The following is a 63,609-nucleotide window of genomic DNA, read 5'->3' on the forward strand; positions in this document are numbered from 1 at the left end:
TGCCAGAACTGAGACCTGTGCTCACTGCCTTGGTCTATGCTGCCATCCAGCAGCATGTTGCCGGCTTGGAGATGTTGTCACTACCATTGCCAGCTCTTGTATACACCATTCAGTTGTTAACAGAGCTCTTTAAAAGCCTTCTGGTTTTTTGCCGTTTATGCTGAATCAGGAAACCTCCCTTAAAGGAGACGCTGAGTCTCTGCTTGTCCTTAGCAAAACAGAGTCCAATGAGAAAAATGCTACTACCAAGAAGCTTTACTTGTCTCTTGTTCTTTTGCTTCTAAAACCCTTTCTTAAGCTTTTTGTAAGTTTTAAGTGGAAGTTCTTCGGTCCACATTAGATGCCATTTTGTTATGAGTAGGCTTTCCTGCCCGTCTGGTCCCACTGCTGCACCAGCCCCAAATAACACACAGAGATGCTGTATTAGATATAATACTGCAGGCCAGTTACTGGTTTCTTATCTGCTGGCTCTGTCTTAAATATTAACTCATTTCTATTAATCTAAGTGTTTCCACGTGTTCTTATCTCACCAGACAGAGGGGCCCTCATTCTTCTCTCTCCGACTTCCATATTGAAACTCCTCCCACTACATCTACCAGAATCCTCCTTGTCTCCTAATCCTACCTATCTTGCTTTCCTATTGGCCAACAGTGCTTTATTTGTTAACCAATAAGAGAAACATATTTATAGAATGACACCTCCCATCACCCTTGTCCTATTTCCAGAGAAAATATCCTCGGAGAACAGCCTTCCTTTCCTTTTGGGGTGCCAAGGAGGGTGCTGCAGAGTCTCCTCTGACTTTATCATTTGTTGGTCCCAAATAAGTCATCACTTTCCCAGTGTCTTAGTTAGGGTTTCTATTGCTGTAAAGAGACACTGTGACCACATGGCAATTCTTATCAATGAAAACATTTAATTGGGGTGGATTGCTTATAGTTTTATAGGCTCAGTCCATTATTATCATGGTTGAGAACATGGCAGCATGCAGGCTGACATGGTGCTGGAGGAGTAGCTGAGAGTCGTATATCTTGTAGGCAACAGGAAGTCGACTGAGACACTGAGCATAGGAAACCTCAAAGCCTACCCCCACAGTGACACACTTCCTCCAACAAGACCATTCCCACTCCACCACAGCCACACCTCCTAATAGTGCCAGTTCTTATGAAATTACAGGGGCCAATTACATTTAAACTACCACACCCAGGTTTAAAGAAGCCCCTGGGTCCTCTGAGGTTTAATAAGGAAACCCCAGGCCTGTCTCCCTGTCTACTAAGGTTTTAATTGTCCATGTTTTCCAGTTCTCTCTCCTAAAATTTTAACAGTGTGGTTATATCCATTGACATAGGCTCATATAGGAATTGATTTGTGTGTGTGTGTGTGTGTGTGTGTGTGTTTGTGCGTGCATGCATGTGTGTGCACGCACTGGGAATTGAACGTAGGACCTTGCACATTCTACCACTGAACTATATATCCAAGCTCTCTTTTTACTTTGTATTATGAGACAGGATTTGCTAAGTTGCCTAGACTGGCTTTAAACTTACTTCTGTAACCGAAGGATCTCCCTATCACATCCAGGCCTAGCCACACAAAAGTGTAGAAGCACGTTACAATCATTCCTAAGTCTTTTGTTCCATTACCACTGTGCACCTAGCTTCTAAGTTATAATAAAGGAAATGATGAAAACTTTCAAGTGTACAGCTTAAAGTCCACAATCAGCCACAAGCCTTGGAGCACAACCTCGCATGCTGAAGTCCAAACAGCAAAGGAAAAGGAACTTAGCTCTGCTAGAAGAAGGAGAGGAGGGCAGGGCAAGGGCATTCATTACCACATGGTCAAAGCAACATGTTCTACCATTTTAACATGCTTCCTCAACCCCAATGGCAATTATCTGAGATATTGACTGCTTGGCCTTCATGGATACATAAGCAGCACTACAACATTGAAGGTACCTAGCTATTTAATGAGTGTGTAAGAGGAGAATATCTTACTTTATTACAAATAATATTTGATGAGCAGTTTTCAGGATATTTGGGAAACAGTTTGAATAAAATGGGCCTTGTGATGCACTATGTATTTTATTTCATGAGCTCTAAAATATTATCATCCAAAAGGAGGGGGGTGTCCTTGACATACCCAAATTGCAAAAAGAATCCTCGACTACCAAATTTATCAATTGCTCCTTCTAGGCTGCTTCACTATGACAAGATCTTCATAGAAGTAGCAAATGCTTCTACTCCCTGAAGGAGAGTTGCCTCATTGAGCAAAGACAGTTGCTCTGGAGGCTGCGGGTGGGGGTCCAGCAGTTCCTGAAGCAGCTTGGGTTCACCAGGCAGGCTGTCCTGCCCAGCTCTGAGTCATCCATCTGGAAGAGACAGGTGAGGCAGGTAGACTCCACTTTACACACCCCAGGCTCCCTCATCTCTGCTTATCTAATACGCTGCATAGGCTCCAGGCCCGTCTCACTCTCTCACTCTGGACTTTCATCCCTGCTCTGACTCAGCTTCCTGAGGTAACCACTCACCCCCCTTCCCTGGGGCTCTTCTGAAGGAGCCACCTGGTCAACCACACCCACTTGTCCCCACTTCCCAGTATCTTGACTTGACAGAATCACGCCCTTCCTGAGTCAGGTGAACTCAGTGTGGGCTCCTGGGAAGCAGTTGAAAGCAACCTTGCTTCTATGCATATTGGCACAAGATGGGAAGCTGAGAGGGGGGCACAGAAGAAGAGGCAGCTTTAGGGTTTGTTTGTGTTTCTTGTTTGAGTTTACAGACCTGAACAACGACCACAAAGCTGTCAGATTCCAGATCCTTGCAGTGAATAAGAGGGGAGGGAAACCTCATTCCCTTTGCCTACACACTAGTCCGAGGTGAAACAGGCTACCAGGAACTTGGCCTTCCAAACTCACCCAACCCATAGTACAGGGCCACACAGGCCAACGGTAGATATAAAGCCAGCCCACCTAATATGGCTTACCTAAAACATTATATTCTTTGGTGTTTTTAAAAATGCAACTATGTGGTTGGTTTTTGAGTGTGAAGCTTATAAAAGACAATTTCCTGTTGCAATGGCAAAGGTTTGTCTTAATATTCCCACTCAAGATAATAGCATATCCGGTGGGATATTCCCAGGACTACAAGGCTGGGTCAACATACTTCTTGTCCACAGAAGCCTGTAGTACAGGTTGCTATGTCCAAGTGTTAAAGGACCAGTTAGGTGCCCACTTGAGATATCCTTATGAACTGTGGGGTCACTGTTGCTCAGGTTGGTCTGGTATGCTGCCAATAGTCTTTGCCTTGCCAGATTACGGGGTAGTAAAAACTAGGAGCTTGTCACCTGTGACTTGACGAAGATTAAGCTAAACTCCATGGGGATGATGATTTACTCTTGTGTATTTTAATAACCATTTTTTACCCTGCTCAGAAATGGCAAATGAGAGGAAGCATTCATGCACAGGTTTTTTCAAACTTAAATAATCACATTTTAAAGCTCCATGTTTATTTATTCCATGTTACCACAACAGTGAGCACAAGAGCCAACCACAGGCATTCATGGAGTTTAACACACACACACACACACACAGCCCTTGCGACCACCCCATGAGACTTACTTCACAGATGCAGATAATGGGGCATAGGATCAGATATGGAGTATGCTGTGAGTGAAGAGTTTCAACCCTTCTTTTTACTTGTTAATTTGTGTATATGTGGAGGCATGTGTGTACCCACAGCATGTGTGTATGTCAGAGGACAATTTATGAAAGTCCATCCTCTCCTTCTACTGTGTGGGCTCTGGGAATCAAATTGAGGTCACCAGGCTTGGAAGCAAATATCTCTTCCCTCTGAGCCATCTCACTGGCCCATGAGTTCTGATTTTAATAGGGGGCAGGGGAAACCCCAAACCATTTTGAGTTAAAAATAAAGATCCCAATAGGAATATGAGGCATGGTGACACACACCTGTAATCTTAGCACTTGAGAGACTGCTGCAGGAGGATTGCCATGAGTTCAAAGCCACTCTTTGTTTCATAATTAATCCTAGGCCATATTAAAATATGTCACCAAATGGAGGCAAGAGCATGTTTTCTGCTGCCCTGTGATATCCAATATCCCTGCTGTGGTTGAATATCCTTCAACTGCTCTGCAGGTTTCAGGCTGTGTGGTTTGACCTCCTAAAAGTAGAAGAGTGTTATGAGACAAATGCAATGAATTATTTCACACACACACACACACACACACACACACACACACACACACTGTAACACAAAATTGGGTTATAATCACAACATATAGTTGTGTCGTAATCATAAGAATTCTACAAACACATCTCCACCCCAACTGGGCAGGGCTGCACTGCTTTGGGCTTGAGTTAACCGACCCCACCTGAGAATGCGGAACTGGTCCCTCAACCTTATCGGGAATAAATCTTATCACCTGGCTTCTGTGCACAATGACAACCCTTAGCCAGGCTCCCTTGGGCTACAGTGTTATCTTCCTGGCAGGACTAATGCATAGAGGAGAAATGGAGCTCTCACCCCCACAGGAAGAAGGGATGCCACAGAACTCCTTGTCCTCAGGCTCCAGTACCCCTCCCCCGGGGATCCATAGGCTTCTGGCATGGAGTGACTTATACTAACCAGGCTAGGAGTCACAGGCTGGTGGATGCAGGTCCTTCCTCTCCCTCTCTTTTTAGAGAGCCAACAACCATCTCTCCTATCTCTGTATTTTTCATGACCAGATGCAGATCACTAAACATCTGTGACACTTGAGGGGCATTGTTGAGTACAGACATTTTACATGAATTTTATTTTATATAAATATATTTTGACTGGTACAAAACAAATCAAGATTGTACATATTTATGAGGCAGATATTTAGATATGGAGCACACATGGTATACTGTTAACAGTAAACATACCTGGGATATTTTGAATGAAATATAGTTTGAACATAACTATATAAAATAAAACACTAACAGTTTCTTCAGAGAAATGTACTAAAAGTTGGTACCAGGTGCATACTTTAGGACCAGGGAACCTCCAGAGGCCTCTGCCGGATCAAGCTTCCTCTCTCAGCCTCATGTTGCAATATGACCTTGATACTTTCTCTGGATCCAGAAACTTCTCAGGCTGTGCTGGACCCAGTAGGTGTTTGTCTGATCCCCAGCACCAACCCTCTGTGCAAATAACTTTATGACTGTGTGGTTTTGTTACTAGTCATCATACAGTTTGGAATCACCACTTGTCATGGGCAGAAAACGCTCAAGGAACTGTCTGAGTGTTGTGAAGACCACTGATGGCTTAGAGTTCTTTCTAAAACCAAATGCTACACAGAATTCCCTGCGGGGTAATATTTTGTCACTCACCCTCCCCAAATTTCTGCTTTCATTCGTGCCTTCGTGTGAGTGACTGCTCTCATTTAATCACCCCATGGCACATCCACAGGCACAGATGTCATTGACTTCTCCCTCAGGAGGCTTTGTGGAGAAAATATTTAGGCTTCACAGTTTGGGAGAAAAAGCCCCAAAATCATGAAGCAAGTTGGTGGGTTCAGAAATGCAAACCAGGCACACCGAAGCCTCCAGTACCACCAGGACGAATGAAGAGGTGTATGGAGAGGCAGGGAAGATGGAGAAGCAAAGAGATTTTTCTGTTGTTGTTATGGTTTTTGTTTTGTTTTTTGGGGGGCGTTGTTTGTTTGCTTTTGTTTTCTTGCTTGCTTACTTTGTCTTGTTTTCTTTTGTGGGAGGGTACTACAGGGGTGAGGGGAATATGGGGGGAACTAGGAGGTGAGCAGAATTGGGGTGCATGATATGAAACTCCCAAAGAGTCAATAAACATAATAATAATAATAATAATAATAATAATAATAATAATAATAATAATGAGAAGAAGAAGAAATGCAACCCCAAAACTGTTGAATCCAGGCCTTACCCTTCACCTCTGAGCTACCCTGGCTGTCCAAGCTCCAGGACCACCCAGGAGTCCTACAGACACTATCTGCCTACCCCACTTTCGAGCAGGCAGCCCCCTGTCTCACATGTGCACATCTCATGCTTTCTCATGACACTGTAGCTACTTTTATTTTGCTCACAGTGTCATTTTTTGCATGCTGCTAAAGGATAATTTCCTGAAACAGGGCAAATCGTGACTCTCATGTCAATGAGAAAGTGGATACAGGCTATAGAGCTTACTTAGTTTGTGGTGTTGGAGAACAGATCAAGAGCCTTATGGAGCAAAGGCTCCAGCCTGGAGCTCTACTGCCAGCTCTACTTAACTGTTCAATGAGGGAACTAATTAAAAGTTAAGAGCCAGTTTAAAGGAAGATACAACCCAGGTACATGCCTGCGGAGCTAAGAGTTTGAGGTCAACCTGGGCTTCATTTAGACACTGTCTCAAAATAAACAAATAATAGTGAGAGACAATGGGGGTCAGGCCAATTCTGTTTTATGCTAATAACATAGAAACGAAAGTGTAAACACCCAGCCTTATCCACAGTGGGAAGAAAGTCCACTGAATACCTCCTTCCCGAGAAGCTCACTGCTATCTTCAGACATCGCTGTAGTGACCTATACATTTTAGAATTCTCAGTAAGAAACATAGGAAACATGGGTATCATAACCTAGAAGATATGGCTCTGGGGCCCCTGAGTTCCTGTCAGGAAAGTGTAGGATCTGCTCCATGCTAGTTACATGTGGCTTTTGTTAGTCACCTTTTCCCTCCACACATACCGGTGACACCAAGGCAGGGTAATCTCTAGGGACCAGTGACCCACCAAGCTTGACCTGGATCCTACCTGGTCCTTGATGAAGATCTCTGCCTTCCTCCAATTGAACCTAATTTTCTATGAAGGCATAGAATTCTCTTTATCCAGGAAAACTGCTCAGTGTTTTGTGTGCTGTGAAAACAGACACTGAGCACACTTTTAGAATAAGTGAAGGGAATGATAGGAGTGTGGGTTGATCTAATAGACTGGCTAGACCACAAGGGTTTGCTCTTTCATGGGGCACAGTTCTAAAGGACAAAGGTACAAGGCCAAGGTGACTTTAGATAGAGTTGGTTCCCCTCTCCCAGGCTTATAGACTACCATCTGCCATGTTTGTGTGTTTCATTGTGTTCTTGTTCTTGTTGGAGACCAGGTCTTAATCTGCAACTCAAGCTAGCTTGGAACTCAGTGGATAGCCCCAGAAACGCTCATATTTGTGGCAATCCTTCTGCCTCTGTCTCTACCTGTGGCCCAAGACAAATCTTTTTCCTCTAATATGGCCCAGAGAAGCCAAAGGTTGGATGTCCCTTCCTACAGTGTAATACAGGCAGGAACCAACTCTTCCCACTTCTGTCTGCCCTCCTGTGTCCTAACTTGTTCATACTGAGTTGGGGTCTACTGTGGCATTTTCATTTTCACCTCAGATTCTCTGTAAACACTCTGTGAATAACCATATTCTGAAAGCACTCAGGGACTGGATTCAAACATATGAATTTGGGGTATACGATCCAGCACACACTTTGGATATGAGAGAATTTGCATACTCACTGAAATTTTTGTGAAAGTCACCTGTCAGAACTATGCTACTATGACCGTAGCCAGAAGAGACACATTGACATTCATGAAGATTGGAAGCAGGTAGCTGACAGCAGACAGCTCAAGCCCTACCCTTAGCCCTTACCTCCTGGCAAACATCCTGCTGTCTTGCAACTGCTGACCTAGCTGCTGTAGTCCCCAGAGGCGCATTCTTTGTATGTTTTTACATTGTCATAGCTACTGTAACTATTGGTTTATTGTACAAACCAGGAAAAACCAGATCTTAGCTTGGGTGTGAGTCAGAGGAAAGTTAGTGTGAAGGGTATATTGGCACCAGGAATATAGAACACTTGCCCTTTCCACTCTGGGAAAGTGAGAATGGGTTCCTTGTCATTTATAGATATCAGAAGATTCTGTGTATAAATTACAATTTTATCACTAATGTCTACATGTCCACTAGAGACATGCGGCTATAAGAATCTATTGATAACAGCTGGTGGTCAGGACTAAGATCCTTCATAAAGCCAGTCCTTGGGTGGGCTGCAGGAAGAACAGAGTCTGGTCAGAGGTCCTCCTGGAGTATTTACTGCTTCGCAAGCACATTTACACTTGGTGTTTATACTGAGCTCACAAGAGTTCTTCAAGGTGAGTCTTAATAGAACTAATTCCCTTCATGAAGAAAGCAAAGTTCCAGCAGGCAAAGTGGCTTTCTTGAGAAATGATAGCTGGTGAGTTCAGGCTGGGGCTTCCCCCTGAATCATCATCAATGGAAAACACCTTGGGGGATTGAGGAGATAGCCAATCAGTAAGCTCCAGATTTAGAGAGATCCTGTCTCAGAAAAAGAACAATGGAAGATATCCAATAAAGGAAGCTACTTGTAGAGACCTAAGGCCTTCACACATACATACAGACACATCTAAAGACACACACGAACACTTATACATGTATGTACACACACACACACACACACACACACACACACACACACACACACACACGATCATCTTGTGTATGTGTCACAAAAACTGGCCCATGGTGGTACTGTACTCTTTAAAGAAGCCCTTCCCACATGAGATGCACTCATGGGCTTGGAGAAGATTCTCACTTGCAGACTGTGTTCCATGAAGGATGCCTGAGAGGGGTGGGGATGTCCAGCCCTTCAGGGTGCTGCATATCTCTGGATGCCAAACACAGGGGGAGATGGTGCTGGCTGGCCACAGCTACTCTTCCTCACAACAGGATTTTCCCCTAATGTGTTTGCACAGCATGCTGTGGAAGCCTCCTGCAGTTCACACCACAGAGAACCAGCCCTGTGAGCTCTCTCCCCACTGGTGGAAACTAGCAGAAAAAGAAAGGAAGAGAATCTGAGAGCAAACAGATGACTTGCCTCTTCTCCTTTATCAAGAGCTGTTATTGGCCTGTATTTGTCGAAATAATCAAAAGCCGCACCAACTTTCTTAGTTCCTGTTAGGAGGGGAAAGAAAGAAATGAAATGAGAAGGTTCATGGTGTGAAAAAGAAGAAGAGAAAATTTGCTTCTACTTCCTGTCCTTGGAAGCCATGGATAAAACTGGTCCAACATCTGGATGCAGTCGATACAGAGCTCAAATGTTAGAGACATTTTCCTGGCCAAAAAGCAGATTTCTGTGTTGACTTTCCATGAGCTGCAGCAGCATTGGAAAGAAAGAGAAAAATGGGGTGTGGTGACAAGTTTCCTGAGTCACCTTGGCAAGCCATTCAACCTATTAGACAGCTAACATTCCGAGATGGAGGACCTGAGATATCAACCAGGAAACTCAAGCCGTGTAGTTCACACCAAAGCGTAAATGCAGTGGGCATTGTGACGAAGGTATTGATATTCCCAGACCCTTAGGTTCCTGGGCCAGCTGCTGAGGCTGGGAGCAAGGGGAGGATGCTTAGACTAGATCCTCTGCCAGTCTGCCTGCTGACCTCTTACTTACAGTTTGATCCCTCTTCTCAAGCCATTTGAAGCCAGGTCCAGGAGGGCAGTGAACAGGGACAGAGTAGGTGTTTGTGTAAACGAAGTCATTTGATACTAGCCCAGTTTTACCCCTGACAGAATGGGGAATTACATGCAGAGCACTGACTGGGGAAGATGAAATCCACATTCAGCCTAGGTCTGAACTACTTGGAAAGACAGTGAAAGAATGTACAAACACCTGTATTTCACTTCCTCCTAGCTGCTAAGTGAAATTATGCTAGCGCTTAAATCCTTTAATTGACGAGATTGAGCCTTATTAAAAAGGAAACTATTCTCATGGGAAAAGAAAATCTCCAAGCTGTTATGGATGGTTTATATGCCAACAGCTTTCTATGCTTGCTGGGAAAAAAGTGTGTCATGCCCAGCCCTACTGAACCAGGACCTGGCTTCAAGCACAGGAATCTCTCTCTCTCTTTTTCAATAGAGCTGCTTTTATACACAATTTTAATTCTCAAACAGTGACTTATTTTTCTAACATTTAATATTTGATAAAAAAATTTATTACAGGCATGATGGTTTGTACCTATAATCCCAGTACTTAGAAGGCCGAGGCAGGAGGATTGCACAAATTCAAGGAGGCAGGAGGATTGCACAAGTTCAAGGCCACCCTTTGTACACAGTAACTTCTAAATCATCCTGGGCTTCAGCATGAAGCACGGTCTCTAAAAACCAAACAACAACAACAACACACACACAAATACAACCTGCTGAGTCTGTTCAATGTTGCATATATATACAGGATTTCAGGACTGACCATTTGATATTGGACAGTACTTTAAGGGCTCATCTCTGGGAAAGATTGATTATCCCTCTCTTAGCAGAACTTACACCTGCAATTATTTCTCAAGGGGTAGGGCCCAATGAGCTCCTCCTTCCATGTTAGCAAGTCTATTTGGTATTAATGTTCAGGTCTTTTTTAGGCAGCCATATTGTTGAGGTATCATGGGCATGGCTTTCCTGTCAACTCTAGAAAATGCAGTCTCAGCAGATTATAACTGAAAAACAAAACAACAACAAACCCCTTTTAACTACAGAGATAAGTTTCATAAGTTGGTCATATTATGAAGTGCTTTTGCATGTCTGCCATTGTGCTCCCATGGGAAGATCTCTTCTGAGATGCTAGGATGAGGGATGAGTCAAAGTTTGCATGTAAAACTTGTAAGTGTGCAAGCACACATACCTGTTTAAGTGTGTTAGAACACAGACTACTCATACAAACTTAAAACATTATTGACACTGAGTTGGGATCTAGATGTTTTCCAAATTTGTTTTGTTTGAAACTTGTCAAAGTAAAAGGCTAGAGAATCTTGGCAGTGGTGGCATATGCCCTTAATCCCACCCAGCACTGGGGAGACAGAGGCAGGGAGATCTCTGTTTGAGGTTAGCCTGGTCTACAGAGTGAGTTCCAGGACAGCCAAGGCTACACAGAGAAGCCCTGTCCAGAAAAATAAAATAAAATAAAACAACAACAACAAAAAGCTAAAGAGACAAAAGGCAAACACCACAGAACTGGGGCAAAGAGACAATCTTTCTACTGTGCTCTGGAGGAAAATTCAGAAATAGCCATAATCCAAGGTCAGCATTCAGTCACTGACATCTGAAATCCAGAGCAACCTAACATACCCTGGTGACAGGACTGCTGAAGACATCTTTGAGAAAGGTGTCTACGCTTTGCACTAAGGAGTTGGGAGATACAACTGATCAAAGTACATAGAGTAATTGTTACCTCAGCCACAAATGGGACATTTGTGTCACACCGTCCACAAGTCCCAAGCACCATCAGGGAAGGCTGTGTGGAAAGATGACAAAAGCCAGAGATCAGGGAGGGGACTGGAGCTAACTGGGGTCTCCTAGATTTAACAGAACCACTGCAACCCACAAACTGGAAGCAGCTATGGCTGCCTACACAAGACCTGCACAAGACAAAGCCAAGCTAACATCCTAGCATGGAGGGGGAAGGGACTCAAGATACACTGTATGGGATTCTCAAAGAACTCGGAAAACGGTGAGCAAAAGAATCTGGGAGGCCTGATTACGCAGGGCAGGCTTCTTCTACCACCAATACCATCACCATACCTGTGTTGCTGGCGGTGCCACTGAAACAGTCTTGTTGTCATGTTTCATATGTTTATTCTCCCTGAATCTGTTCTTAGAGCTAACATATATGAGTCTTAAAATCCTGATGGTGAAAAGTCATGCCACTTATCCACTCTCTGGGTCCTTGAGGGGGTGGGTGATTCAAGGTCAAAATATGTTTCTGCCTGGTTGCTCTCCCAGAAGACCCTCCAGGGAACATTGGTCACTCCTGTTTGACAAAGATCAGGACTGGAGCATTTACGAGACTGTGCGCTGGGCTATCCACAAACTCTTAATAACTCCTGCTCTTCTAGTAAGCCCTGCAGTAAGACTGTCCCTGCGGTATGGCGCAAGAGATGGTTAAAACAGAACATCATTCCAGGGGCTGCTGTACCTTCCTCTTTGGAGGAGGTGGTAAGGGCTCCTCTCCATCCAGGAGAGGAGCAAATTATACTATGTGCAAATTCACATAGTATAATAAACAGCCTGCCTCCCTGAATGTGTACCCCTGGAAAGTGTGGTGTTCTTGCCTTTTCCTCACACCCCACCACCAGTGAGTGAAGGTGTGATTAACACAGCCATCATTTTACTTGTACTGAATCTGTTTCAGGAAGTGGTAGGAAACCTGGTCTTTCTAGTTTTCTTCTCCAAGAGGGAGGGTAGCACAGGGTGAGGCTTGTTAAGAGGCACCTAATGGCCCACCTGAAAGGCTGGGGTGGTACAGAGCTAGGGGATCACTGGCACACAGCTCAGATCTATCTATCTATCTATCTATCTATCTATCTATCTATCTATCTATCATCTATCTATCCATCCATCCATTTATTCATTCATCTTTCTCCCTCTCCCTCCCTCCCTCTCTCTCTCTCTCTCTCTCCCCGTCTCTCTTGAGCTCAGTACTATTGATAGTAGACATTCTCTGCAGTTCTTTCCTCAGAACCAAGAACAAGTATAGCCAAGAAACATCCTTTCAAATACATATCCACATTTAACATGGGCTAGAAACCTACTGCAAACTTGCTTACTTGCCCTTTAAGGCCAGAGGCAGGCTCTTAAGGCATACTCCTAAGATGGTTGAAAGAGCAGAACAGTTGTACTAAATTTAGCATCTGAACAGCCAGTTGGCATGTATGTAATGAAAGATTTAAAAAGAAAGAAATGCAACCACAGACAGAGAAGGCAGAGATGGATGATGAGAAGAGAGCTAATAGACAAATACATTTTTTAAAAGATGCTGAAGGAAAGTAAACATAGTGGTTACCAGCCTTATCATTTCCTTTCTTACCAGCATCTGAGATACCTATTTGTTATTCATGGACATTTCTGAATTGCTGACTGAACTCTGAATTGCCTAATAGGAGGATGTCTGTCTTTCATGTTGCAATAGCCAATATTTTGCACACTGCCTAGCATATAACGAGGGATAATGAATACATGTACTATAATTGAACAGACTGGTGTATGTGTGTGAGAGACAGAGACAGAGAGAGAGAGAGAGAGAGAGAGAGAGAGAGAGAGAGAGAGAGAGATTATCATACAGAGATTTCTGGACAAGCAAAAGTCTACCTACTCTGGTAGGTTGATTTCCAGTGTCTTGGTCCAGTCTAACTAGTACTCATGTGAGCATGGCCAAAACCTGTGCTCTCTGCTAATCTGCAAGTGTTTCTACTGAGGTAGAGATGCTGCTTTGACTTTGTTGTTTTATTAATTATGCTTCAAATTATATCCCCACCCCACCCCACCCCACTCCAGGGAGTCCCAGTGTGGGCACAGAAGCAGCCATATATATAGACTGTCCAGGTTACATGACAGGGCAGTGGCAGCAGACATCACTGGAACTCCAAAAACTTTTCCTTCCTCAGTGTCAAGTAAGATAGGCTTCATTGAGGGATAAATCAGAAAGATTTGGGGTTATGGCTCACATCTTTTAAAAAACATTATCATGATTGATGATAATGATGGTGTGTGTGTGTGTGTGTGTTTGTGTGTGTGTTTGTATGTATGTGTTTAGGTACACATGCCACACAGCATGTATACAGGGGTCAGAAGAGAACTTGCAGGAGTTGTTTCTTTCCTCCCAACATATGGGCTCAAAGGATCAAACTCAGGTCCTTAGTCTTGGCAAGTGCCTTTAGCTGCTGAGTCATCTCCCATCTCTCAATCTTGAATGAATACACAGTAGAGCACCAAAGAGACCAGACATTGTACCTGGGGGCCCAGATAGAATGCAGAAGCTGGGAACCAGAAGACCTTTCTTTGATCCTCTTTTCCCTACTCCATGGATCCTAGAGTTACATATGAATTTCAGTTTTTTTTTTAAATTTCCTTTAATGGTGCCTTAATGACACCACTACACACACACACACACACACACAAAATGACAGGAATTTTGTAGAGTTTAAAGATCCCAGTAGGTTTGAAGCAATTTTCTTTGAAGACATTTATCTCTACTATTCTTGGACTTAAAAAAAAATTTCTTATGCCTCTAACAATAACAGCACACACATATCCAGACCTTCCAATCTCTTTATTAGGAATGAATGGTACTTAGTCAGACAATAATAGCTCTATTATCAACTAAGTTTTCTCAGTGACACAGTTTTCTGTATCAGACTATATAAATAATGAAGGAGGTAAAGAATGTGTTTCAGGTACTGTCATGAGAAGAAACACAGAGAGAACTAAGCTCAAGTCTGAAAAAAAAAAAAAAAAAAATCAAAGAGAGGTGGGCCACAAGGGCTGGCAGAATTGAGTCCACCATCACCATGAGGATATGGCATTGATGGGAGATTTCTGAAACTTGTAGAAGCTCTCAGGTTTCCTGTCCATGGGGGAAGGGTTGTCCCTTGTGAGCCACCTGAAGACCTAACCCAACCAAAAAGTAAGACAATTGTTCATCTTTACACACAGTTGGAGTGACCATTCTGAATTTCATTTTTATTATTAAGCATTATTAAATTGCTTACATTTCTCTCAGCTGGCTCCGGAACCTGACAGCGCTGACCAACACTTCCTAAGTGGGCAACATTTTCTCAAGAACCTTTATCCTTTTCATTGCAAACCTCTACTAGTGTTTGAATGAGAAACTCTCAGGGTTTTTTTTTTTTTTTTCCCTTGGGACAGTTAATAATGGTGGGAGGCACTTTGAAAGCAGCAACAGGCTGGGAGATGGCTGATGGAGTCGGAGCTTTTCCTTAGCAAGCTTATGCTTTTAGACAGGAAGAACACCTGCTTATTCTGCAAGACGCTTCTCTTAGTGCAAGTCTTTCTCCCCAGTAGAAAAGAAAACCATGCTGACATATCTTACTTCTTCCTTTGCTGACCCTGGCTAACTCACTGTGGATAAGTGTCTCAGAGGAAAGGTCAGAAGTGATGAAGTGATGATGACAGGCTACTCGGGCACACAAGCCGCTGAGTCCAACGTTGGAAAAGTGGTTTGTCTCCTTACCTTCTTCTGTCACATTAAGTCAAACCAATCTTGGCATATAGGAATGAGGGTCCAGTTTGGTTACTTGGCCATAAGTACAGCCATGAAACTTGTAAGTAACTACAACCCAGGAGCCAAAGGGGGGAAAAGAAACCTCTTGGAAATTAACTAAGACTGAGCCTCCCCCCAGGGCTTTCTGCTGGTCTGTAACTGAGAGCATTTAATCACCAAACATTCTCACCTGCCTGTACTGGCTAGCCTGAAGCTTTACAGATTTCCACACTAGGTTTTAATCTCTATCTCTTGGGAGTGGGGAGCTCACACCCAAGGGGACTGAGATCTTGAGCACAGCCTTCAGGTCTGGGATATCCTGTCTTGTTAACTGACCTCAGGGGACTCCCCCTGTCCCCTCCCCCCCCAAACGGCACACCCCTCCCCCCCAAGCTATATCACTCCTTGGGTCAAGTATTAACTGAAGTGAGGTAGATAGCAACAGATTTTTTTTTTTTTTTAGCAACCCTGGGGGTTGGACTCTCGATGCTTAAAAAGTTTCCATGGAGTGCAAAGAGTAAGACCCCAAAGTCTACAAAAAGCCTGGAAAATACTCCCAACCCTCAGGGTAGTGGAAGGAGCTCGTTAGAAATATGTTTCATTTTCAAAAAAAAAAAAATTGTACGTGTAGATGCGTGGATGTTTGCTGTACATATGCCCATGTAGCCAGAGGTTGACACTGGCTGTCTTCCTTTGACGATTATCCATCTTTGCTTTTGAGACAGGAGGTTCTCACTGGACCCGAGGCTCATTTATTGCATGAAAATAATTATAGTCTTTCCCCAGGGGATTATAGGCCACCAGTCAGCTCTGACATGGGGTACTAGGGTTCAGAGTATCAGATCTCATGTTTGCATGGCCTGCTACTGGGTGAAGCATCTCCCCAACCCTGGATTTTTAATCTCATTGCTGGCCTCTGGCTTGCCTTAAACCAACTTTTTAACATGTTTTCGTCACGGCAAAGCTTTATGAAGAACATTTGACAACCCCCTTTATCTTGGGGTCAACCTACTAAAGTGCTCGGCTGACACAGAAATGTAATCCATCTGCAATTAAGTAGCAGTACATTATTTCCTCTTTTCTTTGAGGGTTCACTGTGTGGCTGACCATTCCCACTGTGTAATACAGGTGCAAGCAGAGGGTTTTCCTGTGTGGGGTGTCAGGACTTTAATCAAACTTTATTTGTAATACATGCATGACTTGTCTGGAGAAATGGGCATAAAAGGATCAGGGAATAGAAGTCTCTGGCTAATTGTGATTTTAGAAATAACAAAAGGGAAGAAATCAAAATACAAAACAAAAAAAAAAAAAAAAAAAAAAGAAAAAAAAAGAAAGAAAAAAATAAAAAGGAAAGGAAAATACTTTGAAGGCGTTTTTTCCATAGGAAAAAAATATTTTATTTTTTTAAGAACAAATTCAGTTTGAAACAGACGTGGAATGTGACTGCTCGGATCTCATTTTCTGGGGCTGACTGTCATGTGGAACTAAAAGGCAGATTTAAAAACCTATGACAGGCTATTAAAATAAAACAAAAAATATTTATAACTCAAGCATAATACTGTGTTACTTACAAATTGGACAACGAAATTAAATAAATATTCATGGTACATAATTACGGCACAAATATGCAGCAATTTGGCAACCTTTTATACCATTTTTTTCCTCATTACAGTGCAAAGGGGGATGACACTGCCGTTAAACAAGCTGTAGCTAAATACATTGCAAAATTCAGATTTTATACAAAACATCTTGCTTAGACTTTATAAAAAACCAACATTGCTCTATGTACACAATCTGGGTAAGAAAAGCCATTTCTGTCTTGTTTTCATGTGTATTTTTATTAAAAAGGTGAATAAGGCTACTGTAACACCCCGAATCCATAGACAGTAAGATCTGAACCTATCTATTTACAGTATCTTCAGTTAAACATGATGGTGCAAGCTCCGAAGTCGGGCGACTAGGGACGATAATACAAGCAAGGCATTTACAGTAACTTTTCGAAAGCTGAACCAACTCCAAACAAGGGGACAGTTGGTAGATTGTCATTTTCTGCACCAGACACAAAACAGACGCACAGGACACTTCTCAATTGGTTGCAGGTAACTCTTCATCAATTCATCTGATTTTTTTTCACAGTTTAGCATCAGAACCAAAAATGTAGCCAACTGATGACACAAGACATTTGATTTCATTAAAATCAGACGGTTTCCCATGTCTCCCCTCCTCGTCCCTCTCCCCCATTCCTACAACTTTTGATGGCTTACAAGAAAATCTTGTGTGAATGCACAGGAGAGGTTGGGGTGATGGAAAGAATTACATATGTACTGTGGCTGATTACTATGGCAACCCTCCACAGAAATATGATATAGATATATATAATATATACTGGAGATATATATTATACATATATGTACACACGTGTACCACACACCCACTCACACATACACATACATTGAACCAACATCATTTTCAGGTTTGGGAAGTAGGGAATAATTTCTGTGACAATTTTTTTCAGGTACTCACTGGAGGTCTGAGAACCTTCAAATGCTGTCATTACAATTTCTTTTTCCTCCCAATTTAGAAAGCAAAATGTTACCATAGTAACAGGACTCTGTTAAAGATGTCTATTTTGCATAGCACATAAAAAAAAAAATAAAGTAGGCTTCCTGCTTCCTGTTTATTCTTCTGGAAGGGCAGGGATAGGGGCAGGAGAGGAGGAGGGACCCACAGCTAAACCCCCACAGTGTGACCTGCTGGATTCCAGAGAACACTTCAGCCCACAGGGCAAGGGAAAACCCATCATAGGCAGTGAATGCCAGCACATCTTGTCATTGTCTAACGTAGGGCACAGTTACACCCGTTCCCTGGTGTTTGGGGGTTGGCATTCCTAGCCTACAGTTCTGTGAGATGTCTGCCGGACTTTGTTATTCTTTGTTATTTGCTCTCATTACTGATAACTCTTGGGGCGATACCGCTTCTCTTAGAAGTAGCTCTATCTGGATCTTTTACTTTGTAAAGCGCTAAGGGCTGGGACCGCTTTAATGGCCAGGACAAATGAGTTCCATATCTCATGGTGTGTATTGTGTGTAATCTTAAAATATATATTAGTAAAAATCTTTCATTTTATATCCCTTGTGACTATACACCTATTATAAATATGTCCTATCTCCCTCCTTCCCCTCGACATCATAACTTTACCTCCATCTTAAGGACTCTTAGAGGTGGGCCATGTGTGCTTTGCTTTGACATGGAGCCCGGGTACAGCCTCACAGCCCGGACAGCACGGCCATAAACCAAAAACCAAAGTGTAAGGCTCAATCGGGGAGGGGGAGGGGCACTTACGGGGACTGGGGGAATCTGACCAACCTTTCCTAATGAGAATTCCCCAATAACCTCAGTGGTGATGGACTTACAGCCTGTTTGACCTTTGGCTTTTCAACTCGTAGGTCAGATTTTGGCTCTCTGCTATTCTCCTAAATGCTTTTTCCCTGTGTTTAATAAAATGTGGTAATATAGCAGCTGAGTCTGCTTAAACCATCTCCCAAAGCAGACACACTCTCCCACAGCTCCAGGGCTGTGCTTCTTATTGCCAGTACCTCAGCAGTCCTTCGCCAGAGGCCTGTCCTCTCCTTCTGTACTCTGGCTGGCCCTGTCACGACAACAGCCCCTTTGTTCCACTTCAGGAGAGGGACAAGGATTCCCTGCTGCATAGCTGTGATAGTGAGCTCCCCACCACTCACCACAGTCTGTAGTCTCCCACCTGCCTCGTTCCTCTCAGCAAAACTAAAGCCCTACTTATTGTTTCCTTCTTGCTTCCCCTCTACGTTCCAGGGGCCGCAGCCCTGACCTGCCTGACCTGCCTGCGGTGGCAGCTGGCACCTTCCTCTCACTCCACCACACCTCCTAGGCTTTTCCTGGCTAACCCAGGCATGCCTCCAGGAAAGCAGGATTCTGTACCTAATACCCTTCTAATTTGATCTCGGTGGAAAGGGCGGGGCTGGGCTGGGGCTCTGTGGTGAGTGTCCCTTAATGTACAGGATGTGGAGTGAGGGGTCTGGGGAGGTGCAGCAGAGCCCTGGCAACAGGAGGAGTGAGTGAGGACTAAACTCTAGAGATCTTAGAAAACCTTACTGAGGTTACCCGAGGTCCGAGTGACAAGTCCAGTGTGCACGGCAGGAAACAAGGAGGCAGAGGCCGGCCTGGTGTGCAGCCTTCTCCTAAGATGCTGCTGCGTCATCCATAGCCCACCGTGTCCTCCCTGGGCTCCGCAGAGGCCTGAGTGGCTGGGTGCATGGCTTGGAGGTCCGCGCGGGAACGTGGCAGTCCAAGTGGGGCTCTCCTAGCAGTCTTCCAGCTTCTGGGGAGGGTCTGCGGTTCCCCAAGGCCGAAAAGCTACAGACTACAAAACTGTCCAGCTCCAGGCTCTTCCAGGAGGCATCCCGCTTCCACAGCCAGGCTCAGGCTGTCCCTGCGCCCACAACAAGGCGCGAGTTCCCTTGGGAGGCGCAGGTCCCAGGCCTCAGACCTTGTAGTAAATGTTGGCAGGACTCTGTGGAGGCATCTCCTGCACAATGTACACTGGGTGCCCATAATCCCCGCTGACCTTCTCGTAGTGTGGGCAGAAGACGCTGTCTGCAGTCCTTAGTGGTATGATAACGTCACTGGGTTCCGAGCCGTTGTTGTTGCCCCCTCGCTTGGGTGTGGCCAGTGTGCTGAGTGACAGCGTGGTCGTGTGCTGTGGAGAGTGTTTGCGGTGCCTCCTGCGGTACTTGAGCAGCAGCACCACCAAGGTGATGATGATGACAATGAAGATGATGCATCCTGATGCGATCCCTGCGAATAAGGCCACTTCGGAACCTAGGAGATTGTTCCCCGAATGCCCTGCGCTGTTGCCGTCAGTGCTGGGACCTGCACAGGAGCAAAACAGCCAGTTACTCTGGTCCTGGGGCTGCCCTGTTGCTTGCAGAAAAGTATGCTCCAAATGTAAACAATTAAGCACAGCCAACCATCAACGCACAGGATGAACTTGACAGAGATCATCAGAGGAGGTGAAGGGGCTTCAAAGTTCCGACACTCACATACCATCCCAACCGCTTTCTAATGGCAAGACAGCCTGTCTGGCACTGCCCTAGCCTCCACACTTCAGGATGCACCAGGCTCAGCAGGAAGAAAGGCACCTGCTGCCACTCCAGAGTAGGGTACATCTTTGCCCTCCCCTGTCCTTCCCTCACTCTAGAAGCCGAGCGTCATGTGAATCTTCAGACGTCTGTCTTCCTGGGAGAGCCCTGCCTTCTGCAGACAGACCTGCCTACTAGCAGAGATGTGCCAGAAAGGAAGGAGTGATGGGGCCCGGGAAAGGGTTCAACTCCAAACTCGGTTGTATTATTTGATTTACACTTAAAGTATATTTGGAAGGCAGCAGACGCTCTGGCACTGAGCAGACTGCTAACCCAAATGTTAGCACTAGAGAATTGCCTGGCACCATTATTCTATCCATTTATCAATTTGTCCCAAGAATTTGACACATCTTGTCATTGAAAGTTAGAGGGAAAAAAAAAAAAAAAACACACACACACACACACAAAACTTCCTTGACTCTTGGAAAGAGGCATAATATTATGGTAGATATGAATTCTCGCCACCTTCAAACCAGCACAAGGATCCCTCCTAATACAAAAGTGCTGATGAGTGTGTGCCAGTTATTTTGTGAAATGGCGCAGGCACAATGAACCAGAGCTGTTGAGAAAATGAGGCCATTTTACATAGCATGCTGTACTCTGGTCAGTGGGCCCTTCAATGTTTTATTGTACACAGAGAATGTGAAAAACATTAAGAACTGCCACCTGGAAAGTATGCCATTAGGCAACATTTTCTAAGATTCGGAAAAGGATCGTCGAGGCTCTTTGTGGATTAGATGTAATTAGATAGGGATTAGAGCACAAATTACATATACATTAACATCAGCTCTGGGATGGTGTCGACAGTGAGCGGGACACAGCATCAGCCAATGAGTACCCGTCAGGTGGAACGTCACTGGTAACCGACCCATCTGGTGGGCTCTGCTATTGTGACTGTTAAGAGATTGACAGGGTTGAATTAATCTGTTTTAGTGGCAGAGTTAATACTGACTCACTGAGAGCAAAGACCCCAGGCATCTGTGCCCACGAGTGAATCCCACTGGTTCAGAAACATTGTGAGGCTCCTTTGCCTCTAGGGGTTCTAAGAAAATGCACCCCACAGACACACACCGCACTGCTGTACCTGGATTTGGTTTCACAAAGGGGCTTGTTGTTGAACTTCTCCCGTTTGTACCAGCTTCTAGTTCTGGACGTCTTGTTGGATCATTATTCCTGGTTGATCCAGCAGAGCTTGCATCTACATGAAGAACAATCGATTAATCATGGCACAGACATCTGACAATATAGCAAGCTTCAGGGAGTTGCACAGATATCTCAAGAGGCACAAATAGCAATGAACATAAGACTCTTTATGCAAAGCACTGTGAAATACAAGAATATAACCTTCCTTTTTAATCAGAACGGTTATCCTAGTTATTTCGGAGGTTTAGATTAGGAGGCCATCTGTGGAAACTATAGGGATTCTTGCATTTGGCAGTCAAAGCATCGCAGATGACATTTCAATTTCACTGAGCAAGTTGATTGACTACTATACCGGTCTCTAATTAGAAGAATAATTCTTTCTTTCTGCACAATAGGTTGTTCTACATGAAAACAGATTTGAGAATGAAACAGAGCAGCTGAGCCAGTGTTTGTTTACATACTGGACACTGATTTTTTCAAAGAGGTGTTCTGCACTGTAAAGTGCAGCACCTAGACACTATCTCTCTGACCTGAACTTTTGGAGAGATCTCCAATGAGAAAAACTTAGCATGTACCTTGGGGGTGGGGGTGGGGGACTCTGCCAGTGGCCCAAAGTACAGAGAAGGGTTTGCCTTCAAAACTAACAAGTGGGGTGACAGTGGGCGTCACCCCAGGTGCCACGCTAGCTGGGGGCTACACCAGGTCACAGTGGCGTCACAAAGCAGAGATGATCTTTACCTTGTCCAACTTTCATGAGGATCTTCATGGCTCTTGTCTGGCACACCCCTCCCTCCTGGTTATCCAGGCCCTCCAAAGACCCATTTGATGTAGCTGATTAAAAATAAAATGGACAAAACAAAAAAATAAAGAAAAATCAGGAAATCAATAGGCCAAGATTACATGAACATGAAATGTCTGAAAACAATTTGAAAAATAAGAATTCACTCTTTGTCACAAGTTTTCTGAATGTATGGGATGCTGAAAGCCGAAAAAAAAAAAAAACAGAAAAATAAACAAAGAGAAATGGATCCTGGAAACATTGCTACATGTAGGCTACCTGCTTCTAAATACAGTTAAACACACCCTCCCATATACACATGGTTTAGAATTACTCTACAGGTAAAATGGACAGCACCTTCCAAAATACCCACAGACCCCTAGGGGACCAAACCAGAAAGTGCAAAAGAGCAAACATAGTAATTTCAAAACTTGGTAATCATCTCCCAACACCTGCTTCCTCCACTCCAGACTTCCTGCTTCAAGAACAATTAACTTGATGCTCTGCTTGTCAGGCATCCAAGTTCTGTAAACACTAGCAGGGGAACCTTCTAACACCCCTTGCTCCTTTCTCCAGCCAAAAATGTGCTGAAGCAGCATCCTTAGAACTCAGGTCTTCTGAGTCTGCCTTCTCATCACAGTATAAGTCCCTGCAAGCATGTGGTTCTATCAACCCCCATTAGCCACTTCAGCCAAGTTTCCTGCTAGGGAAAACTCCATCTGGACAGAGGGTTAGCACACCCCTTTCTCTGTCTGGGTCTTGGGACAACCAGGTGGAGGCAACCACCTTGCCCCACATGGGCCAGCTGGACTCCCTTTCCACCTTAACAATGAGGGGCCAGAGGAAACGCAACCCTTCTACAAGTGCCTTTCTGTCTTTCTAAGCTGTTCTGTCTCCACGAATTGCTGTTTGTCCTTAGGTCATTGAATTCTCTAAATGGCTTTGTAACTAAAGCTGCAAAGAGATGGGCTGTCAGACTATGTAACGAGGAGCAGGCTTTCAGTTACAGTTCAAGTTTGAGTAGGAGGAGAGGGTGGAATGTGCTGGACACTGCTTCCCCTTGAGTTCAAGGGGCAAGGAACAGAAGTGTTTCATATACACGCCTGTAATTTCAATCACCTTCCACTTAGACTATCAAAGTTCTGTCTGCTAACACTATACTCGGAAGAGAATGAAAAAGGGACAGGTGTTCTGGCAACTTCTTTCAACCTGGTTGTTTTGTTTTGTTTTCCAAGAATACCATCACCAAACAGCTCCAAATGCCTTCATGGTTCGTAACTAAAAAAAAACAGACACAAATTCACTTCTGTGTTCTGGGATGATCAATGTTTACTCTGATTATTTTCCTAAAAACAAAAGGTGCCTCTTCTGCTGAGAGGGTATCATAGTTGCATCTCTTTCCTCTGTCTTTGCTGACACTAAGTTTTTCCTGGGAAAATAGGTAAAAGTTGCCATAATAACTTTGTTGGGGAGTTACAGTAAGCTAAACAGTATCCACTCACAGAAATGTTAGTCAGATAAGTCACAATTACCATTTAGAGAGACTGTGTGTTTCTGAGAACCTAAAAAAAAAAAAAAAAAAAAAAAAAAAAAAAAGGCCTTTGTTCTTACTGTTACTATTTTTCCTATCTTCTTTTCCCTTCTACAAAAAGTGGCTCAGCCTCAGAGCCTCTCTCCTAAGGCAGAATTCTCAGTGTGGGGTACTCTGAGCACTGTTTCCCGTGGCCTAGGGCAGGGCTGAATCTTCAGTTATTGCTTAGAGTTTTCTCACTTCATTTCTCAGGAATCAGGATATGTTTCCATAGAGAAAGAAGTAGAAAAGTGATCAGGTTCATGAAAGCACCAGTCAAATGTCTAGTTTGCTTAATTTGAGGAGAATACTAAGTTCTAGACTCAGGATAAGGCACCTCATGCTAAAGCACATCCTATTGAAAGTAAAATAAACAGCTTTCTTTTCTTGCTAAACCTCTGAACACTCATCTTACAAAGGACAGTGATAACTGAAAGCCAAGCAGGGAGTAGGGAGAACTACAGATCTCTTTGGCTTAATCTCGAAGGGAAAAATCAAATTCAAATGGAAAAGAACAACAAAAGGAAGGCGGGCAGGTCAGGAAGCTCCACCACCTGCAAGCACCCGTATCTACAGGGCTCCTGCTGAATTCTACCATGTGGAATGTGGTAGTCATGGGAGGGGAACACACACACACACACACACACAGAGAGAGAGAGAGAGAGAGAGAGAGAGAGAGAGAGAGAGAGAGAGGAGAGAGAGAGAGAGAGAGAGAGAGAGAGAGAGAGAGAGGAAGGGAAGGAGAGGGAGAGGGAGATGTCAGGCATATTTATATACTTTATTTGGTAGGCAATGCCTTTTCTAAGCCAGAATGTTTGTGTTGAGCTCCTCAGGTTTACCTCGAGGATGTTCATGCCCCCCTCCACCACCAGATGTAAAGATCTTTAAAGGAATTCCAATTAAATTTCATTCAGTGATTTAGCACCCAGCGACCATGGAGGGAGACAGGGTTGAATAAAATGGAAACCACAGCTTTAAAAGCTGCAATCTTTTTCTCCCCTTAAGTAGACCTATACCCAGGAAAAAGAAAAGGAAGGAAGGAAAAGAGGGAGGGAGGGAGGGAAGGAAGGAAGGAAGGAAGGAAGGAAGGAAGGAAGGAAGGGGGGAGGTATGAGAGGCAGTGCTGTCAGCTTGGTGGGAAGAGTGGAAAAGACTGGGCAAACATAGCATTCTGAACAAGGACAGTTTTCTGTTTTCCACTTTAAGTTAACTTGGAACTTACGAAAAGTCAGTGGAAAAGCCTGGCAAGAACTCATTACCAACTGATGTTAGAAATGGGCAAATTGTACTACACCGTTCCAAGTACCACCATGAAAGGTAATAATGGTCACAAGGAAGTATGGATTAGGTAGGGTACTTGTGACACTCATGTCTTTGAGTGTCAGGCCTCTTCCCAGACAGAGTCTACCGAGGTGATCAGAACGGTGCTACATATGGTGGTACCACCTGGTGCCTGGGCCGGTTTCCTGCCTCAGTGGGAGAGGGGAGATGACAAAGCCTATTGAGGTCTGGCCTTTCACTACTTCCTGATCTTCTGAGAGGTGAGCAAGCAGTTTTATACTCCAAGTGGCATGGGACTGTCTCTACAAACTGTAGGCCAAAAGCAACCCTTCCTCTTTTGAGCTGCTTTTACCACAGCAACAGAAGTAATGGATATGGCTAGGAATGATGTGTCATGGAAAACGCCATTTTCAGATGTCTGTTCCAACAGGATCTTTTGAAGATTATGATCTTCGGGAGTGTAACATGGTAGATAAAAGCCTTATATGAGATATGACCCTTAGATCTGATGTAAATTTGATTTTTCTACATGTCTTCAACTGATAGAGTAATTCTTCCTCTAGAGGACCTGCCCCTGCAGGAACAACAGCCCTGTGTTCTGTCCCAATTGTACCTCCTTCCTCCTGGCCATGAACTACTGAAACACATCACAAGATTAATACTCAGATGTCCCTCCACCCACCCACCCATCAACCTGGAACCTAGAAGCTTAGAAGGCTCAGCATTGATTTTGAAACATAACAAGAAAATTGCTAATACTTAGGAATAAAAACTGTTTCCATTTCATTAGATAGTTTTGCAACTATTTATATCATTCATTTGGACATCCCAGGGAATTTTTAACTTAAAGAGTAAAAATAAATGTTACCCCATTATGCTCAGTTTCTCTCTGTATCACTCCACCAGCATTATCTAATGTGGGCACAACCATTGTATTACCCAATGGGTAAAACTGCATTTAATCACCGAGAGACAGGAAAAGTAATATGGTTATTATACCTAAGCTTTTATTTAGTGTCCAGACATTTTTTTTCTCCCCTGGCCTAGAAGGGAGGGAAATAGACTTTATAAAACTAAAAATAACTTGAAAATTTTCTCCATCCATTGGGGAGGTGAGCTTGATAAAGATACATACTATTTTTATGGCTGGCTTTTAAAAGCTTTTGCTTCTTGGGTCTAACTTAGGAGACTAAGACCTGAGGTTGAGGGCTGGAGGTCAGTGCAAGAAACACAGACAGACTCCTCCTTAAAACATAAACAACTAAACTAACATTCAGAGTTTGTGATGCCCGAGTTTCCGATTATCTGCTGCTGTTACTGGGCTAGATGAGCACAAGCAGAGCTAGGGAGGTGGGAGCTGGTAAAATGGACAGCATAGATGGATACTGCCCAGGAACACTGCATGCTCTGCTCTGCTCCCTCCCGGGTCAATGTATGGCTGCAGCTGGATCGAGTTCAGCAGGCGAGAGTGGGTTCATCAGGTAGAGGGTGAAATAGCCCACAAGTGGGCCTTGTTCCCAGACAGACTGGGGAAGGGAGGAACCACCCCACAAAGGACACAGCTTTGGGTCCTATGGGCAAAGTGGTATATGAATGCCTAGTCACACCATGGAGGGCAAGTCAAACCTTTTTAAGTGGCCGTGAGAACAGAAAGTAAATATAACAATTAACAAAAGCAAGTTCACCAAAGAGATACATGGTAAGTGTGTAGGGTCAGGAAAATCACAGAAGCTCTTCTGGCCTTCCATAGGACTGAGACAGATGGAACACCTTACATTAGCAAGCAGCATTTTATGAGAATCTCTACCAACACCAAATTCTATCTACCCCATTTGTTGCCCAGCATGTATCACACGCTGGCCACACTAACTCTGCTTTCTTGGGTAAGACTTCCCCCAAGCTCAGCGCAGACATCTGAAGAACCAGCAGTAGCCTAACTGGCAAACTGAGGAAACATCATCCAGAGGGACACATGACTTTAAAGTCGTCCCAACACACAGAACCAGTGCTGCAACACTGAGTGTCAAACGATAAAACAGAGAGAGCAAGGTATGCCAGCTGAGATAGAGACAAGGATGCTGATGAAGATGCAGTTATTTAATGTCAGCACCCAAGCTGGGGAGCTAAGATCTTTCAGCTTAGCTTGGTATCAGAGTAAATTCCAAAAACACAATACAGACCACAGAGATGAATCTCTAGAGCTCAAGCTACTGTTGTTTTCATGCCTTTGTTAGTAAGGTCATTCTCAAAGATAACTGTAACAGAAGGAGAAAAAGTCATAAACACAGAAATAATAATGTCCAGGGAAAGCCAGAAATCAATGCCTGTTTTTAAAAGGGACAATGAGAAAATACCCAAAACAAACGCCAGTTCCAAGCACAGGGAGGAGAGGGAAAAATTCATTTCTTTTCCTGTGTTTTCCACTGTGGCTTCTCAGGGAAAAAGTGGGATGTATCCCCCTCACTTCCAAGGAGCTCACAGGAAACTGGCTAAAGGGCAAGAGTCTGGCCTTCCTTGTCTCTGTAATGCTAAGCTCGTCTTGTCCTTGAGTAAAAGCAACACGTACATTCCTCATTTTCAACGAGAAACATCCATTCAACAAAACAGAAAACAAACCCATAACAAGAAAACAACCCAATGTGGGTCCTGGCTGGGCTGCCACTCACATTTGACCAACTGTCTTTGCAGGAAGGGGGCTGTCCACTCTTAAATATCATAAACTGGTGGGGATATAGGACACATGCACTTCTTGTCCAGGGGAACAGGGGCCCAACTCACAATAACAATCACTCCCATTAAAACTGTGTCGCTGTCACTGTATTTCAAAGTCTCCAAGCAGCCAACCATGCATGGAGAATAGCTGCCCCAGGAGCTTCCGCAAAATACAATAAATCGGTTTCTGCACTGGGAAGAATGGCTTGGAAAAAGCCCATCTTAAAAAAAAAGTCACAACTTAGACCTTGCCTCTTCTCTTCCAACATTAAATAATGACTGAAGCCATGGGTTCAGTACAAAAGGATGGGGTTTTATGTATGTGTATCTTCACTATTTCCTGAGCTCAAACATTCTATATGAACTAAGATATGGTCATTCATCAACAGCTCAGCAACGTAAGTCTTAAAAAAAAAAAAAAAATAGCCACTTGGAACCAGTGTTGGTGGCGCACACCTTTAATCCCAGCACTCAGGAGGCAGACGCAGGTGGATCTCTGTGAGTTCCAGTCCAGCCTGGTCTACAGAGTTAGTTCCAGGACAGCCTCCAAAGCCACAGAGAAACCCTGCCTTGAAACCCCTGCCCCCCCCCAAAGAAGCCACTTGGACATATCTTCTAGTACTGTTTTTATGGATGTATACTGGGAAGACTTGAATGGCAGAAGCTGCTTGGCCACTTTCAGGAGCTGAGGGCTCTCTACAGATGAGTGTGCAAGGGTCATAGGAGTAAACAAGGCTTGGACCCCAAGGGATAACAATTCATTGGGGGGGGGGGACAGCCACAATATCTAATCATGAATATCATTCTAAAACATAAGATGAATCAGGGATTACTCCCAAAACCTTTCAACCATTGAAAACTACAAAGATGGTGTCAGTTATCTGTGATAAGTAGTCTTCAAAAGTGGATGGCTGAAAGGGAAGCAGCAATACATAGCGGGCCCATGCTTGTTAGTGTGCCATATGCCTACAGAGATATGCATGAGTGAGTGTATACACACATATGAGAGCATATATCAAGAAAAACTGGCCAAGGGCTGGTTATGGTGGCACATGCCTTTAATCCCAGAACTCAGGAGGTAGACACAGTGAGGCAGAGGCTTTCAGGCTAGTCTGGGTCTTGTGAGATATTGAGCAGAGTTGCTAGCATCAAAAGTCTCAAGTTTTGAACTCTGTATTTCAGGTCAGGGCTGGTCTAGGTCTCTGACACTATTCTGAGAAAGGTCAATGCACTGCTGGTTCTGTGGTCCTGTTTCAATTCAGAAGATGCTTAAACATGGGAGGTCAGTTACAAAGTATTTTCCCTCAAAATGCTGCTTGCACCAATTTGGTCTCTTGATTTTTAATGAATTCCACTGAGGAAAATGTTGCTTTCTAGCCTAAGATTTTATTGCTAACTCTGTGGTGACTTATGCAAGCAGGACTTCTCATTAGGTAAATAATAGTAATAATTTTCAACATAATTTGGTGGCACACACCTTTAATCCCAGTACTTGGGAGGTAGACGTAGACGGATCTGGATCTCTAGTTCAAGGCCAGCCTGGTCTAAAAAGTGCATTCCAGAACAGCCAAGGATACATAAAGAAACCTTGCCTCGAGAAACAAAACGAGAAACAAAACAACAACAATAACAACAACAAAAAACAAACAACAACAAGCCTTACTTTTACTTTTCTTATGTAAACACTTCCAGATGTTTTGTTATTGCTACGATTCAGAGACAGTCACAAACTTGAGGATAGTATAGTCCACAGTAAAGTGATAATTACCTCTACAAAAGAGTCACCATTGACATGAGCTAAAACTATTAACAGAATTGTGTTTTAAAAATAGGTTGCCAGATGACCATTTCAATAGCAATGACTGAAGTCACATAAAAAAAGAATGATATAATAGTTCTAAAGATAAAACATAATTCACTATTGTCTATTAGCTTAACTTAAAACTCCTGATTTTTAAAATACAAACTTCCTATTCAAGACAGCGATAACATCTCATGAGCCATATACAGTTGAATGGATTATTTGTGGCACGTAATCCATTCTCTACTCTCTGCGTTTTTAAAAATATCTCAGTGGGTAGGAAAGGGTTGGAGTAAAAGTTCATGGGCAGTGGGGATAGGGAAGGACAGACATCCTACAATACTCTTGTTCACCCAACTGTCACTAATTGCAGGCAATGATATCAATGACTCAGTAATTACAGAAAGAACAGCAATGAAGTGGAAAACGTCCATCCGAGTAGAGTTCATGGCTATAAGTAGCATCTTATGCAGTGGCTGAACTGATGTCCACTGACAGCTTAGGACGGGGCGCCATGGAACGAGCAGCGTTGCTCTTGTGGCACAGCAGTTTAGGTGGTCATGAAATGATTTGCTTTGACCATTGAGAGACCTGATGAAGTAAGTACCCCTGTTTAGATCAGCCCTACATGTCAACCTTACTCCTGTGCGGGACTCAAAGAATCCAGGGCGATTTCCCACATTTATTTCAATAAAGGAATAACTTCATTCCATAGTTTAATAATAGGAATGGCAAAAATGGGGATAATTCACCATTGTAAAGTGACTTTCAAAGCAGAGCTGTCACTCAGCATCACATAGCCTGGCTCCTCCATAATGAGATCAATTATGTTCTTGCCCAAGGCTGGGCTCATTTATCAGTCAGTCTATCCTGCTACCCTCCACCCACCTATCCATACACCCACCATCCACCTATCTACCCATCAGTCCACCTATCTTCTCATCTACCACCTACCATCCATACACCCATCCATCGACTGACCCACCATCCAACATCCACCCACATATCTGCAGCACTTGTACTTAGCTAAGAAAAGTTAATATCTCTGTTTCTATACTGGACTAACTTAATTTTAATTACATTATTATTTAGCAACTTTCTGTTGATGGGCTCAAAGTACTTGCTAATTTCATAAAACAAATCTAGTATAATCTTATTGAAAAAAAAAAACAGATTTTAGGTCTATTAGGAGATTTTAAAAGAAAGAGAAAGTCTGAAATAACAGCAAGGGCATTTCTCATATCTTTCTTCTCAGTGGGTATTGCTATGTTGCCCAGGTTAGCATTCAACTCCTGAACTTGGTTTTCTGGGTAGTTGGGATTATGCATACCACAGCACTCAGCTTGCCTGTACCCTAGTAGGATTTTCTTCATTCACCTCTGGGGATTTTTGATAAAGTTGATTACATGTTATATAATGCACGAGAGGACATCACTACCAATATGTTTGCAGAAACAATTTGTCATTTATATTACATGAGCTTAACATGGTTCCACATGCAGTATGTATGCATTGTGTCTGTCTCCTGCCTTTACCATCCCTATGTATGTATATGTATGATGCATGCTCCAGTGTGTCTAACCCCCTGCACTGTCATGTGTGTGCTTTGCATATCTGTATAGTATAGTCACTATTATTTTCTATGCATACTGTCTTTGCTACCCCTACACACACACCATGCATTTCTGCATGTTCTCTTTAAAGTGCATGCGTGGCCCAAGAGCCACAGCTACACACTTACAATGGTGTTCTACAGGTTTGGTGGCCCTGTGTTGGGTTTTGACCCTGACATTCATGGTGTGTAAAGTGTTCTAAGCCACACTGGGTTTCCTCACAGCAGTGAAAACTGTTTTATTCCCTGTGCTGCTACACTTGAAAGTGAGACAGGCATGAAGGCCACAGCATTTCCCCAAGGATCAAACACATCCAAACTCACAGTCAGAGCTTTAGGGGTAAATGTATTAGATTTTCTCAATGTAACCTTTTTTCTCCATCCAAATGTCTATCTATGCCCCTTGGCTATTTTTTTTTTTTAGTGTTTTATTTTATTTTAAAATTTTATCTTCATGATGAATATTTAAGTGTTGTTAAGAAACGTGTCCTCTTTTATCCACTAGGTCTCTCATATTGTTCAATTATTTATAAATCTATGTGAATGTTAACAAGCCATAAATACAAGGGTAAAGATATAAAGATGAGTTTCATGAAATAATAAGGACAGTTTTATTCTGAATAATCCCTGAATAACTTCTTGGCTATGATAAGTCCTTTCTCAACTTACTTATTTTGCATTATGGTGTTTATTTTTCCTCAATCTTTGCTCCTCACTCTGGGATTCTGTCGTTTCATCATTGGCTACTTTCAGAGCAGGGAGTGTAATAGCTGGACTATATCTGTGTGGCTTACTTGAGATATGCTGTCCCCATTTCCCTGGAGATGCCAAGGATCATGAACAGAGTCTCTACCCATGGTAGCCTCATCCTCTGCTGCCCTCCCCACCACCAGGGCTAGCACCCAGGTGGTCATGACTCTACTAGACTCAGGAAATCTGACTGTCTCAGTATAACCCAAGATTGGCAGAAGCAAAGCTCAGCTTTCTTTATATTAAATTCATCATGGATCCTCCTGATCTACTCTTGGAGAGGCTTCCCTACAGACGGAGCCCATGTGGCAAACCTGGCATGAAGAATGATAAAGAAAGAATATTCTGGGTACTGGAGAACCACAGCATGTGAGAGGCTGGTGAGCTAGAAAGTGTGTCAAGAGTCCTCCCTGTCTGAGTCTTCATGGTCTGTCAAGGAACCTGCTAGCAAGCTCAGGCAGTTCCAGAACATATCACATATAAATGTGTGCTTCTTTGTCAAGAGAAGCCAAAGGACTGTAATGACAGTCAAAGAAGACCAAGTGGGAAGATGCAATGTATAGAATTGCCCAGAGTGACTGAGGCTGGGCAACCCTCTGTGAGTTTATTTATGTCCAGACTACAAGCCAAGATACTTTCTATACCCATCCTTCCCAGGTGCACTGTCCCACAGTGAAAGCCCAGTTTTGCCTTCAGCCTTCGGTGTCTCACTTCCTCCCATTCTAATGTTAACTTGTACTTGGCTGAAGGCCATAAGCCATCTGATATATTTTTCCTCATAGGAATTCACATCTACTTCAAGACCAAGTGTCTCCATGATGCCCATTTTAAAGATGAGAAGACATAGGTAGGAAATCTGCTTATGTTACTTGTCTATTGGCACATAAAGCCCAGGGTTGCCAGACTTGGACTCAACGCTCTTCTGCCAACATGTGTTTCTAAGTGTGGCCCATACTCATCCTCTGTGCCTTCAACTGTATGGTCCGTAGCAAGATTCCATCACGAAAAGAGCTATAGAGAAAACTAGAACTGTGCTTAAATGCTTCAGCTCCACAACTGGGGGTGATGGAGGTATTAGACACAAATCTCACCACTGAGATAGGGGACAGGAAGATAGGACAAAGTTTATGTATCCCTCAGCTGTCTAGTATGTAATGAAGGGAGTGTGGCTGCTGTTAAACAAATAACCCATCAAATAAACTTCATAATCTCTTTATGGCTGTCATGTGTTCCTACATGTTCTAAAAGCTATCTTCATGTCAAGGGGCCTCTGAAAGCTGCTCTGGGATTCATTACTTTTCCAAAGAAATATAACAGGACACACAGTATATGTTAATGTAACCTGCCACACTCATCACCCAAAATGAGTACATCAAAGCTAGAAAAAAGAAATAAATAAAATAAAAAGAAGTGTAGCATATGTTCAACCAAATAAGGAACAAACTATTATTTTGGCTCTTTAGTACTATTATTTGGTTTTATTTGTGCAAATATTTCTCTTTATTTTGTGATTTTGGTTTTTTGCTCCAAAGTGGAAATCATGCTTTTAAAAATTTCATCAGTGTCTGTAAAGCACAGTTTGCACACATTCATTAGAGAGACCTAAGAAATGGAGGTTCTTCCAGACCCGATGGCTCAACAAGGAAGGCTGGGCATGGAGAGCTGTCTCTAAGAAGACCACTCAGTGAATTCAGTAACAACCTAACGATCTTCAGAAATGGTGACTTGCAGATGATACCAGACGTCTATATGACCTGCCAAGGGGCATATATCTATATTGATAGAAACTGCATAAAACACAAGGCAAGGTGCAGCCTGAAGTTTGTCTGCAGCACCCCCAGGGGGCGGGGCACTTGGTCACCTGAGGTGTAAAAATAGAAGCATTTGATTTCACCTCCCACTCTTGTAATCTCTTGTGTAGACTTAGCAAAGTTTCATCTCAGGTTGGGTATCAGCCCACAGCACCAGCCTCAGGACAGTGTTTCAAGGCCAACACAAGGAGCCTGCTGGTTCAACCCTAAAGAGGCAAGGACGGTTTCTCTAAGAAAATGTCAGTTGGACACTCAGAAGATGGATGCTTTTCCAATACAAACTGGACAGCTTGTTTATAATACTCTATCCAACAGCAAACTTCTATTGTAAATGGATAATATCAGAAGATGCAGTTATTCAATAAACAATAAAATGAAAGACTCAATAAAAACAACTATGGGTTATGGGAAAGCCAGCTCTGTTTTTAAGGTCATCAGGAATTTGAACACAATGAAGAGCAGGATTTTCTCAGACTACACTGCCACAACATCCCTATCTTCAGATCACTCACGACCAGACCAGAAGAGTTTATTAGTTTTGCAAATTAAGCCCAAGGCTAATTACTGAAATGGGTCACTTGAAAAGTCAATTCTAAACACAAAGAAGCCCCATATGTATCATTTTGCCACATGTCAAAGCAAAAAACTGTTGTGGAGGAGGATTAATGAGGAGGCCTATCGTTCTACCATGTCACTTCTTAAGAGAACTTGGTGGGTATAAAAAACAGTTTCAATTACACATTAATGTTTACTATAAAACTCATGGATGCAGTGTAACATCACAAGTCAAATGAAAAGTCCTTGTTTAAAAAGAAAAACAAAACAAAACAAAACAAAAAAATCGGGGGCCAGATCCTGCTGGGTTTAACTGGAAAGTGTCGTTGACACAGCAGTGGGTCTATATGTCTGACTATTAGTGTTTGGATTACAGTGATAAAATAATATTCTAGAGAAGGAAATTAAAGTGACTTCCTCATTAAGCTCAGGCAACATAAGTAAGACATAAGGCTCTGAACTCCTGGGAGATAGCCTGACACCGGTGAAGCCATGTGTACATCCCCACAGAGGCATACCAAGGACGCCTCCGCCTCCAAACCACAGCTGCTCCTTTGCCCCCAGGATGGAGCAAGCATATGATACTCCTGATGCTGCCTGGGGTGAAAGTGCCCAGCGGCCAGCTGCTAAGCCCTGGAGTCAGCAGAATATACCATCATTTGCAATCTCAAAGGGAACCGATGCTTTACAACACTAAAAATATCCTTGTGAATCTAAGTACTTCCTATTGTGCTACCCAGCCATCTTCATGAATGTACTAGTATAAAGATTATTGCCTGCACACAGCTTCCTTCTGGAAAAAAAAAAAAAAAAAAAAAAAAAAAGAATGTGACTCTGTGTGTGTATGTGCATGTGCGCATACACGTGCATCCTGCACATATCTGTTTAATAAGACACTGGTGGCTTCTTCAAATCCCTTGACTGCTTTGATGCTGTTTTAAAATTTGATCTTATCATTTCCCTCCTTTCAAGGGAACTTGCAGTGGACGCTGCTGTAGGGTGTGTGAGAAACTGGCTTCTACATGTTGCTAAGTGTTTGAATACTCTCTTCTGCCTGTGACGTGGGGGAAGCCTTTCAACCTTGCTATAAGCAGTACTGGGTTTCCTGGAACAGCCCTGAGCCACTCACAGGCCTGGGAACATCTTGTTACAAGCAACATTCTCACAGTGCCTCATTGCTTGACAGCCAAGGTTCTATTGTTAAGATGCTGTTTAGTTATTGAATGTATATGAGAATCTTGCATGTAGAGTAGCCTAGCTTTCAGCTTAAGACCCTCTTGCTTCAGCCCCCAGAATCACAAGCCACTCCATGCTTTGAGGAGGCAAATCCTAACTCTGAGTACAGTTTTGGGCGTCAGAGTAGTGAGGAGCATAATATAAACCTGTTAACATGGTTTAATGGGGTCTCCAAAACAAAACAAAAAAAAAAAAAAAAAAAAAAAAAAAAAAAAAAAAAGAAAGAAAACCAAATAGGCACCATTATTGGTTAGATTGCTATTTTAACTACAGATTAAACTTCATGTGCAAATCCAAAGCCAACCTCTCACCTTGATGAAGAGCAGTTATGACAGGTTCACTATGATGCACTGAGAGACACTGGTAAACTGATCATTTAGCTGCATTTTGTGTATATCATTTGAAATTAAAGGTTAAACCTCTACTGTTTACCAAGCTTCCACTTGCCCTCCCCCTGTAGGAAGCTGGGATTTCAATGCCATCTTTTTGGAATCTAAGCTTAAGATGGAGAATGGAGCTAGGCAGGCCTGCTGGTAACCCTACCCAATGAAGAAGACCCCGGATTTCTTTTGACACCATTTTCAGGGTCAGACATTTCCCATCTTGGGAACAGCTGGCCTCTTCCAGCACATGTTCATCCTTCTCTCTCCCTTCACTAGGAACAGTAACCTTCTGAAGGGGACTAATCTGGGGTCAGTTTCATTTTCTCCAAGTCATGCTAGATCATGTCATCCATTAAAAGTCTTTATTCATACGCATGTTTCCAAAAGCTTAGCTTTCACTTATTTTACCTTGTAACTACTTTATGTCTTCAAAGATGGCCCCATCATCTTACTATCCCTGGCTGCCTGGTTCCATTTTACCTGCTTTTATTTTCAGTTTGTGATAATTATTTCATTAAACATCTAACCTACTGTTTTCTCCTTTTTGTTTTGTTATTGTTAGAAATCTATTTTCTATGTATCATATTACCTTCATAAATTGGTTCTCAGTCTCTGTGGCATTTAAAGCAACAGACAAGATAATTACTGCCTGTGACCACCTTTGCTTTAATTACTAATGTAAAAAATACATAGCAAGGAACACTAGATGAATATACAGTGAATTGCTGCTTCTGTGATATAAAGAGAAGTTCGTAACTGGAGAAAGCCAGACTCCCAATCTAATGATAGGGTGGTAAGGGAGCCAAGCCAGAGACCAGCTGCACCCCAATGAGCTGAAGTCTAGAGAAACAGTAAAGAATGTAACTGGAGGGCTGGGGTTGGAGCACAGTGATCAAGTACTTGCCTGCCCTGCATGAATCAGGAGTTTCATGTTAAATACTACAATTTAAAACAACTACAAAAAGCCCACAAACAGTATACCTTGAAAGCAAACAAATTAACTGGAATCTCATTGCTTCAACCATGCATGTGAGTGGCTGCCTCTGAGTAACAGATTTCACTGTACCAAGCCAAGACCCATGACACTGAGAACAGGCCTGGTTGGTGCTAGCTATGATGTGCGCACAGTAGGTATGTGTCACGATAGACACAGCTCACAAATGCACTTCAGATACACACCAATGAAATCTATCCTCTACCCCTGAAATAATGCCACATCATTATGACAGATGCAGGGGTATCATTCAGGCAGTACACCTACGCTTTACTCTTTTTTATCATGACTTAACATGCCACCCATACTGGCTCTTGTCTATGAGCCACATGCTACTAAGCTCTGAGCTCTGCCTGTCTGGAATGATGGTATCATGGCAAAGTGTACCACTATTACATTTTGCTCTTTGGAGTCCTAACTTGGAAACACAAACCTTAGAACAGAATGCACACTAAACAAATGAATGGATGGATGGATGGACAGATGGAAGGATGGAGAGAAAAATCATCACACAGATTTACCTATCAAAACCTCACCAAAGGTCCTTAAAGATGTTTTTTGTTAGTAGCGATGCTACGTCCCTTCATATAATTTACTTATTTCAACACCATAAGAATCCTGGCAAGTCTGCCCTGCTGAGTATTTATATTTAACTAATACTTGTTACTATAGGGTCCCAAATTTCAATTAATGCTTTTGGAAAAAAAAAAAAGACAAAGCTTCATAACAAATTATTTAGCACATTAATTTAAAGGAAACATAAATCAATACAAACCTAGTTAGCTTTTCCCAATGCCTACAAAATAGAAAGCGAGAACTATACTTACATATAATGTAGTAATCTTTGTTCTTCTGAAATTCTAGACCCCAGAGGTTAGGGCTGAATTCTTGAAACTTGATGGTGAATTTCACATCTTGGTCTGGTCTGGCACAGTTGAGCAGGGGGGTATTCTCCTTCTTAATAGTGCATCTGTCTGCTTGGTCTTTATCAACCATATAAACTTTATAATATTCATACTGGCCAACAGTTTTAGAGTCCACTTTGGGGCAAATAATATCCAATTTGTCTCCTATCTGTGGGTATAGTACCAGGCCTTGTCCGGGTAGAAATCTAAAAAGCATAAAAGAAAAGCCACTGAGTTGATAAAAGTGAACACCCTTAAAGACAGGCATCTAAGAGCATTATGCTGCCAATCAACCTCCACCACAACATCTCAGTGCGAACTTGGATTGTCTTCAGGGGAGGAGCGTTTTAGGAATTTACCTCAGAAAACAAAAGGGTGAACTCTTCCCTCCTTTGAGCCATCAGGTGGGCACAGCTTGCTGACACTTGGCCCCCTGCTCCCCGCCCCCACCCTTGTAATATTCCAATACTCTTTTGTGCAACTTTGCAACAACTCTTCCCTAGTGGTGAGTCAGACCTTCCCACCTGCTTGTTATTTTTTAACCATCGGCATCGCGGTTTATTGGGCATACCAGAGAGATCTCATCAATTCCAGGAACAGCGCATGCCCGGAACCTTTGTTGTCCTGGTAGTTTCCATGTGCTGTGTTGATGTTAATTAACAGACAAGTTTCATCAAGAATGTTTCAAATTACTTATCATAATTAGTCAGTCACTGATCAAACAATGGGTTTTTATTACAAAGAACAAAAGAAATGTCTTACAAACCCATAAAAGATAACCAGAAATAATTAGCATCGTATTGATTCAGCTGCAAGATAAAGAGCCCTCTCCTTGTGAGGACAACAAGTACCTCCTTGGTCTACAAATCTTCCCTCCCCTGCCCTCCCCTGAGATGTATTTACCCCAATTAATTCTTCGAAGCAAATCTTTAGAACTAAGACTACTGATACCAAATCCCTTGGATGCTCCTAGCTAAAAGCTTCTCCTCCTTTCCTTTCTTGCTGGCCATATTGCTGAAAGATCTTCCCTAATGGGGAGTTTCCCTGAGACACTGAAACAAGAGCTGCCTAATGAACATCCTTCTGCAAGTGCTAACACTAACAACACACTCAGAGAGAGTGGCCAAGCCTGCAAGCTCATTAAACTATTAAAGCTCCAGAACAAAGCATGGCCTCCCAATCCTTTCAGCCTGGACTCTGGCATTATTTAGCCAGAGAGGCCCACCAGCCTTGATGACCCTTGGGGCCAGCATGAAGCAACAGATAAGGGAAGGATGACGGGGCTCCCAAAGTTCAAATCCACATCAACCTTGGTGATTTATGTAACAAGCGGCGGTTCTCTTATGTGGCAGAAAGTACAAGGGACATTTTAGACTCACATTCAAAACTGATAGTTTAAATTAAAAAAAAAAAAAAGTACATGTCCACAGTGTATCTTGGTCCTATCCATACCCCACTCCTTCCCTCCAGGTCCCACTGATCACCCCCCCATGTTCCTTTCTCTCACAGCTTCATGTCTTAAAATAAATCACTGAAACCCTTTTAAGGTGCGTGTGTACGTGCGTGCGCGCGTGCGCACACACACACACACACACACACACACACACACACAGCATATGCACAAGGTTGCTTGTTATTTCCTTGGGTGTTATTGAACAGCCTCAAAGAGAAGGTGATCCACTGACACCAGTTTTTTTATTGTTGTTTAGTTAAATTAGTCCCTTTAGGCAAGAACATATGCTATTTACTGTTCACTCACTTAAAAACCAAAACTGGTACAGGCAAGAAGGCCTGGTGGATAAAGGTGCTTGCAACCAACCCTGATGACCCAAGTTCAATCCCAGGGACCCACAAAGTGGAAGAAGAGATCCCCCAAGACATACTCTGACATGTAGAGCACAATGCCACTTGTACTAATCCTCCCGTGGAAACATGAATGAATATTTTTCTTAAGGTGGTGAATACATTTAAATTGAAATCTTTCTGTGAAGCAGAACTCCAAATGAATTTATAAAATTGTGACAAATTTAAAATACCCATGTGTTTATTGCTGAAGCATTCTCTGTAACTTTTAACAAACTGAGAGAATTACTAGAGCCTCTCTGGTGTTTTCCCATAATTCTCCCCCAAACTGTAAAATTACAGAAGCCCAGGAACTGAAGGGCTTCTCTTCAACTCACAATTTCTAGGTAGCTCTTTGTTGGATGAAACTCAACAAAGCTCCACAAGGCCCAAACATTACCCTACCCTTTTCACCTTTTCTCCAAAGTGGTCCTAAAGTGTCCTGTGGCTTTAGCAGGACAAGATGGGGACAAGAGGTACTACTCAAAACTCTAGGAACATTACATTGTTCACCTCCCTGTTTCTTACCTTCTTGTGTTTATTCCTCCACCTTCAAAGGAAATCCTTAAGGTTTACACAAACCAACTGGGCCAATTCCTACCCGGGGCTTCCCAGCCTGCTTCACATTTTCCCACTCCCTAATCGGTGCCTTTTACAGTTAGTGTAGCTGGCAGTGTGGACATCATGTAAAGTGCTAGCTGGCCTTGGTACATGTCTCCTATATAAAAAAATTAGTCTGTCCTTGAGGCCAGTCCTTTCACCATCTTGCAGGGGGAGGGCACTGCAGAGGGCTGTCCTCCAAGCACAGCCATCATTTTCATCAGGACAGCTGCGCCTGCTCGCAAGAGTCCTTGGATGGGGCCTGTTGCCTGTTGACATTCCCCTCACAGAAAGGGGTGGGGAAGATCAATGCACCTTGGGACTCTGTGTGCCCCCTCCTTCACCTGCCAGATAGCTGCATGTAATTCTGACCCATGGCCTTGCATTCTCTAGAGATGCTAGCATTTATAAACTGTGAAAGGTGATGGAAGGCAAACTCCATCGATGCAGCTACACAAATCACCATCCATGCTGGGAGAAGACTATTCAGTGGCATGGCTACTCTAGGATCACCCATACCCTCATAGGCAAACCCAAACCAAACTTTGATGGAATCATACTTTGGTTTGTTGTTGGTGTCCTATGAGGAGGGAACAGGCATTTGCATCCATCTCTCCAGGGAAAGAGTTCCCACAACACATTCTCATATATTCCAGGCTGGCTGGGAACTTACTGTGTACATGAGGCTAGCCTAAACTGCTGATCCTCCTGCCTTCACTGCCTAAGTGCTGGGATTACAAATGGGTAGCAATATGCCTAGCAAGTCACATACTGATCAGATGCTCTGAGTGACATTAATAGCTGATAACCTGGTCTCCAGGAGCTAACAGCTGAGCTCCCTGAATGTGGGCTGCTCCCACATGTGTGACTCCACAGCAAGTGCACATGCGTTTGGTGTATAATAATGCTCACAAAAATTATGTCCTAGTGGAAAAACACTAGTGAGCAAATGGAAGCTAACAACACATACTAACGACAAATTAAGTGCCCTAAATTGATGGCAGGTCACAGGCAAGATTGGCGCTCTGAAGACAGGCCATGTCACTAGGGCAGATAAATAGAGGAACCAAGCTGAGGCATCATTCCGCTGACTGTCCTCAGGCAGTTTCTGACCCTGGCTCTCCACAGCCTCTGACAACCCCTTGTTTAAAGCACAAGCCACATCATCCAGGGCTGCTAACCACAAAACCATGACCAGTATGATGCAGAGATGAGCCTTGCTCCCCTCCCCTCTCATCCCAGAGTCTAAGCCACACATGTACACCTTGTAGAAGAGTAAAGCTCCCCAGGGGGAGAGTGATGAAACCCAATAGGAAAAACTCTTCCCTGCCCTTCTCAGATCCCACTGTATCACATTGATATCTAAGTCTGGTTTTGTGAAATGCATGCTTTTCTAAATCAAGGTTTTCATAGATAAGCTACAAAGTTAAAGGGAAGGGAAAGGAAGTCAATAAACACTCAGGCTTGCAAGAATCCTACAGAGAGCTATAGAAAACTATCTGCCTTGTCTACTATGGTTGGGCCAAACAGGGCCTTCTGAGATTGCCACCTGGTATTCATCCCTTGCTCTTGGAGGCAAAGGGTGAGAAAGAAATGGACCAACCACCTAGAATGTATACTTTAGATGTAAAGTTATAGACTAACTCCAAATGTTTCGGGTAGTGTTTAACAGCAAATGCAATGCCTCTCAATCACCTTTTAAACACAAGGCCATAAAATCTGTCATATATAATTAAGTCAGTAAACAGGTCTACTTTTGAAGCTATGGATTTGGATTTGTCTTCCTTGATGTTTCTCGAGAGAGGCTAATATGTTAGTCAGACCTCATACACACCCGCACCTGGAATATTTGGCAACACTCAACAACAATGCACTGCAGAGGTGACCCTGAGAAACTGTTTAAAATTTACAGTGACAACAACTGGCTGATGTTAACTTACTGGTGGGGATCCACACATTCTGACTTGTTTTGGCATAGTAAAACCAGTCACCACTCACACCATTTGAACAGAGGGGTGAGTGTTCAAGGACAGGGACAAGGCTCCTGTCCTAGCTAGAACATAACAGAGTCAGATGGCCCCTCTCCATGTTGGCTCCTGAATTCTAGCACTGTGCCATCTGCCTGCTGGGAGCATGCGCCACACCATAGCAGCCTAGGCACTGCCTCCAGCTCCGTTACTTTCCCTGGGGAGCTCCTGGGGGCTCATGGGGAACACTGAGCAGAAACCAGCCACTCCTCTGGTTTCCCTCGGTGAATCATTTCCAAGTAGACAATAGATTCCATGACTTTGACTCAGATAGAGAGAGAATGGAACTGGAATAAAATAGGCAACTCTGAAGTAGGGTTTCCAAAGCCAGAGGCCTGGTGTAAAATGATTTGACACCAGAATCTATTTATACCTGTGGGTTGACTATTGATTTAACTCAGGTTTGAAAAGTCATTTGCCAAACCCGAATCCAACGCAGTGTTCAACACAGTACACTTTGGGCAACTCTAATGATCTACAACTAGACATTAATATTTAGTAATCTAAATTAGATCTCTAATAATTCAAATTAGACACCTCAACTTCATACTGCTCACTGAAAAAAAATCTACTAACATCACAAGACTTAATATTCTTTAATGTTCGTAGCTGAGAACATAGCAGAATTAATGAGCAGAAGAGGAGAAAAACCCAAGCCAGGCTGGTTTAAAATGCTGGAATAATGCATGGAAAACATAACCAGCTGACTGAGTTGGAACTATGATTTTTGTGGGTATAACAGACCATGTCATCAGGAGCCTGGGAGCAGATGGAGGTGAGTGTTGGCAGATTGGCCTCTGACCTTTACCTTGTTCCATAGGATAGATGAGATACTTTGGGGGATGGCTGAGCTATAGACTTAAAATCCCACTCTATCACTTCTCTCTCACCAGGAAAATCCCAACATTCCCTGCATGGACCTCAGTGCAGAAACTCACTACTACATTATGTGTGTTTCCTCACCATGGCAAAACACAAAGGCTAACAGAATAAATTACTGTACAGCTACTTGATGTTGATGCTGTCCTTGACTGCACAGGTGAAGTCAAGAATGCATGCACAGCCAATTTCTGTCTCTAGTGAATTGGGCCAGGTAGAGCCCCTCCAGACAGGAGGGCAATGCAAGCCGTAGACAAGCGAGAAACAGCTTCTGATAACAAAACGTCAGCTGCTACCTAAGACAATTCACACAGAAAAATCGATTTACCTATTTCCTATTGCTTCACCGTCTGGTCAAGTATAAAGTATCTATGAAGTATGTCCCCACAGCTCACAGGGAATATGACACAGGCACAGAAAACTGAAGGGGAGGGTGGGGGACAGTAAGTTTTCCTACTCGAAGAACATTGCAAAGCCAGCTGCATAAGAGAATACACAGCACATCCTACAAAAAAGTGTAGACTCCCTTCTATTTAAAATGACATCTACAACACTCTCACATTTTGTAGTGTCATTTTGGTAAATCAGACTGCATACAGAAAGGTGGCCCTGAGAGGTTCACGCCACAATTATCTTGGTCTGGGTGAGTGATCACTGAGCTGCTCCTATACAGCAGATCCACCTGAAGATGCATTCCCTGAAGATGCCCCACTGTTAGGCAACCAGGGACTGTGTATGACCACTGGAAACAGACACATCTGTAAAACATGTGGTGTGTACTGGACTGACCACAAAGACCAACACAGACAACCTTTCCACTGATAGTCAGTTACCTGCAGCCATCCTGGGCTATGGCGACTTTTTTAGGAGTCTGCGGGTTCTAAAGTTCTCTTCATTAAGCAGTGATTCTGTGAGCACCTCTCTCTCTCACACTCTCACTTTTGGTTTTTCCAGACAGGGTTTGTCTGTATTGCTTTGGAGCCTGTCCTGGAACTAGCTCTGTAGACCAGGCTGGATTAGAACTCACAGAGACCTGCCTGTCTCTAGGCCTTACTAGTGATGGGATTAAAGGTGTGCACCACTAACGCCTGGCAAAGACATTACTTTTTAATGTACAGCTTCAAAGACAAAACTTCCTGGGTCTAAAGACACAAATCTGTAACCCCAGCTACTCAGGAGGCTAGAGCAAGAGGGTCACAGTCCTGATGGCTGTCTTCACTACGAAGTGAGTTCAAGGTCAGGCTGGGCAACTCAGTGCAAACATGTCTCAAAATAAAAAGCAGAGGAAAGAACTGTGGAGACAGTTTAGCTTCTGAATACCTGCCTATCAAGTATGTGATTAGGATCAACCCCCAGGACTCCAAAAGTTCAAACAATAAATATGCATAGAAACCTGAACTAGTTCTTTGAACTAGCTTTCTTAGCTTTGATTTTGAAATTATTTTAAATGTTTGAAGCTTATACATCTTCTAACTTTCTGATGTAAAGCCTTAGAATGGACAGGGTAGTCTATGCCCACTAAACAGCTTCTCTAGTCTACAAATGTAGAACAGATGCTTATCCAAGCTAATGAAAAATAAGAGATAAACAGAATTAGATTTCATCAATGAGCAAATCAGGAAGCGGGCTGACATTCTTAGGGGACGAGCTTTACAAACTGGGTCATCCTAGAAGGTAGAAAACCTCAAATCACATTAAGGAACCAGATTATTCCTGAGCCAGCATTGTATATCAAGGATACTTGAAACTTACCACGTTTTAGGAGACATACCTTTCTCCATAAAATGCTTGTATTGTTATTTTTAACTCAGTAGTAAAGGCCACAGGGAAAGGGGACAGCCATAGTTCATCCTCCACTGTGTGGACACGAAAAACCCTCATGTCAAGCCAGTCCCTGGTCCTCAACTCTGCACTGCCTTTGATGTCCATACGCAGCTAGGCCAGCATTACACATCAGAGGAAGATTCCTTTCTGGAATGTTCTGTGCAGTTGGGAGTATGAATACTCCCCAAGAAAGGCTTCGAGTCATGGGTGTGTGAACTTGATAAACAGGCAGAATATGCAATCTTGTGTTACCTCCGTGCTGCAGTAGCTTAATCTGCTGGGCTAGACATGCCCCCACACAGGAGGTCTGTGATAATAAAATGAATAAGTAAAAGAGTAGCTAGCACCCAGGACAGACATGGCAATAGCTTCCAGAAGAAATGCTTGGGAAAGAAACACCCCTCTTTTTAGTGAGTAGCACTGTACTGCCCCCTTTGGTACTTTCTTTCACATTAGAACAAGTTTCCACTCAGGCTTATTCTGAAACCAGAGAAGTAGTGGGTTGCAGCAGCTAGCTACAGGGTGTCAGGTTCACACAGAACTAGGTTACCAGACACCATCTTAGAGTAACAAGTAATTACCCAGAAACTTCCAGCAAGAGCACCACTGTCTCCTCGGTGGCTTCAAGCCTCCAAGAAGTAGGTAGTAATTGGAGGCTCTAACTGACATTTTCTGCTTTGATTCGAATGTGTATGTGTGTTGGAACAGCGGCCTGTTTTCACAGGTGCCCCTTTTCTTTCTGTTTTTTCTAAAACAAATACTCTGTGCAACTTGAACCCGATTTATTCAAGGACAAGAAAAGGGGCCTAAAAACAGGCTGTACAATTGGGGACCATTAAAGTGTTCCAAATTCGAGACAGGGAGGGATGGGGAGGGAGTGTGCATTTCAGACTTCACACCGACCACAGACCAAACCTTTTCAAGAGCCGAAAGACGAGAAGAGCAGAAATCCAAGCGCCTGTAGAGTACACAGCCCTGGAACCAGTTCGGCAACTCCACCAGGTGAGGAGCTGACCTGGGCACTGAAGGGAGGCCCCATGGCCTGGACCTGCCATGCAGTCACACCATGGGGAGCACACTTCTTCAAACTTATCATTTCCCTCTGTCTTCCTACAATTGCCAACGGATCTTTGCTTTTATGTTTGCTTGCAATACGATGCTACAAAAACACTGGCAACTAAAGTAAATTTCATCTCGGAGGGCTCAAAGACAATATTCTCACAGTTTAAACAGTTTATTCCCCTCCAGGGAAAACAGTACAGGTATTTACTTCAATTCTGTCCATGTAATTATTTTTACTGTCCAAACACCTTTGCTTCACAAAGGGACACACGTGTAACAGGCTAAGGTTGAAAATGTGTTCTCTACTAATCACCTCCAAGTCAGACTTCAGATACCATCCTTGTTTTTCTTTTTCCTCAAGTTAACAAGCACTATTTAAATCCACTATGGAATTAAGAACAAGACTGGGTCTTCATTAATTGCCCGAGGAATGTTCTTTGCCTATTCTGCCCTCTCCTTCAATTAGAAAAAGAAAGAAGTCTACACAAATTCTGTGACCAGCCAAGGCAAGATGCAAAGGCTAGAGCATGAAGCTGGAGTGCTGGGGATGTGTGCAGTATGCAAGCAGGAAGAGCGATGGTGCATTCCAGACTGCCCTGCTGGCAAGCCGACCAGGCAGGCTCCCTGATTGAAACCCGGATTTCATAACCCCAGTGACATGAGGCATTGCAGCCTTCTTTCACAGCTGTAATTTGTCAGCACCTGTATGGTCATGTTCCCAGCCGTGCTTTTAGCAAGAGTCTATAAAGGAAGGTGGAACCCATGTTATTTATAGGCCAGGCCCTAGAGAGAAAGATGGCTCTCACAGAGAAAGGGGTCCAGAGGGCACCTCCAGCTGGTTCTCTGTTGTTTCACAACCATTTGCTCATTTACCTGAGTGGTGAAGTCACAGGGATGGAAGCCACGTGTAAATTTAACAAGGGGTGAGTGGTTTGCTGCCTCAACATTCCAAGACAAGGCATCCAGCCGGACATGCTGTCCTGTCCCTTTAGCTCTCCCTCCCCTTCATTCCCACCATCATGTGTTTCTTTCTTCACTTACGCAATTCACTCTTGTTCTACTAAGATGAAACCCCTCCCTTTGTTGAGGTGTACAACAAACAGAACCCCACTCCTCCACCACATGCCTCCCGCCCACCCAAAGGTGCCCTCAAACAGGTCCTTGGGCAACAGAAGTAGGAGTAAGTCCACAACAGACAGAAGGGACCATGACACGCAGCTTTCTGGGTCTGAGAAGGGAGTCTCCTTGACAGGCAAGCTTAATAATCCTAGCAAACAGTTTACAAGGCTGTGTGCAATAGCTTTACAGGCCCCTAAATGGCAGCTTCCCGGTACTTCCTCCTTCCCAGGCTCCAGGGGGAGGGTCAGGCACAGGTCCCCATGGGTGTGGTAGGAGTTATCTTCCTCCTGCCACAGCCAGTGAAATAAGGGAAAGGAGGGGGAAGAGAAACCCAGTGGGTAACAAAACTGCCACCACCAGAAACGAGAAATGGAATTGGTTCCCGATTGATACATACCACCCAGAACTGTGTCACGTGATGGAAATAGGATCAAATGGTGCTCTGCTATGGTTCTCTTCCCTCCTGAGTTAGGTCCTACCAGTTCCTCCAGCAGGCTGACATTGAACAGCAGAGAGGTGGGCAGGGAAGAGCTGGGGGGGGGGTGGCGATAGGGGGTGCCACGCTGCCACACTTCCAACAGAAGTGGAGATGGTTGCCTTCCCTAGCAGTCTGTTCTGCAGGTAGGCAGAAGCGACACTGTGGCATCCAGAGAACCCTGGGCCCACCAATATTCACTGCCTGGGCTTCCTTAAACAAACTGCTCCAAACTTGCAGAACATCAAAAGCCAGATGGGCTGAACTGAATGAATCCACAGGCAAGAAGCCAGACTCCCCGTTTGCTATAGAAATGGGCCTGGACTTGATTTGAGTCTTCTCAGTTCTGACAAGCTGGAAGCTGGCACGGTTCCCAAAATCCAAAATAAAATGGCATTTAATTGTGACTAGACTTTAAAAAAGATGTCATACTATCTCCTCAGCTTGACACACACTCAGCAGCAAAACTGGAGGTGACTCTGGACCCTTGACTTTCTCCCAGGGGGAACTGGCCAATCCCCAATCCCTTAAATTCCTAAAAGGAAAATGTCTATAGTCAAAGGAGTCACACACAGTAAGTGCATTAATATTGCATGCTGTATAAACAAAACAACAACAACAACAACAACAAAAAACCCTGCCTAGTCATCCTTCAGACAGTCCGATGATGATTCTGCTTTCAGTGGGTACGATCTTGTCAGCTCTGAGCTTCAGAGGGTCCTTTTGGAACTCCCCATCTGGCATAAATGAGAGTCACTTAGCAATTCCAATGAAGAGCAGAAGATCACACTCAACACTTTTCTTTTCTCTACCTTGTGTGTGCTGCTTTGAGCAAATACACGCTTAACTTACTCATAGCCAACCCCTTCTTGTATGCAACAGCATAAAAAAGGGGCACAGAGAATCAAACGGCCAGACAGTAAAACCTTGGCACTTTCAGCTCAAATCTACATCTTAGCTTCCAGGGACCTTGGGTAACTGGGTTAACCAATTCTCCACTAGTATTAAGAGGATATGTAAAAATATTTCCCATTGGTGGCTGCAAGAAGGTTTAATGATGGGGACCTGGAGAGATGGCTCGGCGGTTATGAACACTGACTGCTTTTCTAGGACGTGGGTTCAATTCTAAGCACTGACATCATAGTTAATAACTATCTGTAACTCCAAGATCTGACACTCTCACACAGACACACATGCAGGCAAAAAACACCAATGTACATACGATGAAAATAAATAAATTATAGAAAGAAGGTTTAATGAGCATATATCCAGCAGTTGGAGAGGCAGCTGGTATGTGGTAAGTGCTGTACACAACTGCTGTTATAGAAAACAGGGTCCAACAGGAAGCATGGGTTCTAAACACACAGACACACACATACACACAAAAAGAACGCCATACTGCCCATCCCTGAACCCAGGTTGGATTCATGTATTCACTCAGGGACAAACATCTTTTACTAGGATACACAGAATAGGTTTGGCCAAAGAACTTACTCATTGCACACAGCTGAGCAGTTTAACAAGAATGTCCAGGGCTTGTTCTCACACTTGTGTTCTAAGAAAGCAATGGTAGAGGAAAGCAGAGGAAGAAGGCAGACTGATGGTAGACAGAGCTCCAAGGACCAAAGAGTCTTAAAGAATGGATAGCAATAACAAGCAAGAAGAACAAAATAACTAACACCAGAGAGCTCAAGATATTGGTGTTAGTCTTCTATAACAGAGTGTTCTCATTTTATTTTTCTCTGCATGTGGATGGTATTCAGTAGACACCCGATGAATTTTATGAACAGTGGCTGACACTGGTTTGTTGTGCCAAGCTCAGAACTAGGCCCTTCAAACACATTTAATCCCGGGCACCATTTTATGACTTTCTCCCTCAGCACTGCTGTGTGATTGTCTCTAATTTAAAGCTGAACAAAGGAGTAATATGGAGGATACTGTTCCAAATTGCACAACCAGTAAATGGCTAAGCGGGGATTAGCTACACAGGTAGACTCCAAAACCTGTGTTCCTGATCCAGTATCCTGGCGAAATCAGTCACCTGACCTGACCGTGATGACACTCACTTTTAAAACAGTGGGTACTGAGAATCCCCCAGAGAGGCTGCTGAAATCAAGGACTTGCTGTCCCACAGGATCTGTTTGTTCGACTAGTTGGATTTGACTCTGTGCTATGGCTATTGAGAGGCACCAAAACAAAACAAACACACAAACAGACAAACCAAACAAAAACCCCCACATTACAGACAGTACCCTAGGTTGAAATAAGAGTCTCCTGGCTTGTGTACTGCTTTACTCCAGCAATCTACCATGACTTTGCTTACAGAAAACTTCTGTCTTTAAAAACTCAAGTTTCAGCTCACCTGGACTGCGTCTCCACCCTGAATTGGCCACCTTCTATTTCTCCCCATCCCCTCTACTCACAATAAATACCATCGCATCCCAACATGGAGTGTCCCAGGTTCTATTTGGCCTATAAATCTCAAAGAACAAGGTTTTTTCTGCCTTAACTTCATTCTCAGAGTAATGGATCTGGCCATTAATAAACACTTATTGAATGAATTAATCAAGTTACAACTGTCAACTATCCTAGGCCCTGTGACCTCTAAAAGGAAGGACAGGGGCCAGGGTAAAGGCCAGATTTCCCCAAGGGTCCTAAAGAGCCCTTGAAAGTAGGAAGACTGATGCTAGATTCTACTCCACAAAAGGCTGACCCAAGGCAACAGTTCCAAGTACAGTTTCCCTCCTCCATCAGCAGCTTGTGACATCTTGGGAGCCTGCAAAAGTGTGTATCTTCAAGCCCCACCTGAGTCCCTAGGAATCAAACTCTGGGGTGGGTTCAGAAACCAGTTTTCATAATCCCCAAAGGCATCTTTGGTACCCTTCAGTTCAGGAGCCTTGAATCTGGAGGGTGGATCTTCCATCTCTGACAGCAAGTGATAAGAACATGGGCAGTCAACAGCATTCACCTGGGTAGTGCCAGCCCGTCCCACAAATACTTAATGGATGCCTGTAAGAGTCAGAAGTGAGTGAACTGTTGGGAGAGAGAAATAAGGCAATATCCGCCCCTTGCTTTGTGGATTAGGCAGGTGGTGAGCACCTGAGTGCCTGGATGAGGCCCTGAACACAGAGTCCTGGGGTAACTGCCAGGCCTATAGATTGCAAAGGAAAGCTGAACAGAGATCTCCATCATACAGGAGAATGAATCTAGGGTCTCTCCTAATGGTCTGTTTTCTCACAGAAAAAGGAGATTGTTTGAAAACTAGAAGTACCCAAAACAAGCTATGATAGTTAAGTGGGAAATGACATTTTCTAACTGCTTAAGTTAGATACATTTTGAGTTGGAGATTTACCTGATGTAGCTTGCTCCACTCAATCCACAGGCAATTCTGACTGATGATGAATATTCCAGGGATAGAGTAAGGAAACAGAAGTGTGTGTGTGGGGGGGGGGGGGAGACAAGGAATGAAGGGTTTTGTCAGGTGGTATGAACAACCACGATGTGCCTCAGGCTCATCTGTTATCCCATGAGTGGATGGGAGAGGTCATCTCAAAGACATCTCTGCCTTTGAAGGACAGAAACACAAATGAAATACACACAGGCAAGGAAACAGCCCAGGCAAACACAAAGAAGCAAGCTGTGTCCCACAACACACATACCTCAGTCAAACCAAGGCCTCAGTAAAATCACTTCCTTCCAACACAGATATGCTGAACCTAGGAATAGCGCCTCACACATATTCTAGAGAGATTTAAGATGAGGGTCCACACAAAGTATAGGTGAATATCTTGGTGGTGACAGGGACTTCAGTACTGAAGAAGTGCTATAAATACTGTAATTATAATTAGACATAACTGAAATTCAATGGAGAAAATTAACTGAATTGTTTAACCATCCTGTATAGCACCTATTTACATTCCTGATGAACAGGATGCCATGTGAGTGTGTAGATGACCCCTAGTCCATCCACAGCATTTGGTAAATGCTCCCTCCTTGGTAGTTCGAACTTCTCCCCACTCCCACTATGGAGGATGGAAGGTGTGAATTCTACCTTCTTCACTACAGCCCATCTGTTCTTCCTGTTCTGTTTGGAGAATTACTCTGGGCAGAAAGAAATTGATTTCCTTAAGAAAGCCTTTTCCCACTATGGTTTTAAAATTTGAAACAACAACAAAAAAAAAAAGTTGCTGGGTGGTGGTAGTGCTTGCCTGTAATCCCAGCACTTGGGAGGCAGAGGTAGGTGGATCTGTGTGAGTTCGAGACCAGCCTAGTCTACAAGAGCTAGTTTCAGGACAGGCTCCAAAGCTTACATGGGGAAACCCTGTCTCGAACAAACCAAGTAATAATAATAATAATAATAATAATAATAATAATAATAATAAAATAAATTTTGAAAACAGCAAGTATGTATCACAGACCCAGAATGCTCTGCACTTACATATTTGAATTTGTTCACGGAAGGAAAACATTTGAGTGAGCCACTGCTGATTTAAAGTTGCAACCCCAGAAGGAGGTCTACTTGGAATGTGGCTGCACTGGGAATACTGGTAACCCGTTACCACTGCCTCCCTACTTTTCTGGGCCCTCCATCCTTTCAGAGAATATTTCTAAAACATATCACACAGATATGCCCCACAGGAATGAAGGGTCCAGAACTGTAGCGAAGAGCTCACCACTGCAGTTAGTAAACACATTCAGGGCTTTCTTGCACAGCACTTTAATCACTTTAACCCTGTTCCCGATGGAAGCTGGAGGCCAAGGCGATCCGGCTTCTCCTTTTGTGGCTTGCCTGCCATAAATATGCGCCAGTCTGTGTGTGAAAAGCTGAAGGAGGCCTCCAGCTTGCTGGACATTTATCATTCTCTGTTCCCCGTTAACAAGCAAATACTTTAGCTGAATGGGCCATTAGCAATCATTGTCAAATGGAGAATGAAAGGTGCTAGGATGTGACCAGATTGTAAATTAGAGTATCCCTCTTCTTTGATGAATCTCGATGAATGAAATGGATATTTTGATATAGAATTCAGAATAAAGATAGAAAGGGAGGCACAAAGTGGCAGGTGCTTGGGCATGAGGAGTGGTGTGCAATCACAATGTCTATCATAATTCATTCTCACAGTGGTGAGAAGAAAAAATAAATAAATAACAGTTCGCAGAAGCAGTCCACCTATAGCCGCAAACTATGACCCAGCATGAGAACTAGGGAGAAAGTCAACAAAATGGGTCTAAAGAGAGTACTTAATGTTTAATGATGATCTTTTTCAGAAGCAGAAGAGTTCAGAACCCTCAAGCTCCCATTAAAATAGTTCCCAGACCACACAAGTTAAGTCACATCCAAGACCCATTTCATGAAGAAAGCCCCTTGTCCTGAAGAAATTGTCAGACTTTCCTAAAATGCCAAAGGATGACCATAAAAAGCAAATATATCCTTTCTGGTGGCTTAAACCAATTGTGGGTCTCACTCTGCTCTTGACCTGACGTGGAGTCATGGGCTCTTTTTGTTTAACGACTAAAATGGAAAGTGTGGAGGGCCAGCACTAAAGTCCAGCTCCCTCACACACACTACAGGGGACAGAGGGTAGTATCAGCCAGCAACACTAAAAGTTTTTGTTTTTGCCGTTAGTGCACATCAGCACTATCGGTTTTGGAATCCCGTAATTTGCACCAGGAAGCCCATCCCATCCAATGAAGATTACCAATCACAGTGGTCAGGAAAGCCAGGAACCTCTGGAATCACAAGGCTCCCGGGTTTTGACATATTAGACGGATGATTCAAATTAAACTAAATTTCCTTCTTTTCAATACCCTCACCTGTTATTTTTCTTTTTTTCTTAAATTTCCCCTGGGAAGGAAAAGACCAACCTCAGAGAGGAGCTAGAGGCCCAGGTAAAGGTCAACAGCCCAAACTTTCCTAGGCCTCTTCCACAGGCAGTGCAAAGGGTCCTGGGGGGGGTGGTAAGCCTGAAATCAAAAGGCCTCTGTTTTCTTTTCAGATAATTCAGGCCTTACCTATCTCCCTCTGGTCCCAGTTGCTGCCCAGCAGGTCTCTGCCTGAAGCCCAAATAGATGAAGGCAAGGGCAGTGAAGGGCAGTTAATCCTACAGAATGGCTGCCTCTGTCAGGCCAAGAGTTAAGCAGGAAAAGCTTCCAGGCCCTAACGACCGCAGTGAGCTGTGAGTTTTAATCAGCCTCCATCTCATCTATAAAAAAAGGCCGTCAATGAAAGCTACCTAGGTCATATTATCTTCCACCAATGAGCAAGAACTGTACAGCTTTCCTTCTCGGCTTCAGCCATCCCAGACCACAAGTGGGGCTTTCATGGTCCCTAATCCGGGTTCCCAAGTCTGTGTGGCTCTCGAATAATACCCATCAGCCTGGAGCAAGGCCTGCGCCCCACACCCTTTTCAGGGACGTGTCATTTCTAACATCAAGCTAATCTATATGTTGCCATGGCTTCCCCTTTATCTGCCTTTACATCTTATGAACTGCATGGATTTACCACGTTATTTTTTATCTGAAAGACAGAAAATGGTGGTTTTATTGCCATACAATCAGATTACTGCCGTCTGCTTCTCTATGCCTTTTTACCATACTTCAATCAAAGGGGATCAGTTTCTTTATGCTTTGCCCTTGGTTTACTTTACATCTGTAAAGACGTAGTCTGGGTTGTAATCCCCTTATTAACTATGGCCAGGCTTGATTTGCCTAAAAATAAAAGCAAATTGTGTCAGACCCTTTCACTTTGTTTTTGATTCCGAACTACAAAATGGATTACTAAAGAAATCTTCAGAGTTCACACGGCTGGTATAGTGCTGAATTTAAAATGAGAATTAAACAAGTTAAACAGGGGAACCATGTCAACGGTTTACATCTCCCATCACGGTAAGAAGGGCTGACTGCTTGCTTTTGTATTCTTCGGCTTTATAGAGACAATGAAGCCACGGGAGTTTCTCCAAGCTGTTCCGAACATGTCTCATTTGCTACCCTTCCTTTTTCAGCTGTTCTCATTTCTCTAAGGCCCCCCTTTAAATTCTCCCCTTTAGGGGGGAGGGGCCATACCTAGAGAGAGCTAACCCATCTCTCTAGAAGCTTGTAGTTCTACAAGTTCTGCATATTTTAATCAAAATATTTTAACAGCCCAACGCTTCTCTTTAACAAAGGGTGATCTCATAAGCAAATCTATGCAGATGTTTAAGTGACCTGAAAAACAGGTTCTTTATGTCAGCAGCAAAGGCAGGGAGCGACCAGTGGCATTTTAATCATCTTTTGGAGAAGGAGGCGTCTTAGTGTCCAATTTGTAATTAGATATTTTAAGACTGAAGTTTTCTTCGGAATGTCAAGGAGACGTTGTTCTTAAAACGAGTCTTTCCCTGGGATCTACTGTCTATATTTCCCGCTCTCTGCCACTCCCACTTCTATGACGAGGCCCTGCAGTTATGCAGGGATCAGGACTAGTCTCTCATTTGGTGAATGTACTCTGAAATGCCAATCCATTAGGTTCCTGAGAGCAACCCGAAATATTTCAGATAAAGATTTAGACAGCAGAGATTTAGTTACCCCAGTGCTCATGATGGTTGAAGGAGGTTATCGTGTGGACCCACCACCAAGATTCATTTTAGTAAATGAGAAGAGGTTCTAGGAAAGCTAATTAAATCCACCAGTTCTCCAGCAGACTAGGGAAACCATTCCAACACGTGGTCTTTAGGTAGTCCCAGGAGATGGCTAATGCACCTGTCTGCAAGCTCCCAGCCACTGAGTCAGAACCGTAGTGGAATGCTGGGGTCATTTGCATTTCTTTGCATTGCTAGGACAAGTGTCAACAGCTAAGCTTTGTGAACGATTTAGAACCAAGTGCCCAGGAAGCCATCCTAACCTCGGCCCTCTTTTCTAGGGCAGGAAGCTGTAATTGCTAAGGTTAAGAAGTGCAGTGCTGGGACGCACAGATCCTCATCTGGAGAGGCTGCCTGCCACGTTCGTCTTTGTGTTCTGCCTGGCTCACTCAGCTGTGGAGCAAGGACAACCCACTACCTATAGTTTATCATTCCGACAAAATGTGAGGACTGTGGTTGTGAAACAGTACCAGTTCTATACTAAAACCGACAAGATTAACCCAAGTGCAAACTGTGGGAGCACATGCATAGTTCAGAGTACTATTCAATCAAGGCTGAATCTGCATGTGTTTATCTACCAAAAAAAAAAAAAAAAGGAATTTCAGACAAAATAGAAAGTAGGTTGGGGTATGTATGTGTTATTGAACAGCTATTTAAACAGTTCTATTCATTGCAGTTTAGTTCATCAATTTGACAGGCCCGTATTTATTCAGGACCTGACCTAAGGGTAGGCCTGTGTATTTCAGCTTATCTGAATATTATCCAGCCATTCTTTTGTAGCAAGCCAATCAATTTCAGAAATTCAGTGTTATGAATGGGGGAAAATTACATGGGAAAAGCATGATGCTTTGTAAAATACTTATAAAGCTTACAGAGTAGAATCCCAAACATAGGTTAACACTGGAATGAAATTTTCAAAGGTGTAATTTATTCTGGTATACTATGCCAGTGTAACATTGTTAACACTAAAGTGAAACTATTATTCATCAAAACAAGCAGAAGCAACAATGACAAAACAACAACAAAACAGACTCCATTTTACTTTGGCAAAAAACACTATGCTGGAGAGGGGGATTCTACTGAACTGATAATTAGAAATGATTCGCTTTGCTGTTCTTCCCAGAACTTAAAAAGAGTTGAAAAATGACCTAAGCAGTACCAGCACCTACAGATACAATGTGGCTAATCTAACAGGGCAGCCACTAATCTTTGAGTACACAGAACTTCTGATTATTACATAAACTCCCGGGGATGGGCTCGCAAGCAATGTGATTAAAGTAGTTATGGAGATTCCAGTTTACAAAGGATTTTCTGGGCCCTGCAGGCACACAGCTGCTGCATGCTCCCTGTGTGGACCCCCTGAATGAAACAAACCTAATTACGGATGCCTGTCTCAGGACAAGTGACTTGCCCCACAGTTTGTGCAAAGTGAAGTGAAACTTGCAAGCCTCTGGTTACCTGCCTGCCACTTCTTATCCACACAAACTTTTCTCTGCAAAAGTGAACAAGGGAAGCAATCCCAGGCACTAAACACTAAAAGGCTCTTTTGTATTACTCTCCCAGAAAGAGATCTTTCTGATCTCACAGATAGCATTCAGCCACAAGCTTTCCAGAGGAAATTTGTGAGATATTTTACTGTGGAGACCAGTGAGCAATTACACTAGCCACCACACAGGGAGGCCTGCTCCTCGGAAATGCAAGCCCTTAGCAGCTCTCTACATCGGTGACCACAGATCAGAAAAATTATACTATTAAATATCAAAATAGTATGTAAATGATGTAAGTCACCACTCCCTAACACGTACGGAACGGAAGACACAATTCTCCAGATGCTATGCAAACATTGTTTTTCCCCCACCAAACAAGTCAATGTTTCTAACCCTCCCTGCTGTACACCCAAGTGTAGTGGTCACAACGAACACACACAAAAACATACTATGTCGCTCTGTGGCTCTGAGGGTTTTCATGGGAATGTCTTTAAGCTAGATTTAAATGTAAATATTAAATCTAGACTGGTGTGTGTGTGTGTGTGTGTGTGTGTGTGTATGCTTCTCAAAGAGGCTGTGAGTGAAAGTGCAAAGTGGAGAGAGGCAGGCAGCCTGGGGAGAGGGGGAGGGGCGCGCCCCTCGCTAGCATTCGGCAGGGAAGGGTGACCTCTGTAGGCACCGCGAGCGAGCGTCAGCCTCAGCCACCACCAGGGCCCCAGTCGGAGCAGCGACGGCGGCGCTCAGGTCCCAGCCGGGCGCCTTCCGGCACCACCAGGTGTCTGTAGATCCCGTGTGGCTGCCAAGATGACATGCCAGGGAAGCTAATACAACACCTTACATTCAAAACAAAACAAAATGTATACCAGATCAGACTATATCAAAGACGGCCGCAGTAACTTTAAAACAAGGGTCTTCTGGCAACACGCAAAAATGTCTGTTTCGGGTCATTTACTACCGTAAATTTTCTTTTCTTTTCTGTTTTTGCCCTTTCTTAGGGGAACGTGTTTGGTCAATTATGTTGGTGCATTTTAAATTTACCACTTTGATGCAGTTCTTTGCTTGTGGGGTAATTTCTAAATCAATCCGTTCATCTCTACTCTGAAGCCACTCACCATACCCTCAACTCCGACTAGGCCATTGATTTTGCTTCTAATCTCAAAGGTCTGCCTCCAAGCCAGGAGCCAGCCAGCCAGCGTCTCCACACTCTTCCAGGGCTGAGACCAGAATTCCTCACAGTACTTTCTGGTCGTAGTTGAAAGATGAGGTAATAGGCAGCACCCAGGTACGGTAACCGAGACCATGGCCGCGTATACCAAGGGATGGCTAGCTAGCATTTTCTAAACCCGAGCGCACCCTGGGAGCCCAGACCTGAAAGTTAGTCTCAGGCCTGGCTTTCTCCCGCTCGTGCGCTCTGCTAAAAAGCAAGTCTGATCAAGGAACTCCCGACTACCCAAGTACGAAGGCTGCGGCGTTGACTGGGCAGGGCCCTGATTCTCCAAAAGGCGTCATTAAAACTGAGCCAGCTATCCGGACAGCGCCGGGGCTAGGACACCGGTTCCTACGCCAAGGGAGAGGCCGGTGTGCCGAGGGCTGGCAGCCCGAGTTCTCCGGCCGGGCCAGCGAGCTCCCCCGCGCACGTTCCGTCTAGCGAGGGGACTCCGAGCCACGCCGGCTCCCGGACTCTGCGGGCCCACTGTTCCCTCCCCAAAGGGACGTTACACTGTCCCAGACCCCCCAATTTCTGTCGCCTTCCGGCAGGGCTCCGGCCGGTGGCTCCCGCGCTTCTGGAGAGCGCAGCATCTCTGCCTGGCTCCGGAGCCCGCCGGTTGGTGCGCATCTGTAGCCCCTTTAGTGGCGACGTCCTCCTTTCTCCAAAAATAAGGGAGGGCCGGGTAGAGCCATCAGACACCTTTCTCGATGTGCCACCCGAGTCGCCAGGGCGTTGGGCACCCTCGAGCACTTGATGTTGGAGCCCCACGAAGAGCCCCTTGGAGCCCGCGCTCGCAAGTCCAGCCAGTCCCCACCTAGAGAAATGTGGCGGGGTGGGGGCTGGGGGACGGGCGCCTCAGGTTCTAGAAACAGGCTCCGAGGCCTCCTCCCGCCCAGACCATGCGACGTACCCCCGGGCACAGGCCCGGGGTCGGGAAGAGGAAGGGATCGTGGACGCCACTTACTTGGAGTTCGAGGAATTCCAGTAGATAGGCTCTAAAACTATCGATCTGGAAATCGCAGTTCTGCATAAAACCATCAAAAGTCCCCAACAGTACTTCCACACAGAGTCCCTCCTGGACCGGGCCATGGCCATGGCCAAGCCGCTCCCAGTTCTGCACACTCCGGGACGCGATGGGACCGGCCACAGGCCGCGACACCCCAATCCTTCGGGGCGGACGCGCCGCGTCGCTCCAGCGGTCACCGAGGCCAGGTGCGCTCGCCCTGCGCAGTCCTCAGCGCGCGGGGTGGGGCCGAAGGCGCGGGGCGCGGCGGCTCGGCGGACTCGGGGCTCCGGGGCGCCGCGCCGGACGCAGCTGGGACGGCCGGCTCCCGTGCGGCTCCAGGGTGCCGGGCCAGCCGCAGAAGGCGGGCGCGGCGAGGGCGCCGGGCTGGGACAAAGGCCCTCAGCAGAGAGGCGAGTCGGCGTGGGGTGGCGGGTGCTGCTCCCTGAGAGGGGCCGCTTGACTATAGATCCAGAGCAGCGGGCAGCGGCCCGGGCAAGTGGGCGCAGCGTCGGCGCGGTTCCATGTCCCGGAGCGCAGAGAGAGGGGGCGCCTCCTGAATCCTCGCAGCTCGCGGCCCGCCGATGAGGAAGGAGGGCACTGGGACCCCCGCGGGCGCCGGACGCGCGCGGGCCTTTGTGTGCGGGGAGGGCGCCGGGACCCGCTAAGCGAGCAGCTCCGCAATCCGACCGGCGCCGCCGTCCCCGCCGCGGAGAGTCAGCGCGCCGGGCGCGCTGTCACAGCACTATAAACGTAGGGCCCCGCCCAGCCGCACGCAGCCCATTGGCCCGCCGCCCCAAGAGCGCGCACTGATTGGATGTCATTCCCGTCCATCCGCCGCCCACCCCTCACTGGGCACCGCGAGGTGGGGCGCAGCTGACAGGTGAGCCCCGCCCCCCGGACGAGTGGCGCTGGGCGCCGCGGACCGCGCACGAGTGGTCCGGTGCCACGCAGGGTGCAGAGCCGGCCGCCTCCTAACAACTCGTGTACGCGCCCGCCGGGTCGCCGCGGCCCGCAGCGCGCCTGGGCTGGCGAGTAGAGCGAGGGTCGGTGAACGCAGCGTTCCTTCCTTGGTGCGGAACTGCCCGCGGGTGTACGGCGCCGAAATCCTTGGCGGATGCCTTTAAGCCTCTGATCTAGGGTCTCCTCGCCTGATTCTGGCACCAAGTGATCGGGCCGGCCCGACGCAAGTGAAGACGGACCCACAAGGCAGCGCCAGGCTTCGCAGCCCACCCGCAGTGTCTGCCCGCCTGCCGTTCATCCCGACCCCGTGCCTATCATCATTTGCCCACTCCTCATTTCCGGTCCTCTCGGTGCAGCTCCCCTTCCCCGCCACTCGCAAAAACAGAGCCTCCACTGCAGACTTGAGTGGACTTTCCTTCGCTAGCTCCCGGGAGACCCCGCGACCCCACAGTGGCAGGGAAGTTAGGGGTGACCCCGACGACCATCAGTCAGAGCAGAAGTGGCAGCCAATTCTTTGCAACTCGCGTGCTTGCCTAAGACCGGTTTGAGAACCTGAACGTCGGTGTACGGATCCACAGCGCCCACTAGCGCCCATTTTTGCCCGTCCTGTTTGTAAGAACAAGCCTTCCCGCTACCGGATCAAAAACACTTGCTTAAGGTGGCCCACTGAAGGCAGAAGGCACTCAGAGTCTGTGCAGGGACCGACAAAAGTCAACCACGTGTTTTCAGATGCTGTCCCTCAATACCAGAATTTCTGAAAGTGGAAGCAGGCATTTTTCTCACCTATTTAACACAATTCCCACCGAGTTAAATATGAGAAAGTATTTACTATCTACATTGTCTAACCCCAACCCCCTTCATCCTTTGTAACAAATTCGGAATCTTTAAAAAGTGCTGATTTTCAAAAAATCTTAATGTGTACTGCAACTAGAGTCGGTTTGGAAAGACTTGTCTAAGACCAAAACACTAAAGTACCCAAAGTATGGAATTGGCTCACTCTCCCAAATACAGCTTTACGAAAGTCTTTTTTATAATCACTATTTTTAAGTAAGCCTGCAACAGCCTAAAACCAGGGAGGCATGCTAGGGAAGGGACATGCACTGGCGTGGGTACACAAGCAAACAGGAGTGATTTTTTTTTAACTTCCTGAGGATCCCCAAGACTGAAAAACTAGCAGGTGTTGCTACCTGAACTTCAAGGGGTGTGGGGGGGAGGGGCACTTGTTTTAAAGATTTACTTAACCTAGCGTGAAGTTAACATGGTCTGAATGGATATTCAGTATGTGTTATGAAATTTAAGTTGTGACCTCTTAGCTCCCCTTACATCCTCTGGTAAACCAAAGAAAGGAAATTTATAATGTCTGAAAATAACTCAGTTTCCAAAAATAGCACTTTCAGTAAGCCAGATATTCTGACACCCAAAGCATTTCACCTTGAGAACAATGTAAATATACTTTTTTAAAAAAAGTCACACAAAATACTCCCTGTGACTTTTGGGGGTGGGGGAGGAGTACAACAACGACTATGACATGGATTTGCCAACTTAATATTCTGGTCCTCAACTGCTTATGCAGTCATTCTGGAAACTGAAACATAACCTCAAGCCATTCCTATCTCAAAGTACATCTAACAATACCAGGGAAAAGTGTCATAGGGCTGTGTACGAAAGGTGATGGTAAAAAAATTCTAAAGCATGCCCACACCAATCAGTGTCATGCCTCTGCAGTGGGACCTCACTGTACAAATAAATTCTTGGTTTGTTCTGAAGACAGGATAAAACTCTTTGCCAAAGGACAAGTACTTCAGCAGAAGTTGTTACTGATTCTGTAGCTAAGGAAGTTTCTCAAACCCAATAAAAGCCTGGGAATTTTAAAAGTGCTACCTATTATAAAATGATATAATAATAAAATGATAAAAAGAACACAAATGATTTCTTTAGAGGGAGGCAGCAGAGCCAAGTCAGCCAACAGCGATGCATCTTATACCAAGCTGAACAGCTTGGTCTTCAGTCTCCTGTAACATCTCCGCACTAAAGACCAAAATCACCACCTCTTCCATTTGGTGGGGAAACAGTACAGGCACTAACCAGAACAGATGAGGGAATGAACCCTCAAGTCTCCCACTGTGGACTGGGATCTAGAGGCCCAGTGGAGGTCCATCCATCAAACCGGGATAGGTATTATGGTGGACAAGAAGACACATCGCTGGCCTTACTCTACGAAATGATTTTACATAGTTGGTTAACAATATGGAGAGTCAAAGGCCACTGTTTGTAACCTACAATTTGGGTCACTGAGGCCTAGCAAGGTAATAAAAGGGAGCTTCTACTTTTAGCTCACAAACCCTTTGGCCCTTACACCATGATACAAAGGGCTCAAGAGGACTTAAAACAAACCAGTCCCATAGTTAATTCCTGAACTGTCAATTAACCTAAGTAAAGGGCCATTTGCTAAGAAATGAGAACCATGGTACAGGGAGGGGAAGACTTCATTCTAATCCAGCAGGTACTAAACTGACGTATTTAACAAAACAATCTGGCTTTGTGGAATGACTGGATCATCAACAAGCATTGCTCTTTAATTAAGAGTGTTGTTTTATTTTATAAGTATGAAAAATATGAAAAATAAAACCACTGCTACATCCTCTGATCAATGACCTTCTTAAACAGTGTTAGTCAATTCAACAATGACTGGAGTGTAAAAGATGCTACCCTAACTTGCAGAGCACTCCAATACACAGAAAACAAGTACTGGGGTTTGCTTTAGAAAGAAGGGGGATGGTGCTCTCACCATACCTTGAATCCTCTGGACTCTGCCCAATTCTACCACTGTTTCACAAATCACTTACTCTAGTAATTGTAACCTCACTGTACACCACACAGGAGGGAAAACACCCCAATCATTCCAAGCAAATGGCAACTTGCTAAAAAAAAGTATGATGCTGTGCATTGGCCAATGCAACCAACATTAAGGCACCACTGTCCCTCACCAGACAACTCACTTCTAGAACCATCAACACATATCACAGATGGCACAGGTATCAAGACCAGTTAAAATGGAATTCCAACAAATGGAAACATAAGCCATCTACTGCTGGGAAACACCCATATCCATCTCCCCAGCAATACTTTTAGGTCCTTTCCCGTTAGTAAACCTAGTATCCTGGATCAGGAGGTAACTCCCATCTTCGGAAGTCTCATGGCCTGTAATGCAAAGGGCACTGATGGCTCTGGGTAGAAAAACAACATAACGGGAGACAGCTGAATACCAGAAGCTCAAGCTAACAGCAGCATGGAAATGTTCACTGGTGGCCACACAGACACACAGGACAGCACATGTGTGCACGCATACACACAAAGAAAGACACAGACACACACACACACACACACACAGTATATACTAGTATAGTTAAGTGACTAAGCCATTATTCAGAACAGTAACAAGCTCATTTGCTACATCCTAAGGCAAACTATAGTCCTTGCCTAGGAACCTTCCTCTATTTGAAGCATTGAAGAGTCCTCACACCAAACTAATTTAAAGTTTTAGTTTATACAGTTGAGAATTCTGCAAATTCCACAATATTAATGGCAATAACTACAAATTTCAAATGCTATAATAAAAATAAAAACAGTCAGCTAATTCTATAATGCATCAAAAGTTTCAAATAACTGAAGAAAAGCAAAACTGGGAACTAAAAGGAACATATAAATTGCTAATAAATTGTGAAAAA

At 44.3% G+C, this 63,609-nt stretch overlaps 1 protein-coding gene across 1 annotated transcript; it reads right to left on the minus strand.

Moving 5' to 3' along the window:
* Positions 1–16,444: 16,444 nt before the first annotated feature.
* Efnb2 (ephrin B2) lies at positions 16,445–59,645 on the minus strand. Its single transcript, XM_051181962.1, has 5 exons — positions 58,880–59,645; positions 37,703–37,986; positions 22,131–22,223; positions 21,334–21,447; positions 16,445–19,980 (listed from the first exon to the last, which is right to left on the minus strand). The coding sequence occupies exons 1-5, from the start codon at positions 59,008–59,010 to the stop codon at positions 19,592–19,594; spliced, it is 1,011 nt and encodes a 336-aa protein (XP_051037919.1). The 5' UTR covers positions 59,011–59,645; the 3' UTR covers positions 16,445–19,591.
* Between the last annotated feature and the right edge of the window lie 3,964 nt (positions 59,646–63,609).

The sequence above is a fragment of the Phodopus roborovskii genome, unplaced genomic scaffold (genome assembly GCF_943737965.1).
Source record: "Phodopus roborovskii unplaced genomic scaffold, PHOROB, whole genome shotgun sequence".
Lineage (NCBI taxonomy): Eukaryota > Metazoa > Chordata > Mammalia > Rodentia > Cricetidae > Phodopus > Phodopus roborovskii.

Bases quoted from the DNA above. Each gene is read 5' to 3' on its own strand.
- Efnb2 (XM_051181962.1), bottom strand. From the start codon at position 59,010: ATGGCCATGGCCCGGTCCAGGAGGGACTCTGTGTGGAAGTACTGTTGG. The intron at 37,987-58,879 runs GTAAGTGGCGTC...TATGCTTTTTAG, and splicing joins TGGAATTCCTCGAACTCCAA to ATTTCTACCCGGACAAGGCC. The intron at 19,981-21,333 runs GTACAGCAGTGC...GCTCCTGTGCAG, and splicing joins CTTTGTGAAACCAAATCCAG to GTCCCAGCACTGACGGCAAC.